This window comes from Helianthus annuus, chromosome 13 (genome assembly GCF_002127325.2).
Source record: "Helianthus annuus cultivar XRQ/B chromosome 13, HanXRQr2.0-SUNRISE, whole genome shotgun sequence".
NCBI classification, from domain to species: Eukaryota; Viridiplantae; Streptophyta; class Magnoliopsida; order Asterales; family Asteraceae; genus Helianthus; species Helianthus annuus.
In genome coordinates, this window is record NC_035445.2 from 146,148,835 (window position 1) to 146,220,923 (window position 72,089).

At 37.1% G+C, this 72,089-nt stretch overlaps 4 protein-coding genes and 3 long non-coding RNA genes across 8 annotated transcripts; 4 read left to right on the forward strand and 3 right to left on the reverse strand.

The window, feature by feature from the left end:
* The first annotated feature begins 8,756 nt into the window (after positions 1-8,756).
* Positions 8,757-9,387, forward strand: LOC110903347. The gene is made up of 3 exons (XR_002571858.2): positions 8,757-8,845; positions 8,930-9,084; positions 9,154-9,387. It is a non-coding gene; the product is annotated as an uncharacterized LOC110903347 (long non-coding RNA).
* A 10,240-nt stretch (positions 9,388-19,627) lies between these two features.
* On the forward strand, positions 19,628-20,947 carry LOC110901893 (lysine-specific demethylase JMJ706-like). The gene is made up of 3 exons (XM_022148654.1): positions 19,628-19,669; positions 20,482-20,827; positions 20,910-20,947. The coding sequence occupies exons 1-3, from the start codon at positions 19,667-19,669 to the stop codon at positions 20,945-20,947; spliced, it is 387 nt and encodes a 128-aa protein (XP_022004346.1). The 5' UTR covers positions 19,628-19,666.
* A 1,178-nt stretch (positions 20,948-22,125) lies between these two features.
* Positions 22,126-22,791, forward strand: LOC110903346. The gene is made up of 3 exons (XR_002571857.2): positions 22,126-22,208; positions 22,391-22,444; positions 22,529-22,791. It is a non-coding gene; the product is annotated as an uncharacterized LOC110903346 (long non-coding RNA).
* A 247-nt stretch (positions 22,792-23,038) lies between these two features.
* On the forward strand, positions 23,039-23,943 carry LOC118485477. Its single transcript, XR_004876260.1, has 2 exons — positions 23,039-23,617; positions 23,710-23,943. It is a non-coding gene; the product is annotated as an uncharacterized LOC118485477 (long non-coding RNA).
* A 9,414-nt stretch (positions 23,944-33,357) lies between these two features.
* On the reverse strand, positions 33,358-35,314 carry LOC110899635 (cytochrome P450 71AU50). Its single transcript, XM_022146525.2, has 2 exons — positions 34,297-35,314; positions 33,358-34,143 (listed from the first exon to the last, which is right to left on the reverse strand). Exons 1-2 carry the CDS (start codon positions 35,296-35,298, stop codon positions 33,526-33,528), a joined length of 1,620 nt encoding a protein of 539 aa, XP_022002217.1. The 5' UTR covers positions 35,299-35,314; the 3' UTR covers positions 33,358-33,525.
* Positions 35,315-49,767: 14,453 nt separating this feature from the next.
* On the reverse strand, positions 49,768-50,543 carry LOC110899634 (putative chloride channel-like protein CLC-g). 2 transcript variants are annotated; one of them, XR_002570392.2, is made up of 3 exons: positions 50,319-50,543; positions 50,026-50,237; positions 49,768-49,919 (listed from the first exon to the last, which is right to left on the reverse strand). XR_002570392.2 is itself a non-coding variant. In XM_022146524.2 (2 exons), exons 1-2 carry the CDS (start codon positions 50,502-50,504, stop codon positions 50,046-50,048), a joined length of 378 nt encoding a protein of 125 aa, XP_022002216.1. In that variant the 5' UTR covers positions 50,505-50,543; the 3' UTR covers positions 49,928-50,045. The 2 variants fall into 2 exon arrangements, 1 of the variants encoding a protein (XP_022002216.1); XM_022146524.2 differs by lacking the exon at positions 49,768-49,919 and having other exon boundaries at positions 49,928-50,237.
* A 7,487-nt stretch (positions 50,544-58,030) lies between these two features.
* LOC110899633 (cytochrome P450 76C1) lies at positions 58,031-60,104 on the reverse strand. Its single transcript, XM_022146523.2, has 2 exons — positions 59,132-60,104; positions 58,031-58,760 (listed from the first exon to the last, which is right to left on the reverse strand). The coding sequence occupies exons 1-2, from the start codon at positions 60,077-60,079 to the stop codon at positions 58,140-58,142; spliced, it is 1,569 nt and encodes a 522-aa protein (XP_022002215.2). The 5' UTR covers positions 60,080-60,104; the 3' UTR covers positions 58,031-58,139.
* Positions 60,105-72,089: the final 11,985 nt, after the last annotated feature.

Consider the following 72,089-nt stretch of genomic DNA (forward strand, 5'->3'; position numbering starts at 1 on the left):
GTGACCAGCTTCATTGCACTTGTAACAAGTTCGATTCTCTCTTTGATAAAACACTTCAGTTCCATTCTTCTTTCTTTCAGCAAGAAACTCTTGATTTGACTGTCTCCAGAATGGTTTCTTCTGTTCATCTTCTGAGCTTCCACCTGACACAAATTATGTTTTTGTTTTAGAATTTTTATCATTTTTATAGTTTTCTGGTGGAACAAATCCTAATCCTTTCTTTTTGTAGCTACGATTTTGGTTACGTTTCTTTTGAAAACCAGAACCAGAATTGTAACCTTTTTTCTTGTTTAGACGTTGTTGAACTCTTAAAGTGTACTTTTTAGGTTTTTCAGTAAGATTTAAATCTTTTATTTCAGAAATATTGATTTCTGTCATTTTGAAAACCTTTTTGATCATGTCAAAGCGAACACTTCTTATTGGAAATTCGTTGTTGTAATATAATTTGTCAGAATCATTTAAAGTGTATACAACTTCAAATGTTTCATCATCCAAATTTGCTTTCGATAATAAAAATTCTTTACTGTAAGACCGTTTAACCGACGAATTTTGACTGTTGACAGACGAATTTGACCCTCCAGACTCATATTTTGACTCGAACTCCTCATCAGTATCCAACACCTGATCGACCACCTTTTTAATTAACTCAGACTCATGATCGGTATCGGACGAGGTAAACGTGACATCAATGTTATCTGGTAAAACGTCAGTTGTGTCGGTTTTTAGCTTTATATTGACTGCTTTCTCAAGTTGCTCCTCGTTTGGTTTTCTAGGAGAATACCCTTCCCAAATTGGAGGCGGACACTTGTTATAGCTAACAGTCGGTTTCTTACCACAATCTTTCTTCTTCTTTTGCTTCTCATCTTGAAAAGCTTCCATACCTGCAACAGTTGGGTAAATACGATCAATGAGATAATCAGAACTAGAATAGCTTTGTAACAAACGTCTAATTCTCTCATTCTCGATCTTCTCTGTCTCCAACTCTTGCTTCCATTTAGCACTTTCTTCGATGTAGAAGTTGATGGCTTTCTGCTTTGTCATCATCACAGCATTCATCATCGTTAGTGCTTGTTCTCTCTCTGAGTTTGTCTTTTGGAGACCAGTTACTAGTTTGTTCAAGACATCATATGATTCTTTTACATAATTAAGATTGAACAGTAACTGCTCCTTCTTCTTCTCATACTCAGCAATAATGTCGTCTTTTGCTAGACATTCCTTGCAAGCTTCCAAACACTTTGTGCAAGGCTTGACAACTTCAACAATCTTCTCAACCTTGATTGTTTTCACCACTTCTATCACTTTTTCGTCTTCTTTCACTTTCTCAGCTTCAATTACTTTCTCAACTTCAGTAATCTTCTCAGCAACACTTTCAACATTTTGAACATCATCTTCAGATTTCTTTTGTTGTTCTTTAGCAGCTCTTTTCTCCTTCAGTTTCTCTAAGCGATCTGCAAAATAGAAATGAAAACTTTCAGGAGAAAGATGAGATTTTGCAATATTGATATGTTTTTCCTCTTCATCATCACTGCTATTATCAACTGGAGACTGATCAAACTATACAGATTTTTCAGAATCAGCATCTGATAACCCAGAATCTGATGGTGTTTGATCAAAAACAACTTCTTTTTCTGAACTAACGTCATTTTGTACACTTTCATCTGAACTCTGTAAACTCTCATCAGAACTTTCTGAATTTTCATCAATACTTTCTGAATTTTCATTACACATAACAGATTTTTCATCCTCACTCATCACATTCACTCCAATAGACTTCATCCAGGTAGCAAACATGTCTGGTTCTCTGACAATCTTTGCAATGAAAGCTTTGAAGTCTCCCTTTTCATCAACAAACATATCCCAGCTGAAACCTTCCGGTAGTTGTTCATCATCTTGATCAACTAAACAGGCTTTGCTATCAGGAGATATGTAGTTGCTCCAGTTGAAGTTTACCAAACACGCTCTCTTAGAATCTTCAATCTTTCTACCATGAGCCATCTGTGAATCTTGTGATTGACCAACCTGCTGATAAATGGCTTTCCGGTAGTAGTCGTCTTTTCCGAACAGATTCTGAGCACCACTAGCTTCTCTGTTCTTGCATTCCCGTTTGAAATGGCCTTTCTCCCTGCATCGAAAACAAGTAACTTTAGATTTATCAAAACCTAAAATAGATACATGAGCATCAAGAAAGTCATTTCTCCCGGTGATTGTTTTGAACTTTTCAGCACGTCGAAGAACAATTGCAAGACACCATTTGATATCAATTAATTCCATCTCTTCGGCGTCTATTTGATCGTAATCCTCTTTGGTGAGCATAGGATTCCCAATCCGACCAGCTACAAGACCCTCATATGATAACAATACAGAACCGAGTAGTGCCATGTGGTCTTTAGCAGTGTCTTCTGAAAAGCTTTGACCTTCTGGAAGATTTAGAGCAATGTTGCATTGAATCACGTGGCCATTTCCTGTTTTTGTGCTTTGAGACTGAAAGCTTGTATTTGACTCTTTAGGATTGACACTTGGATATGATGAGAATCCGCTGCTGCTTTTGGTCGAACTCTTATCAGCTTTTTCCGTTGACTCACCAGCACTGAAAGCAGTTTGGATTTTCGGACTTCTCTCAGCTTCAGGAACTGGAATGCTACCTTTATAGTACATCTTCACATCCTGTTGACCACTCGGACTGTTCATCCTAGCGATCTTCTGCTGTTCCAGATCCTGACTCTCGATCTTTTCGATAAACTGAGAAATCGTTAACCCATCATAGACACCCGTGTTTTTCAGAATCATCAGATATGTTCCCCACTCTTTCTGTGGTAGTGCATTTGCTAGCTTGTCCACCCACTCTTCACGATCTTTTGTAATACTTAACATCGACATTGATCGCACTAAGTGACAGTAACGTTCAATCAGCTTTTTTGTATCCTCTCTCGGTAGGCTGCTGAACAGATCAAACTCTTTCTTTAGTAGTGCCTTTTTGCTCTTTATCATATTCTCGCTACCCTCGAATTTGACTTTAAGTGCATCCCAAATTGACTTTGCAGTTTTGTCATGCTGTAGCAGAATGAATATATCCTCTTTGATTGCTTGTTGCAGCAGACTGATCATCATTTTCTCCGCTTTGTACATAACCCTTTCTTGATCTGTAAACTCTGAAAGCTCTTTGAGAACCTGTAAATCTGTTCGAGGCAACACATATTTCTTTAAGATGCATTCCCATGATCTAAGATGGTTCGCCTGGACCCAGTTCTCGAATCGATCTTTCCACTCGTAGTATTCTTCGTAACTCATCAATTTCGGGGGCTTTTGGGTGGTTCCCGTCTCATTCTCTAAGTTCATGGCCTGAGCAATCGCAGCTGGAGTAGACGGTGTTGCAAATGCGTTGTAGAACTCGGTATCCATGTTTCACACTTGTATTACCTGATGTACAAACAATCAAATAAAACACAATCAGTTTAAAAAAAACACTTATCAAACCAACTGAAACAAACTGATACTCCGTGCGAACTGAATCACTCGAACTGATGAATATTCTGTGCGGACAGAAGATTGACAAACTGTGCAGACCCGGATCAAAATCAAACGACTTTTTCCAATGACCTGGCTAAAACATACGACCTTGAGCGAGCTTGAATTCAAATGACTGATTGAATTCAAGCGACCTTGTGCGAATGAGACTGATATGACTTGAATTTGGTGCAAACTGACCCAAAACTCACAACACAACACAACTTGACTTACTATCACACTGTTTTGACCAACTCCAATGAGCCGAGATGGGCCTTTTGACTGTTTAATTCTTGATGAAAATAAGTCTAACAAAAGGGCCGACAAAAGAACTATGCCACATGTGCCGACAATCTATTTGATATATCAACTGATTGGGCCGTTTGACTTGTTTGATAATGTTTATTTCACATGGGCTGCTTGAAACAATCAACAAAACAACTTCAATATCACTTGTAGCTAAATGGACCGCAAAACCCACTAGATCTGACAACTTTAGAGAATGATTTTTGTGATTGGGCCGCTTGAATGTGTAGTGAACTGATTCCTTTTGACTTTCAAACAAATGATAAAAATCATACAAGTGATTGGGCCACTTATCAATGTATTAATGTTTCAAAATCATTGATTGGACCATATCAAAAACATTAACATGCAGACAACTTTTAATTGATCAACCTACTTGGCCAACAACTTTTATTACACATCAATTCTCATTGGGCCTTTGATACACTTATCCGTCAAATGATTGGGCCGATATTTATGACCTTTAACTATGATTGGGCCAATCCTTCCACTAAGACCGACAACTATTTATGAGACAAAAACAGTGATTGGGCCACTTATAAACACATGTACTGACAAATTGGACTTGACAAATTTTAAGACATCTTAAATCTCATGTATTCAATCTATGTGAGTGGACCGATGATTTTTGTTTTGTTTTTTATTAATGAGCCGTCATTCTCGTTCAAACTATAAAATCTGATTGGGCCATGAAAAACACTAGTCCGACAATTCAATTAATACTTCACATGATCTCATGCAACCATTAAATGAGTTTACAATATCAATGTTCAACAATCAATGCAATATTATTGGACCGATGACTGACAAGCGAACCTAATGAACGAACCACAAGAGTGGACCTTACAAGCGAACCTCTTAATGTCACTATGAGCGGACCTGCTGATAAGGGTCTTTGGAGCGGACCTATCAAATTAAGTGACAATGGAGCGGACTTAAAAGGTCTTATGAGCGGACCTAATTCAATTTGGAGCGAACCTGTTTTAAATTTGGAGCGGACCTGTTGTAGTTTGAAGCGGATCTATCAAAAATTGTCCGAATAAACGGACTTGAAGTGTCAAATGAGCGGATCTACTCAAATGTGCAAATAAGCGGACCTAAGTCCGAAGATGATTTCACCCATTTTTAGTCCGAATTTCAAACTCAAACTTTCAAGGGTTTATCTATGAACGGATTCCGACCGTTAAATCTCGTACTGATGAAGAAAGAAGGTGTAGAAGTGAGAAATGATGATGAATTCCAGCTATTCTCTGTAGAAAACCTCCTCCCAAGCTCTGATACCACTTGTAGGATCGTGTTTTGACCCGAATGAGTCGCTCAGAGGCGTTCTTCTATGTTTCAGGTGCGGAATAACAAGAAACGTAGGTAGAAATAGCTTGTTCTTCACTTTAACCTTCGGTTTTATTGATTTGACAATGTTTACAACTCGTTCTTCACACCGGCAGCACTTGGGTATAGAATTTGACAAAGTTACAAATGAGATCCGCTTATGGGGTATTTATAGTGATGACAGGTCCCCACATACGGACATGTACGTATAAGCGGACCTGATCAGATAGGTTCCCATATACGGACATGTACGTATAAGCGGACCCATATACGAACATGTACGTATAAGCGGACCTGATCAGATAGGTTCCCATATACGGACATGACACATAAGCGGACCTACTCTCTAAAACCCATATACTCTCCAGTTTTCTCGTAAAACGCGCCCTAATCTATTCAATACAATGCATAACATGATCCAAGACGAAATCAACAGATGTAGTGCACCAACAAACTTTTGCTTTTGGACTCAAGTGGTTAAAACCTATAAAACACAAGGACTCAAAAGGTAATTTACCCTAAAAAATATTTTTCATGTTTAATATTTTCTCTATTATTGTATTTTGTCATCTTGTTTTACATAACGCCATTTAAAACCGCCAAAGTTGGAAGATGGAACGTCTATCACCCTAAAACTCCTAAAACTGATAAAGCTGAACAAAACAATATATATACACAGTAACTGAAAAGACGGTTACTTTATTACTATAATTTATTATAATAAAAATCCTGTCTAAACTACGCGCCAAAAAACTCCTATAAGAGAGAGGTCTCTACACAATGAATTGATCACACCCAGAAAACAAATGCCATGTTTCCTAGAAACCACTCACTTTAAACGCCAAAAAAAATAGTTAAAAAAAACCACAGATGGCAAAGCTTTCACTGAATGGATTCTTCTTTGAGGTGAGTATCTCTATAAGCTTTTGCTGAATGAGATGGACAAATATTCAAGAAAAAGAGATTGATGACAGTGTTATGTCATCATGTTAGCTTTGTTCTTGATGACTATATGCATGGCATGAAGGGATCAATACCAATGTAAAATGCTATTTTGGACTCCATTATTATAAATATCATTCAAGCAGGAGTTGATCTTCAATGACATGTCACCAAACAAGAATATCACACCAAAAAAACAGGATGCCACTAACAAGTTTCGTCTAAAAAGACGGGCGTTATGTAGGAAAGTTGGCATCTAGCTAGGGTATTCAAAGGTTCAAAACACCCAAACAAATTCAAGAAGAAGAAGTTGATGACAGTGAAGATTTAGATGAGAAATTAGATTACCATTTTTTTTTCATTTTCTAATGTTTTGTTATCTAATTATCTGTTGTTTGTTATCTAATTCACTTATAATAAAATACATAATTATATAGAACGCCAAAAACTACAAACACCAAAACGCTAATAGTATGAAAACTGTGAGAATGGATGTTGGCAAAGCACCTTGTTAATGTATTAGACGTCAAAAAAATTAACTAAACACCATAAAAAACATTTGGTCTTATTGTAAATCTTATGAAAATATTAATCAATCATAATGAATTATTAACAACGCCACGAACGCCAAAAAATTGACCAGGGAAACCCTATAACGCCATAAAAATTATCTATGTGACACAAAAACAATTAATTCAATGTGACAGATCTAAGAAACAATAAAACGCCAATTAGTTAATGAATATAAATAACGCCAAAATAATCTTAGACGCCAAAAGTGAAGCATCATGTTACGCAAAATTGGGAATAAAAGAAGGTTGAAAAGACAAAAAAAACCCTCACGCCCTGATCATATAGCACGCCACGTGTTGGGCCAGGATGCGTTCTCACACTTTAGGGCGTTTTCTCCTGATCCCGTACATATACATATATATATATATATATATATATATATATATATATATATATATATATATATATATATATATATATATATATATATATATATATATATATACAGGAGAAGGATCCGTTAGGAACCACCCTTTATTGCGAGAACCAATGTGAAACAACCAAAAAATACCTAAAAATCTAAATAAAACCCAATTTTTTTTACGATTTCGTTTGGAAAAATCGCTATATTTCGTCAATAATAAAAAAAATTCAAAAAAAAATTTCGAGTAACAGTTATCCATGCACATGTGCATTTTTATCATTTTTTTGACAAATTTCGTAATTCATTACAAATATCAGACAATTTCCTTTCATTTACACTACCATTCATAATACACTACTTTTTACATTAACAATAATAAAAATGCACATGTGCATCTATATGTATGAACTTGTTATAACATTAACAACACTAGAAATGCACATGTGTATCTATATATATATATGAACATGTTATAACGTGTTTTAGTACACCACTTTGAATACACGTTCTCTTTCATCTATCACACCACCCATACTACACTACCATTACCTCCTACCATCCGTAATACAATACCATTGCTTTTTACCATCCATAATACAATATTATTACCAATATTTCACTTTATTATATGTACATTAACACCCTTTATACCATCCAAACAACATATTACGTCATAAAGTGACAAATATAATCAAACCTATAACTAACCAAAACACATGTATATGGGCCTATTTCATCATTTAAAATCATAAACTTTTGTACCAAAACACCTTATTTCATGTTTATACATATAGATGCACATATGCATTTCTAATATTAGTAATGTAAAAAGTAATGTCTTACAAATGGTAGTGTAAACAAAAGTGCATTTTTCTACTACTGGTAATATATTATGGAATTTGTCCAAGAAATGATACATATGCACATGTTCATCCATAATTGTTACTCGAAAAAAAAAAACGTTTTTTTTTGTAACAAAATATAGCGATTTTTATTAGAAAAATATTAAAAAAAATTGTGGGTTTTTTGGATTTTTAAGGTATTTTTTTGTGTTCACATTAGTTCTCGCGGTTCTCGCAATAAGGGTGGTTCTCAAATTACCTTACCCTATACATACATATATATATAGGGGAAGGTTCAAATAAAAACCACTAGTTATTGTGAAAACTCGAAAACTAATCAAAAAAAGCCAAAAAAAAAAAACATACCAATTTTTTTTTTTTTTGCAAACCAATTTTCCCAGGTTTTTTTATATAACAAAAAAATTTTCAAAATAAAAAAAAATTTGTGTAGTGCACATGTGTAATACTACACATGTGTATGTGTACTACACATGTGTATTATTACACATGTGTACTACAAAAATTTTTTTTTTTTTGAAAATTTTTTTATATATAAAAACCAACGATTTTTATAAAAAATTGAAAAAAAAATTGTGTGTTTTTTAGGATTTTTTTTAGTTAGTTTTCGAGTTTTCACAATATATACATACATATATATATATATATATATCTATACTACTTTATAAAACATATCCAAAGGACTTCTTAAAGTCCATAAAAATTCCATTAAAACACCCTTAAAGCATGTTGTACAACCCTCTAAAGCACAATCTAATTTACACTTCCAATTATACGCTTCACTAAAAAAAAACACACGGGAGTACACAAATCAATTTTAGGGTTTCTCATTCTAATAGCATTTTATCCGCCCCCATCCCGAGCTGCTTTCTCTCTCCCAGGTGATTTCCAGATCTAGGGTTTCAATGACATTGTATCGTTGATTTTCTCTCTATCCCACAGAAGATCCACTGGGGTTGACCTCTAGGTACCGTTTTAAACCACATCTAAAGTTTTTTGTTTGTTATTTGAGTCTGATCTGTTTAATACTTCTACATATGTGTTTGGATAGGGTTTCAATGACACGGAATCGATGATTTTCTCTCTATTCGACACAAGATCCACTGGGGTTGACCTCTAGGTACCGTTTTAAACCATCTTCTCCGAGATCGGCTGCTGCTTATGTTAATCCTCATGGTCTTCTGTTCAGATCTGGTTTTAATACCGGTAATCGTTTAATATAGCTTTAATTTACTTTGTATCTGTTGTTGAATCTGTTGTTTTTGGTTGATCCAGAGAACTAAAGGCTAGGGTTCAACTAACTGGCAGTTAACTTCTCCGAGATCCGTTGCTGCTCGTGTTAACCCTCATCTTCTTCTGTTCAGATCTGGCTTTAATACTGGTAATCGTTTTACTGTATATAGTTTGAGCTAATGATTTTGTGTTTGAACTTTGAATATGTGAATTTGAGTGTTATTCATGTGGATTGTTGTTAATTAATGGTTATGAGAGTTGCAACTGTACTACAAACTGTTTCGGATATGTTTTTTCGTGGATTTGGTGAGTGTTTTAAGTTAATTTGTGTTTGAATTTGTGAAATTGAGTGTTATGTAAGTGGATTTGTTGTTAATTGACGGTAAAGCAAGTTGAAACTGTACTGAAAACGTTGAGTGTTATGTAAGTGGATTTGTTAATTAACGGTTATGCGAGTTGAAACTATACTGAAAACCGTTGCTGATATGTTTGTTGTGGATTTGGTGAGTATTTTTGGTTAATTTGTGTTTGAATTTTGTGAATTTTGGCTGAGGTGGTTGAACAACAAGTTTGTAGCTTGTGTTTGGAGGCTCAGTGTGACACCTCGGATCTTCCGGATAACCTTTCGATGTAACAAACGTGTACGTAATCGACTAACAGTAAACATGTATGAAAAACTATTTGTTATTATGTGTTATATGCCGATGTACTTATGTGTATGTATATATATATAAGTGTTATATATATGTGAACCGAAACCTCGACCCGACTCGAGACCCGGAATGGTCTCGAGTGAACAGTAGCAATGGGCCGGTTGGGCCTTGTAGCCGAAAAAACCCAACCCGGAATCCCCACTAGCCCAACTCGGTACATTATATAAACCCAACCCCACCTCCCTTAATCATTTTACACACTCTCTTCTCACACTCTCCTTTCATCTTCTTCACTAAACCCTAAAACCCTTACTAACACCAACATCCACCATCACCTTCTTCCTACTCGGAACCAAGCTCTCGGGCCAACCAACATCAAGAAACTCTCGAATCCTAGCTCTCGGACCAACCACATCATCATCCGGTTAGTATGTCGTATGTGTTTACCATGATTTTTGCTTTGTGTTAGAATGTGTGATGATGATATATGATATAAATGGTTGGTTAAATGATCTTTCGCATGATGGTTGATGATTAAAAAGCTTGCTTAGATGATTTAGGGTGAATGATCATGAGATGTATGATACCCGATTTGTGATGATTTTTGGTTAGAAGTTCATGATAGGTGTTATTGATTGCATGTTTCGGATTGTTGTTGTCCGGTTATTAATGAGGGTCCGGTTAGATGTTTTAGGCATAGTTTTTGGGTTTAAATGGTGATGTTACTGATGATGATTATAGTTGCTGAAAATAGGATTGTTGCTTATGAGATATTTCTTGAATATGTTGATAAAATGAAGAACAGTTTGAATGTTACAAAATATTTTCAAATATGCTGATTTTGATCCAAATTGTGCACAAACCGACCAAGAAACATGTTTAGTGGCATAGTACAACATTTACATGAAATAGCAATTCTATTGGGTCGTACACTGCAGGTTCTAGAAGTTTGCCATGCACGTTATCACGGTTGCGAGTCGCAACCTTTGGTTGCTACTCGAAACCACGCGTGACCAGTCGAAACCTCCCAGTTGCGAGTCGCAATCAGCACGCATCAAACCCGATTGCGAGTCGCAACCACACCTGCTAAGTCGCAATCTCCGGTTACGAGTCGTAACCAAACGTGACGGACCGAGACCGCAGTTACGAGTCGCAACCTCGGTTGCGAGTCGCAACCACCTTAGTTTCGACTGGGCTGTTCTGTGTTTTGGGCTTGACTGTCTTGCTGAATTGGGCCTTAACTGTTGGGCTGTCTATTGTTTGGGCTGTTTACTGATCTGCTACTGTTTGTCTACATGTTACTGTTTGTATACGTGCATGCTATACGTGTTTACTTGTACCCGACTTGACCCATACTTGGTAACCATGCTAGGACGTGGTGACCAACATACTTAACCAAGTAACGTATCATACCGAGCAACCCAAGGTGAGTTCACAACTTAAAAGCATGCGTCCCGGTGGTTTGGGACACGAGACTGAAACAACCCTATCCCCTTGTAAAGGGGATACCGTCTACATTCCTTCCCTAGTTATTGGGAACAAACTTACTGTATCTTCCCTAGTATTGGGAAACCTTTTTAGTTAATTACTGTTTATACGGAATGCAACTAACGGCACTAAACGCAACTCTATCACTCAAGTCCCTACTACATAATACCGATTAGTCGCCGGTGCCAGGCGAACGGGTTATTAGTTGATAGCGCTATTTAGGTCTTACCAGCCTCACACCGTGCCATGGTATGGGATCGGTCGTGAACTAATGTACTCAGGCATCCGTCAATGATGATAGAACATTGACATCGGGGCATCCTGCGGAAACGCATTCGGTTACCTAGTGTTCGGTATTGGAAAAACAGTTTAGTCGCTAACTTTTGGGGTAGCTCCCCATGGCATGTATAAACGGATAAATTAACTGGTGAAACAAGTTTTTGGTAATTAAAACTGGACAACTAGTGAACTCACTCAGCATTATTGTTGACCCCTTACTGCATGCTTTGCAGGTGGCCAGTGACTGGAGCAGCTGCTTGGGATGTGTAGTGATCGTCTGCCCGTGTGTTGGGCATTTATCATGTTTACCATACGAACTATGTTTAAAACTGTTAATTATGTTTCCGCTACATTTACTCTGAACTTAAGACTTGAACTCTAAACTTAACACTTGCTAATCGTATGGTTAGTAAGTACTACTTTTGTTATCAATTTAGTTATTCAGTATAATTGGTGGCTGGATCCTGGTCAGTCACGCCCTCGAAGCGGGTGTTACCCGCGGGTGGATTTTGGGGGTGTGACAGATTGGTATCAGAGCCATTGGTTATAGTGAACTTGGTTTTAAAAAGGGGAAAAATCTTTTTGAGAAAAACCAGACTATAACCCGTGACTTGTGACGACACTACACTCCAAGTACAAGGCTCGACTTATCTGACCTCATAGCTCGGACCCATAGTTACTTGCTTGATTGTCTTATGCTTTCCGTTTTGCTATACGTACTAGTTTGCCTGATTAGATAAATACATCTTCTCTCTTCTATCTTATTCTCGCTATGTTGCGACATCACACTCATACTATGTTTTCTGGTTATGAAGACAATGAGTGGACGCGGACGAGGAAACGTCAACATGACTCAGGCTCAGTTCACTAGCCTGCTCAACACTGTGGCTGCAGCTTTCGCAGCTCACCCTATAGGTAAACTCGATGTTTTAGGATGTTTAGATCCTACCGCCACATCGTCTTTTCGCCTCTAAACCTATTTCGCTCCTCACAACAGGTCAGCCTGCACCTGTGCAACCACGTGTCTGTACCTTCAAGACCTTCATGGATTGCAAGCCTCTTCCATTCAGTGGCACTGAGGGTGCCATAGGACTCCTACACTGGATCGAGAAGGTCGAAGCTGTTTTCGCTGTTTGCGAGTGTCCCCCTGCTAATTGGGTGAAGTTTGCTACTGGTACTCTAGAGGGAAGCGCACTTTCATGGTGGAAGGCGCAAATTCAGATGCTTGGTTTGGAGACTGCTAACGCTACTGCGTGGGAAGATTTCAAGGATATGATCAAGGAAGAGTACTGTCACAGGGATGACATCCACAAGCTGGAGAATGAGTACTATGAACTCAAGATGGTTGGGTCAGAGATTGAGACCTACACCAAGCTGTCCAACGACTATGCTGCTCTTTGTCCAAACATGTCTCGACCCATGTATCGAAGGATCGAACTGTATATCAAGGGTCTGGCTCCCGAAATCCGAAGCCATGTAACTTCAGCCAACCACACTACCATTCAGCCGATAGTTCGACTTGCTCACAAACTTACTGATCAGGCTGTGGAAGAGGGCAGGTTGCCCAAAAGGATCAGTGCTGCGGAAGGAACTTCTAGTGATGGCAAACGAAAGTGGGATGGAAATCAGGGCAAGGATGCTAACCCTACTCAAGCCCCAGCTCAGCAAAGGAGAACTGACAACAACAAAGGCACTCAGCAACAGGGTGGCTACCGGGGAAACTACCCTAAGTGCAACAAGTGTAACAGGCACCACAATGGGGCATGCAACAAGGGTCAGTGTCAGCGGTGCCACAAGATGGGGCACGAAGCAAAGGATTGTAGAAGTCAGTTCCCGGCAAGGCAGAATCAGCAACAACCCCAACAGCAGCAGCAGCAGGGAAACAACCGGGCATGTTTTAAATGCGGGGCAACAGGGCACATGCGAAAGGATTGCCCTGAACTGAATCAGGATCGCAACAACAACCAGAGAGCTGGGAACAATGAGCAAAACAACAATGCTGGGAATGCAAGGGGCAGAGCTTTCGTGATTGGTGCTGGAGAGGCAAGGAACGATCCCAACGTCGTGGCGGGTAAGTTCCTACTTGATGATCGTTATGTTTCTGTGTTATTTGATTCCGGTGCCGATGCGAGTTATGTATCCCTTCGCATTAGTAAGAAACTTAAGCACTCGCCCGCATTATTAAGTTCTAAGCATACCGTCGAGATAGCTAATGGTAAGAACATCGAGGCCACGCATATGATCCACGACTGCACACTAGGATTGTCTGGTCACACATTTAGTATTGATCTTTTCCCTGTTAAACTTGGAAGCTTCGACGTCGTCATTGGTATGGATTGGTTATCCAAACATCGCGCTGAGATCCTCTGTCAAGAGAAAGCAGTTCGTATACCTCGTCGTTCTGGTCAACCCCTCATCGTTAAAGGCAACAAAGGTGGAGAAGTCACAGGCATTATCTCGCTTCTAAAAGCTCAGAAGTGTTTACAAAAAGGGCACACCGCTATCCTAGCACTTGTCACCAACACCCTCGATAAGGAAAAGAGGATTGAAGATTTTCCTGTAGTACGTGATTATCCCGAGGTATTTCCTGAGGAACTACCTGGACTCCCTCCTCACCGTCAGGTCGAATTCCAAATCGAGCTAGCTCCCGGGGCAGCACCCATAGCTCGTGCACCGTACCGTTTAGCCCCTGCAGAACTAAAGGAACTCTCTACGCAACTACAAGAGCTATTGGATAAAGGATTTATCCGTCCTAGTTCATCACCCTGGGGAGCCCCAGTGCTCTTTGTCAAGAAGAAGGATGGCACGTTCCGAATGTGCATCGACTACCGTGAGTTGAACAAGGTTACCATCAAGAATCGTTACCCTCTCCCGCGCATCGACGATTTGTTTGATCAGTTGCAAGGATCGAGCTACTATTCAAAGATTGACCTGCGATCAGGCTATCATCAGCTGAGAGTTCGTAATGAAGATATTTCCAAGACTGCGTTCAGGACTCGTTATGGTCATTACGAGTTCCTCGTCATGCCTTTTGGAATGACCAACGCGCCTGCAGTGTTCATGGATCTTATGAACCGCGTATGTAAGCCTTACCTCGATAAATTCGTGATTGTGTTTATCGACGACATCCTGATTTATTCGAAAAGTCGAGGGGAGCATGAACAGCACCTACGCCTTATCCTCGAACTCCTTCGCAACGAGCAACTGTACGCCAAATTCTCTAAATGTGACTTCTGGCTTCGAGAAGTCCATTTCCTCGGCCATGTAGTTAATAAGAACGGAATTCACGTCGACCCCGCTAAGATCGAATCAATAAAGAACTGGCCTACACCTAAGACCCCCACTGAAGTTCGTCAATTCTTGGGTTTGGCAGGATACTACCGCAGATTTATTCAGGGATTCTCCAAGATTGCACAACCCCTCACGACTCTTACTCAGAAAGGCGTCGCCTACAAGTGGAATGCAACACAGGAATCTGCTTTTCAGAGACTTAAGGGTAACCTCTGTAGCGCTCCTATTCTCTCGTTGCCTGACGGCACTGACGACTTTGTGGTTTACTGCGATGCGTCTATTCATGGACTCGGTTGCGTGTTAATGCAACGCGAGAAAGTTATTGCCTACGCCTCTCGACAACTCAAGACGCATGAAAAGAACTACACGACGCATGACTTGGAACTGGGAGCAGTGATCTTTGCTCTTAAGATATGGAGACATTACCTGTACGGTACCAAGTGCACCATTTACACCGATCACAGGAGTCTCGAGCATATCTTTAGGCAAAAGGAATTGAACATGAGACAACGTCGATGGGTCGAACTCTTGAATGACTACGAATGCGCCATCAAATACCATCCGGGCAAAGCCAATGTCGTGGCAGACGCCCTCAGTCGGAAGGACACTATACCAAAGCGCGTGCGAGCACTGCAACTTACCATCCAGTCTAACCTCCCTACCCAGATTCGAAATGCTCAAGTTGAAGCATTGAAGCCGGAAAACATCAGGGCTGAGTCTCTGCGAGGATCGAGACAGCATCTAGAACAGAAAGAAGATGGTGCTTACTATGTAACAGGGCGTATCTGGGTTCCTCTCTTTGGAGGTTTACGTGAACTCGTGATGGACGAAGCCCACAAGTCCCGCTACTCAGTACATCCTGGTTCGGACAAGATGTACCACGACTTGAAGACTACGTATTGGTGGCCTGGTATGAAGGCCCACATAGCAACATACGTCAGCAAATGCTTGACTTGCGCGAGAGTCAAGACCGAATACCAGAAGCCGGCAGGCCTACTCCAACAACCAGAAATCCCAAAATGGAAATGGGAGCAAATTTCCATGGATTTTGTTACAGGGTTACCTAGATCTCAACGCGGAAATGATGCTATTTGGGTAATAGTAGATCGGTTGACCAAGTCCGCGCACTTTCTGGCTATTAAGGAAACGGACAAGTTTTCTACCTTAGCGGAGATTTACTTAAAGGAAGTAGTCTCGAGGCACGGAGTGCCAACCTCGATTATTTCAGACCGAGACGCTCGATTTACTTCGGAACTGTGGCAAGCTATGCGCAAATGCTTTGGCTCACGTTTGGATGTGAGCACTGCTTATCACCCGCAAACGGATGGACAGTCCGAACGTACCATCCAAACCCTAGAAGACATGCTTAGAGCGTGTGTGATCGACTTTGGCAAGAACTGGGAGAAGCATCTACCGCTGGTAGAGTTCTCTTATAACAACAGCTACCACACTAGTATTCAGGCAGCACCTTTTGAGGCATTGTACGGTCGTAAATGCCGGTCACCTCTCTGCTGGGCAGAAATCGGTGATAGTCAAATCACGGGCCCAGAGATGGTGGTAGATACAACGGAAAAGATTGCCCAGATCAGACAACGCATGGCGGCAGCTCGTGACCGTCAGAAGAGTTACGCTGATAAGCGTAGAAAGCCATTGGAATTCCAGGTCGGTGACCGGGTTCTACTAAAAGTCTCACCCTGGAAGGGTGTGGTTCGCTTTGGTAAACGGGGCAAGCTTAATCCGCGATACATTGGACCGTTCGAAATTACCGAGAAGATCGGTAAGGTCGCTTATAGATTGAACCTGCCTGAAGAACTGAGTGCGGTACACAACGTTTTTCACATATCCAACCTGAAGAAGTGTTTGTCGGATGAAACACTTGTGATTCCTTTTAAGGAACTAACGATTGACGAACAGCTACACTTTACTGAGGAACCGATTGAGATCACTGATCGAGAGATCAAAATCCTCAAACGTAGCCAGATACCTCTTGTACGAGTTCGTTGGAACTCGCGACGTGGCCCAGAGTATACCTGGGAGCGGGAAGACCAGATGAAGCACAAATATCCCCAGTTGTTCCCTAACGAAAACCCCAGCACTGAAGCTACGAACGAATTTCGGGACGAAATTCCAAACTAACGGGGGGATGATGTGACACCCCGTTGAAACGCTTTCACTTACACTAGCTTGACAGTGGCTGCCTTAACTTTCGGGACGAAAGTTCCTAAAACTTGGGGATAATGTGACACCTCGGATCTTCCGGATAACCTTTCGATGTAACAAACGTGTACGTAATCGACTAACAGTAAACATGTATGAAAAACTATTTGTTATTATGTGTTATATGCCGATGTACTTATGTGTATGTATATATATATAAGTGTTATATATATGTGAACCGAAACCTCGACCCGACTCGAGACCCGGAATGGTCTCGAGTGAACAGTAGCAATGGGCCGGTTGGGCCTTGTAGCCGAAAAAACCCAACCCGGAATCCCCACTAGCCCAACTCGGTACATTATATAAACCCAACCCCACCTCCCTTAATCATTTTACACACTCTCTTCTCACACTCTCCTTTCATCTTCTTCACTAAACCCTAAAACCCTTACTAACACCAACATCCACCATCACCTTCTTCCTACTCGGAACCAAGCTCTCGGGCCAACCAACATCAAGAAACTCTCGAATCCTAGCTCTCGGACCAACCACATCATCATCCGGTTAGTATGTCGTATGTGTTTACCATGATTTTTGCTTTGTGTTAGAATGTGTGATGATGATATATGATATAAATGGTTGGTTAAATGATCTTTCGCATGATGGTTGATGATTAAAAAGCTTGCTTAGATGATTTAGGGTGAATGATCATGAGATGTATGATACCCGATTTGTGATGATTTTTGGTTAGAAGTTCATGATAGGTGTTATTGATTGCATGTTTCGGATTGTTGTTGTCCGGTTATTAATGAGGGTCCGGTTAGATGTTTTAGGCATAGTTTTTGGGTTTAAATGGTGATGTTACTGATGATGATTATAGTTGCTGAAAATAGGATTGTTGCTTATGAGATATTTCTTGAATATGTTGATAAAATGAAGAACAGTTTGAATGTTACAAAATATTTTCAAATATGCTGATTTTGATCCAAATTGTGCACAAACCGACCAAGAAACATGTTTAGTGGCATAGTACAACATTTACATGAAATAGCAATTCTATTGGGTCGTACACTGCAGGTTCTAGAAGTTTGCCATGCACGTTATCACGGTTGCGAGTCGCAACCTTTGGTTGCTACTCGAAACCACGCGTGACCAGTCGAAACCTCCCAGTTGCGAGTCGCAATCAGCACGCATCAAACCCGATTGCGAGTCGCAACCACACCTGCTAAGTCGCAATCTCCGGTTACGAGTCGTAACCAAACGTGACGGACCGAGACCGCAGTTACGAGTCGCAACCTCGGTTGCGAGTCGCAACCACCTTAGTTTCGACTGGGCTGTTCTGTGTTTTGGGCTTGACTGTCTTGCTGAATTGGGCCTTAACTGTTGGGCTGTCTATTGTTTGGGCTGTTTACTGATCTGCTACTGTTTGTCTACATGTTACTGTTTGTATACGTGCATGCTATACGTGTTTACTTGTACCCGACTTGACCCATACTTGGTAACCATGCTAGGACGTGGTGACCAACATACTTAACCAAGTAACGTATCATACCGAGCAACCCAAGGTGAGTTCACAACTTAAAAGCATGCGTCCCGGTGGTTTGGGACACGAGACTGAAACAACCCTATCCCCTTGTAAAGGGGATACCGTCTACATTCCTTCCCTAGTTATTGGGAACAAACTTACTGTATCTTCCCTAGTATTGGGAAACCTTTTTAGTTAATTACTGTTTATACGGAATGCAACTAACGGCACTAAACGCAACTCTATCACTCAAGTCCCTACTACATAATACCGATTAGTCGCCGGTGCCAGGCGAACGGGTTATTAGTTGATAGCGCTATTTAGGTCTTACCAGCCTCACACCGTGCCATGGTATGGGATCGGTCGTGAACTAATGTACTCAGGCATCCGTCAATGATGATAGAACATTGACATCGGGGCATCCTGCGGAAACGCATTCGGTTACCTAGTGTTCGGTATTGGAAAAACAGTTTAGTCGCTAACTTTTGGGGTAGCTCCCCATGGCATGTATAAACGGATAAATTAACTGGTGAAACAAGTTTTTGGTAATTAAAACTGGACAACTAGTGAACTCACTCAGCATTATTGTTGACCCCTTACTGCATGCTTTGCAGGTGGCCAGTGACTGGAGCAGCTGCTTGGGATGTGTAGTGATCGTCTGCCCGTGTGTTGGGCATTTATCATGTTTACCATACGAACTATGTTTAAAACTGTTAATTATGTTTCCGCTACATTTACTCTGAACTTAAGACTTGAACTCTAAACTTAACACTTGCTAATCGTATGGTTAGTAAGTACTACTTTTGTTATCAATTTAGTTATTCAGTATAATTGGTGGCTGGATCCTGGTCAGTCACGCCCTCGAAGCGGGTGTTACCCGCGGGTGGATTTTGGGGGTGTGACACTCAGGAGTTCATGATTGCTGGTAGATGGTTGGATTTGGCTTTGTTGATGATTACTTCTGCTGATTTGGTGTTTTCCAAAGCGTCAAATAAAGGTTAAATCTTTAAACTCAATCTGGTGATTCAGTTTTCAGCTTTTTATTTGTTGTGTTTCTATGTGGCTGTTAATATACTTGTGTTTGTTGGTGCAACGGCTATCAAGGATAAGCTGCAACAAGTGAGAGAAGACGGAGGCTTCCGGCGAGAAAGTTAGGAATGATATGGTATGATTACGTCATCAATTTTTCGTTTATGTAATTTTGTTATATTGCATTTTGTAGTCGTTATTATTGTTCAATTTGTTGTGTGTGGAGGAAAATTGCAGAATATATGTGTTACTGTTCGTTCGTATTCTAACAGTTAATCGGAATTTTTGAAACGGTGATTCTTCTTTTGTTGTGTTCAATTTGTAACCACGAATACGTTGTGTCTCGGTTTTATTGGAGTTTTGACTTTATTTGTGTACTGTTTACACTTTATTGACTTAATTTCTGATAATATTATTGTTCAGTTGTTATTTGTCAACGATGTTTGTTAGGAGTTCGTTAGTTTAACTGTTCAAAGTTGTTTGACTTTGTATGGTTGAATTCAACTTCATCATGACATTGAACCAAAAATTGAACCAATAGAGTTAATCATATTCAGGATTAGTTATATGATGATGTACGATGGATGATCAATTCAAAACTTAAGTGCACGGTCGTAATATCTTTCCGTACGGATTTATTATGAGGGAAACTTGTTTATACAGGGCAATTTCTCTGTATTAGGTTTGTATATAATTTTTTTGGGACAAAAACTTGGTTGATTTCGCCAATTAAATCTGCCACTGGTCTATATGTGTGTTAGTTTGTTTAGTCTGGTGAGGTTTGAACGATTTTAGCACACTGACACGATATAATTGTTTGTAATCGGTGTGGATTTGTCAGCTTTGGGTTTATGATCCTTTTTGATTATCAGTCATCATTCCGAACACCTAGACCTGTTGACGTTTATGAACGGAACAATATCCAACTTATGTTTTTGGTTTCGACAGGTGGAAGGAAGGGTTTGTTCCTCCCGAGAGGATACACTAAACTATCTGAAGCACAAGAGGCTTCAGCGGATGGGATCTGGCACTGTGAATGATGCCACATTTGTGTCTAACCTAATGACTCGAAGCGGAGGAGATGCTTTAAGAGGTTCTGCATCTTCTGGTGATAGATTATCCAGCACTCTAGATTTATGTGGTAGAGATAATATGTCAAACCAAAAGTTTGACTTGAATGATCTTGACTGGACGGATAAAGTTCCAGAGTGCCCTGTATACTTTCCAAGTAAAGAAGAGTTTGAGGATCCTTTGATTTATCTGCAAAAGATCGCTCCAGAAGCTTCACGATTTGGTAATACTTGTTAATAAAAATTGATAAAAGTTAATGGGGTTCTCTAAATTCATATTTTCTTCTTGAATCTTTTTGTATTTAGGTATATGCAAGATTGTTTCTCCTTTAAGTGGCAGTTAACTGCTATCGATGATTTTCTCTCTCTTCGACACAAGATCCACTGGGGTTGACCTCTAGGTACCGTTTTAAACCATCTTCTCCGAGATCGGCTGCTGCTTATGTTAATCCTCATGGTCTTCTGTTCAGATCTGGTTTTAATACCGATAATCGTTTAATATAGCTTTAATTTACTTTGTATCTGTTGTTGAATCTGTTGTTTTTGGTTGATCCAGAGAACTAAAGGCTAGGGTTCAACTAACTGGCAGTTAACTTCTCCGAGATCCGTTGCTGCTCGTGTTAACCCTCATCTTCTTCTGTTCAGATCTGGCTTTAATACTGGTAATCGTTTTATTGTATATAGTTTGAGCTAATGATTTTGTGTTTGAACTTTGAATATGTGAATTTGAGTGTTATTCATGTGGATTGTTGTTAATTAATGGTTATGAGAGTTGCAACTGTACTACAAACTGTTTCGGATATGTTTTTCGTGGATTTGGTGAGTGTTTTAAGTTAATTTGTGTTTGAATTTGTGAAATTTGAGTGTTATGTAAGTGGATTTATTGTTAATTAACGGTAAAGCAAGTTGAAACTGCACTGAAAACGTTGAGTGTTATGTAAGTGGATTTGTTAATTAACGGTTATGCGAGTTGAAACTATACTGAAAACCGTTGCTGATATGTTTGTTGTGGATTTGGTGAGTATTTTTGGTTAATTTGTGTTTGAATTTTGTGAATTTTGGATGAGGTGGCTGAACAACAAGTGAGTAGCTTGTGTTTGGAGGCTCAGGAGTTCATGATTGCTGGTAGATGGTTGGATTTGGCTTTGTTGATGATTACTTCTGCTGATTTGGTGTTTTCCAAAGCGTCAAATAAAGGTTAAATCATTAAACTCAATCTGGTGATTCAGTTTTCAGCTTTTTATTTGTTGTGTTTCTATGTGGCTGTTAATATACTTGTGTTTGTTGGTGCAACTGCTATCAAGGATAAGCTGCAACAAGTGAGAGAAGACGGAGGCTTCCGGCGAGAAAGTTAGGAATGATATGGTATGATTACGTCATCATTTTTTCGTTTATGTAATTTTGTTATATTGCATTTTGTAGTCGTTGTTATTGTTCAATTTGTTGTGTGTGGAGGAAAATTGCAGAATATATGTGTTACTGTTCGTTCGTATTCTAACAGTTAATCGGAATTTTTGAAACGGTGAATATGCATGTGATGTTGATGGCAGTGCTTTTTCATCTTCTCCAACTGATCAACTTGCAAGTAGCAATTGGAATCTAAAGGTTTTGATTTTGTTTCAGTCATTCAACTTTTTTTATTCTTTCTTATTCGACTTTTCTTGCCGAGTGGTATCAATGCATGCGTCTCTGTTACGGTGTTTTTAATTGGGATCATTGTTGCATGTTTCTTGCTTTATTCATCCTTATTAATCAACATTTTGGTTTGTTTTTTCTATTAAATTCAGAAAGTTTCAAGACTGTCCCGTTCTATTCTACGTCTGCTTGAAACAACTATTCCGGTATTCACAATTTCAGACAATACTCTCTTATTTACTTCTAAAAATTTTCTATCCAACTTTTAGTTATTATTCATATGTTTACAGGGAGTTACTGAGCCTATGCTTTACATTGGGATGCTATTTGGTTATGATCTGTTAAAAGGTTTGCCTGATTGATTTCTTTGCTTGATTCACACATTTTATATTTGTGGTTCTCACATGCTTGGCTTACTACCAGATGATGATAAATGTGATAAGTTAGTCCACATTCATACTTGTTTATTGTTACAAGACTTCTTGGTTCCTGAATGGGTTCTTTTTTCATTTATGTGTAATGACTACATATCACTTATGGAGAAAAAATACATTTAAAATCAGATTTATGTGTAATGACTACATATCACTTATGGAGAAAAAATACATTTAAAATCAGATTTATGTGTAATGACTACATATCACTTATGGAGAAAAAATACATTTAAAATCAGTGCACATTTTTTAAATCAGTTTAGTGACATATTTTTTTGGCTGTGTTATCATGTTATTTGATTGCGTATGCTGATAAATCAGTTTAGTGACATATTTTTTTTCTTTGATACTGTTCGTTAAGAAGATATACTTCATCTTGTTGGTTTTAAACAAGAAACCAATATCTTGTTGGTTTTGTACTAATATTTGAACAAGCCCCAACTAAAAGATGTTATGTGCACAGGTTGAAAAGAGGTGAACAGCTGGGTTGAAAAGAGGGAATAGTGGTCAACAATGGTCAGAAGGGTGAAAAGAGGGAACAACTGTCCGAACTCAGCTTGGTTGAAAAGAGGGAACAATGGTCAACAGTGGTCAGTATGCTGAAAAGAGGTGAAGTGTGGTCAGAATTCAGCAGTCTGCTGAAAAGAGGTGAACAGTGGTTAGAATTCAGTCTGTACATCTACTTTTTTTTTCAACTTATAGCTTTTTTTGGTCAACTTACAGCTGGGTTGGGTTAAAAAGTAGATGTTTACTTTTTTGACATTATATATTCAGGTTTAAAAAGTAGATGTCAAAAGTACAACTACTTTTGACATTATATATAGTAAATTTAAGCTTCATAAACTCCATCCAGCTTTCTACAAACACTACACACCCACCTTCACCTTCAGTTTGCTGCTACATAGAATTAACAACATTCAGAAAATCAATTCTAACCGTCTAATTGTAAGTTAGTGTCAGTTTAACTTAAGGTTACTTTTAAAGCTCACTTTTGTTATATTTGTATTCCTAACAAATTGTGTTTTATTTCATTTCAGAATACTATTTTCATCTGGGTCTTCCATTGTTTCTCACCTCTATACATTTGATTCTTGCATTATTTCTCTATTTTTAACATCATGGTCCTGCGTTGTGGTAAGTATTTCTCACATTTCGACTGTTTATTTTGTATGTGTGTTGTACTCTTACATAGTGATAACAATGTTTGATACACCGATTGTAAAAATCTTACACTATTTTAGTTGTTAAGACTTATCGACTGTTTTATTTTATATGTGATAACAATCTTCACTTTTTCCCGTTCTGTAAAAAAATATCAATGTGAACCTCAACCGGCAATGTTATGTTTATACACAAGCAAGTCTCTCTTTGAGTTAAATTAAGATAGTATTTACAACCAGTATTCTGTTTTCTTCTAAATTTTTTACACCCAAAATTTGCAATGGGCTGGGTTTTGATTGAGTCTGCACTATGACAATATAGATTGTGAAGCAAGACATACATGATTAATTGATTATAACATTATAATACTGATTTTATTAAAAAGTTAACAAGTACAAGATCATCTACTGTACGTTTGTGTTCACTTATATTGGAACATGTTAAATTTTCAAATACAGTCATTTAAAAATATTCATTGATAAGTGACGAGGCAAAAAATCAAAGCGTTGCTTTCTTTTTGCTTCAGCTTCAACATTCGATGCTTTGCTACTTCACTGTAAAAAGGCTGTTGTAGCACCATGCTATGGCGTCCAAGTTTATGTTCAGTACATAGGTAAAAAATAAAAGCTTTAATGCAGAGAATCAATATAAATTAGTTAAAATATATTATATTGTAAAAGAAAATGATACTAATAATATCCATTTGGAGGCAACAAAGGTATGCAAATTAGATCAAATAAGTGGTTGGTATGAACCACTGATCAACAATTCCATTAAAAACAGTGATAAACAAATGAAGTTATACAAAACATGGTATGTACAACAGAAGGGTTTAGGAACCTCTTTTCATAAAAATATGTATATTCATTTTAAAATTTAATGTTATAGGTTGAATTTTATTCTAAAATTTAGGACTAGTATTTTGTTCTCTTCCTGTTTTTGGTAGAATCCATAAGCCACAAAAAGTACGACATATATACTATTATAGAATTATTTCTATGTAATTCCACTACAAACAACCTCTGATAATCGATTTGTAGTTAATATTTGACTTGGGCATTCTATTATATTTTAATTTACTATAATATTTTTGTTTTAAAAAAAAATTATAACATGATTGTTAAGTTAGTTGATTATAGAAAAGGTAATATAAAGCTATACAGTAAGTTTAGTATATTTGTTCATACAAATTATATATTATAAAATTTTGAAGGTTGTTTTGTACTAACGTTTAGATTTTAAAGTAGTTTCATTGTTAAAAAATACATCGTATATTTGTTAAGACTTAAAGTATCTTAATTATTAAAAAATACATCGTATATTAAGGTGAGTAATAATTTTTTTAATTAAACGAGAAAATTTGAAGAAAAGATAATGTTAGATATTAGGGTGAGTTAATCTTTTTTGTTTTGTTTAAGAAGAAAGACAAAGGAACCGACTACAATCGATGTCAATAATTAATTTTTTCAGAATATCATAACTTTGTATCCAATAAAATTGTATTTAAACTAATTTTATTTGCTTAAAAATTGATCTTTATATCCAATCAAAATTATATTTTTCAGTTTACAATTCATTCTAAACACATATCAATTGAGAGGTATGGGTGGTGGTTATCCAATTCCAATTGAACCACAAGGGCCTTCAAGTCATGGACGATCAAACCCTTCTCCAGTGACAACCCCACCTTCCGTAACAAACCCACCCCCCGTCACAAACCCACCTCCCGTCACAATTCCTCAAGATAATGATCCAAATACTTGGACGGATGAAGAGTTGATTTGGGCGTATGACTATACCTTTGCTCAACTACAATTTGGGGCACTACGTATTGGGGAGGGGCATTATCGTCCATTGGCAAACACTCCTACAGTGCCAAACCATCCACCATCTTCAAACCCCCCTCAAGTGGAAAACCCCCATCAAACACAAGGAGTATCGAATTGGGCCGAATTGGGCTGAAGGGTACCTTTACATCTACTTCCTTGTTTTGTACTCTTCTTGTAGAAGATCACCAAAGAATCGATAAACTAACAGAAAAACCAGTGCCATCATATCACGAATAAGAAAACTAACTTAAGTACTATACAATATATCACGAGACGACGGATAAACTAACGGTAAACAATTATACTATTGTAAATTGCCACTCCCGCCGCATCGCGCGGGTAAGTGACTAGTATATATATATAGGGTAATGCTAGATAAAAAACCCTAAAAATTTTAGGAAACTCTGGAAACTCAAAGCTCTCGACTTTTTTTTTATTTGAAAAAATAACACATGTAATATACATAAATAGGAGAAGGATCTGTTAGTAACCACCCATTATTGCGAGAACCGCGAGAACCAATGTGAACACAACCAAAAATACCAAAAAATAGCTAAAAAACACACTAATTTTTTTTAATACTTTAGCGAAAAATCGTTAATTTTCGTTACAAAATAAAAGTAGCGATTTTTAGCTAAAAATATTAATTTTTTTTGTGTGTGTTTTAGATTTTTTTTAGATTTTTTGGGGGTTTAGTTTTTAGCATTTTGGCTTAGGTGGGGGTGGGAGGGTGGGTTAGGTTTTTTTAGGTTTTTTTAAAGGTTTTTTAAGGTTTTATTGATGTGTTCACATTGTTTCTCATGGTTCTCACAATATTGGAGGGTTCAAATGAGAAAAATCTTTTTGTAAGAAGAAAAAAGAAAAAGTTTCAGCCAATAAGAATGATTCATTTTACTTCATTTAATTTTTACAATTAATTTTAATATAAGGGTATATTAGAAAACTTACATACATCATTAATTTGTATTCTTCCCATTTTAATAACTAACTAAATTAAATTTGTAACTTTTTTTTCAAAATATATACCTTTTTTTCAAATTAAAAAAACAACTTAATTTAAAGTGTAGAAAAAATTATTAGTTGTGTAGAATAAATTACGAGTTGTGTAGGATATATTTCAGGGTGTGTAGTATAAATTTCGACTGTGTAGGATAAAATTCTATAATGTGTAGGGTATAAGTAGGAAAATTTTGATATGTGTAGTTTTATAGATTATATGTAGGATAATTAATGATTAGTTGTCTAATTAATTAAAGAAAGAAAAATTAATGATATGAGTTATAAATGAAATAGTATTTTACCGATATGTTCTTTCTTCTTTTTCTTCTTTCAATAATTTTTCTTCTCATTTGATCCTCATATATATATATATATAGGGAGGAGCTCATGCGAGAACCACCCTTATTGTGAGAACCTTGAGAACCAATGTGAACACAACCTAAAATAGCTAAAAAACCTAAAAAAAACCTAACCCCCAACCCCCCCCCCCCAAAAAACCTAAACCCCCCACCCCCCCCCCCACCCAAAAAAACCTAACCCCCCCCCCCCCAAACCTAACCCCCCCCCCCCAAGCTAAAAAAACCTAAAAAAACCTAAAAAAAACCTAACCCCCACCCCCCCCCCAAAACCTAACCCCCCCCCCCCCCCCAAAAAAAACCTAACCCCCCCCCCCCCCAAAAACCTAAACCCCCCCCCCCCCAAGCTAAAAAAAACCTAAAAAAACCTAAAAAAAACCTAACCCCCACCCCCCCCCCCCCAAAAAACCTAAACCCCCCTCCCCCACCCCCCAAAAACCTAACCCCCCCCCCCCCCCACCCAAGCTAAAATGCTAAAAACTAAACCCCCAAAAAACCTAAAAAAATCTAAAAAAAATCTAAAAAAATCTAAAAAAATCAAAAAAAAAATCTAAAAATTTTTTTTTGATTTTTTTAATATTTTTTAGGTTAAAATCGCTACTTTTCGAAGCAAAAAAAAAATTTTTTTTTTTTAAAAAAAAAAATTTAAAAAAAATTTTTTTTTTTTTTTTGATTCGAAAAGTAGCGATTTTAACCTAAAAAATATTAAAAAAATCAAAAAGAATTTTTTTATGTGATTTTTAGCTATTTTTAGGCATTTTTGGTGTGTTCACATTGGTTCTCGCGGTTCTCACAATAAGAGGTGGTTCTCGCATGATCTTCTCCCTATATATATATATATATATATATATATATATATATATATATATATATATATATATATGTATAGGGAGGATAAAACGACACACGAGTTGAGAAAACTCAAAAAATATTTGTAAAAACCCCATGTTACATTTTTTTCTAAAAAAATTAGGAAATGTAACATACATATATTTCAACATTTTTATAAAAGAAAAATAAAAAAGCGCCGAGTAGTTTATTTTTTTAAATGTTAAAAATTTCATGTTTTAGATAATATACATGTCCAAAAAATGTAACATACAAATTTTGAACATTTTTTTAAAGAAAAACTAGTAGACACTTTTTACATTTTTTTTATAAAAATATTCAAGTACATTTATGTTACATTCCCTGTATTTTTTGGAAAAAAATAAAAATATTACATTGGGTTTTCTTAAGTTTTCTTAACTCAATTGGGTTTCGTTTTATCTTTTACCTATATACAAAACAAGTGATCAAAACAAAATAATATATACAAAACCATTAACCATAAGAGTATAACACAGATTTTAAAAAGTATAAGAGAGTCCATGTCGTCATCAACAACATGAAAAACTTAGCCACTAAGAAAGAGCAAAAATAAAGTACAATGCAATCGCATTATAGCCTAAGGGTATATTAAGGGTTAAGGGTGAGATAATGCTTAGAGACCATTAGGTACTGAGTTTGATTCCTACAAGGCTTTTTCTATGATTTATTGTGTTTTCTCTTGAATTGGTGTATAGATATTATTGTCTAGTGGAGATGAATATAATCATGTGGTTCCGCTCATGACACGATAATATTTCAGTGGTCCGTCATTGATTCAAATTTGCGATTAAAAAAAACCACATGTGATCATCATTAACATGAAAACCAAATATTGATTTCACTTTACGTCGGATTAGACAACCAGACATCAATTTTTTCGTTGATTTACGGCTTTTCCGGAGACCACGTTTTTTGAATTCTAAATCGATTAATACTAATGACATAAAAATAATGACATTTTCTTTTGTATTTTATTAAATAAAGAAATTCACATAAGTATTTATATTTTAATATTATAGAACATGGCCTTAAATAATAAACCTAATTTAAGAAGCCGAATCTAATCTGCTGTGGTATCTATTAAAGTAATTCTTAGATTTTCTAGGAAAAAATTACATCACAATCTACACCATGTAAGATTAAGAACATAATTGATGGGCCCCTTTATCAATTGTGAAGTTATAGCTTGGTTAAAACGCATAACCAGTCGGCTTTTATAAAATGTCGCACATTATCAACGGGCCTCTTATAATTAGTGAAGTTATATTTGTATAAAACGCGTGAAAGCAAAGATTATGATGTTTAAAAGAGATTTTGAAAAGGCGTATCATCACCTTAATTTGGACTTTTTAGATACGGTACAAGAGCAAATGAACTTTCCTAGTAAATGGCTTAGGTGGATTAGAGCTTGGTGAATGGATCGCCATCTTTTGAGTTTCGGTTCCAATGCGGAATTAGACAAGGAGATCCAATATCTCTTTTTTTTGTTTTGTTAGGAACAAAGCTTTCAGTTGCAGGGGCGGAACCAGAGGGGGGTCAAGAGGGTCCGTTGACCCTCCGATCACCGGAACTTTTTGAATTTTTATTTATAAATTTTGAGTTTTTGAAGAACAAACTAGAGATGGACACCCTAATTTGAACCAGTATAGAATATAAGCTTATGATGACCCCCTAACTAAATCGTTCTGGTTCCGCCATTGTTCAGTTGTATGTTGGAAAAGGTGGTTGCGGAAGACATCTTTCAAGGTATTAGACTTCCAAATTTGCTTTCGCCAATGATTGTTAGTGGGTGAATGGTGTCAGGAAAATGGGGTAAATATGGCGAGATTACTCAGAATTTTGCATCTAGCTAGTGTGAGGTTTACAGATGAATTATGGGGAATCGAAGTTGTTCAGGGTCGGGGTTAAAAAGGAAGAGGTGGTGGGATTGGTGAATGCAATTGGTTGTAAAGAAGGGACTTTGCCATGTAATTATTTGGGGCCGATTTCGTTTGCGGATATGCACAAAATTAATGCAGTTTTGGATACTTATGATAAGAGACTATCAAAGTGGAAAGTGTCTACTCTTTCACTAGGTGGGCATTTGACTAGCAGTCTTGGAAACATTGCCTAGGTATTACTTTTCTTTATTAAAGCGCCGGTTAAGGTGATTGATGCGATGGAAGCTAAATGAAGGATTTTTTTCTGTGGGCGTTTGGATAACATGAAGAAAATGTGTTGGGTCGGGTGGGATGATGTTTGTGGACCGAAAGAAGAAAGAAGTTGGGGGTTTGGGGGTTACTCCGTTAAAAGAGGCAAATATTACGCTTTTGTCTAAATGGTGGTGGCGGTATAAGATGGAACAGGAGGCGTTGTGGAGAAAGGTGATAGGGGCGATTCATACCACGAACAAATCCGAGTCTTACTTACAGGTTGCATTAAACGCGGTATACATTTGGAAGACTATCGCTGGAATGGAAAAGGAGGTAATGAAATATAATATTAATTTGGGTAATTTAATGGAAGGGATGGTGGCGTCTATGAAAGACGTATTATTCAAAGCATGTATGGAAGCTGATGTATTCACTTCGAAATAGAATGCTTGGGATCCGCTAGAAAATATATACTTTCATTTGGAAAGCAGAGAGAGATCGGATCCTGTCGATGGTTGCTTTGAGGAGGAATGTTAATGTGGGTGATGTTCAAAGTAAACTTGAGACTAGCGCAATCTTTTTACGGCTTGACGGTGTTGGATAATCTTGATGGGTCAAAACTGGGTCAGCAGATATGGGTCAGAAAGTTAACGGGTCAGGCATAACGGGCCAGCATCTAGTTTATTTTAGCATGTTTATTTTATGTTTAATTGAGTCAAAGTAGTGGGCCTTAGTTGTGGGTCGTGATTTCATAATTGTAGGGATTGTTTGCGTCAGTTTCTAATCACGTTCAAGTAGTGGATAGCAGGTCTAGGGTAGTATTTATTTCCTGCAAGATCTTGATTGTAATCAGCGTTTTTTAATCCAAGAAAGAGTCAGAACAATTGTTTGTTCAAATCTGCAGTGTTTTGTATTTGTTTAATCTGGTATTGTGAGGGTTTCATCCATCAGACGGCTTGTCAGGTAACTATGGTCATATGGCAAATTGTAAGCAGATGGTGTGGCATTCCAATATTCTTGCATTCTCGGTTAGGGATCTAATAAAGGTTCATAGTTTCTCTAAATTGGAAAAAAGTAAGAAAAAGGTGGTGCAGGCGATTATCTTTATTACGGTGTGGTGTATTTAGAAAGCGAGAAACGATATGGTATTCACAAGGAAAATTTTAGAAGTCGATTCAAGATGGCTAATCTACCAATAGACCTGTTAAGTGAGTTAATCTCCAACAATTAGATATAGAACAAGAGACACTTTTTACTTCAATTTTTCTTCTACCCAATTCTTAAATTCGACACTCTATAGATACAAAGAAAAGAAACAAAACATGACTATAACATGGACCACTTATCAACTGACTAAGGAAAGCACGTGCATCAACAAAAAATAAGCAAATAACTTGCAGGGCAGAACCCTCGATGTGCTTGCATGGATTGAGTCGCATATCAATTCTTCCCCGCCTCAAAGCGTTCTTGAAAACACCATGGAGGTCGCCATTCGACCCTTCCAATAGTATGTGGCGTATATGTGATTGATTTGACACTATACTAGGTTTCACCCTTGTTCAGAGATACGCTACATACACTTCTGTATTTGACATATATAGGGGTCCCGTTTTTGATATCTGGTCAGAGAAATAAACCCAATACGTCACGTACAAACCTATACCTGGCGTCAGGGGCGCAGGATAGAAGGGGTCGGGGGCGCCCGATCCCCTGAACTTTTCGCTCAGGGCCGGTATGTAGTTTTCGTAAATAATTTTTAGGTATATACGTTTTCGACCCCCGTTTTATAATTTTTTTAGGTGTATACGTTTTCGATTCATCGGTCAGAAATCTTAAGTTTCGCCCATGCGTGGCATATATAAGGGTCCTACTTGGGTGTGCATATGGGGATAAAGGTGTGTCAATGTACACACCCCAAAAGATATTACCAAATAATTCTTATTAATTAAGATCTCTAAGACTGGAAGGTATGGGGGCCGGCTTAGGCCCAACCTGGCCCGGCGCCGGTCCCCCACACCGCCCCCCTCGGCCCGGCTCGTCCCTTTCGGCTTCCACTCGACACTCATGACGGGGCTTGATATTCAAAACGTAGCCGTTGTAACGGCTATGATATTAATAAAAAAAATTCCCCCTTTTCTATAAAACACTCTCATTTTATACTATTTTTCACCATTTTCTCTCCACTTTCAACCCAAAACACTCTCATTTTTATACCATTGTTTTATAAAAAAAATATATTTTCATCCACAATGTCATCTAATTCTTGGTGGTCCTCGTCTTCGGAGGAGGAAGAGAAGATGTTTTACGCAAACGCTGTGCTAAGGGCGGCACAGATTTTTATGTAATGGATTTTATTATCTTCTTTTATCTCTTATTTTTATTTAAATTTTGAATTGTTTTTATAAAGTTAAACAAATAAAAAAGTTAAACAATAAAAATTAAAAAAAAAGTTAAACAAATAAAATAAATTAAACAATAAAAATAATATGGGGTAGCCCCATCCTCCACCCCCCTCAAAATGTAAGAAGGCTCATCCTCTATGAGATGGTGATATGACGTGTACATGACGACCCATCCTCATAGGAATGGGGCTCTACATACCTTCCAGTGTAACAATCACTCGTATCACTTGGGTGTGCATGTGGGGATAAAGGTGCAAGTTGATGTTGGTCCCACTTTTGTTTTGCAGCCTTTAGAGTTATTGTATTAATTTTGATGTAAACTCAATGGTAATGGTAGTTAAGGTATCTAAGGCATCTTAGGTGGTCCTAGCAATAATTCTAGGATGTTGGGAGTCTTGTAATTTCTGTTTTTGGGTTCCTTTAGCAGCTCGCTAAGGGGGGTTGGGGTGGTTCCGTGATGGACCACCATCACGCGAGGAATTAACAACGCGTTGAACTCTTCACGCGTTGAACTTGTTTGAGTGATGGGTTGTTGAGTGTTGTGAGTGATGGATATTGTTGGGTGTTGTGAGTGATGACCATTGCCACTAAAAAAAGGTTGTGAGTGATGGAAAATGTTTGATGACATGTCAGAACTTGATTGTATGTTGTGAGTGATGGAATTCTTCCCACCCCCACTCGGGGTCCCGGTTTCTGGAATGAATTGGTTTGCATTTGCAGTTAAAAAAAAACATATACTTTGAAAATCATAGTTGGGATATCAGAAATCATAGCTGTAATGTTTTCATACAAATTTCTTGTTTTGATAGCAGCTATACAATCCTGATAAAATGGAGGGAGAAGGTTATGAGTTAGAGTAATTTGATATAGCATGTCAACTTTCTAAGCCATTCGGACTGAATTTACTAACTAATTCAAGGGTTACTGAACTACATAGCCAACTAGTATGCAATAAATTAGTTTTAATTTATTCATAACATTTAATTCCGACTGGTACATTTTAGATCAACCGGTAGAACACACACACACACACACACACATATATATATATATATATATATATATTTCAATAAACTTTAATTTATTCATTGAACAACATAATTATCATTCATAGAGAGTTGCATCAGATAATCTTTGAAATGGTATTGCAACCAGTGGTTTCGTTTTCTTGGTCACAAATCCAAACTCATCTGAAAGCTCAAACTCTTCATCTTTAGGCAAGATCCACTCGAACGAATGCAAGAGTGATGCTAATATATACATCAACATCTTCTCCCCAAGGGGGACGCCTGGGCATATCCTTCTTCCTGATCCAAATGGTAAAAAATTGATATTAGTTCCACTGTAATCCCATTTTCCATTCAAGAACCTCTCCGGCTTGAACTCTAAAGGATTCGTCCAGTTCTTGGGATCGTGTTGGATCGCCCAAGCGTTAATATAGACGATACTACCCTTTGGAATTGTGTATCCACCCACCATGCAAGTTTCATCAGGGCTTCTCTGGATTAAGAGAGGAAGTGGAGGGTGTACCCTAAATGTCTCCTTGACCACAGCATCCAAATATTTTAATTTGTGTAGATGAGATTCTTCAACAATATCCATACCCACAACCTCTGTTAGTTCTTCATGAATCTTTGTCTTTACACCTAGATTATTCAGAATCTCTGCCATCACCCATTCAACCATCGTTGAAGTTGTGTCTGTTGATGCTGTCAAGATGTCCTGTTATAGTAATTATCAATCATTTAGTATATGCAAGGTAAGAATGCGCACATCAGGAAATTAGACAAACACTCTTGCACCACGCGCATACATGTTTGGTACACTAAATTGTAGTTTCATAAAAATAAAATGAAAGGTTTAGGACGAACATACAAATAATAGGGCCTTTATTTGAACTATGTCAAATGATGTGGATGCATCTTTCTGGTCTTTAAGCTCTAACATGATCTGCAGAAAATCCTTCCTTCCGTCATCCTCAGCTGCGTCTTCAGTTTTTCTAGAGTTTGTTTCGATTCTGTCTTCAATAATGTGGTCCAAAATCCTATCAAGATGTTCGCGTTGCTTCTGCATTTCTCTGTTTCTCCCCTGTAAATCAAACCATGATAACACCGGGATAAAATCGGAGATATTTGGTGCAGTCAGTAACGCGATAATCTTAAACTCAACTTCTCGAAACCCATCAAAAAAATCACCAGATATGCTACTACGACCCCATAGCATGCTCGTTACAACGTTAAGTTCTGTGTCAAAACCAATTTCATTGATATCAACAGGTGTCCCCATCCTTGCATAAACATTACTTATTGTTTTTCTCACTTCAGTTGTTCTAAAACCCTGACAAGCATCAAGATTTGCATTGCTCAACACTTGGCTCACCAAAAGTTTACGCATGTTGCGCCAGTATGCGTTGTTGTTGGACCATGCAATATCCAGCCCACCATAAGTGATGGTTAGTGCTGCCACAGGAGGACTGCGGTTAGCAAAAGTCCGGTCAAATTCACGAGTCACAACCTTTGCTAGGTCCACAGAGCTCACCACAACATGAAACTTACTTCCCAGCCTCAGGCTAAAGATAGGACCATATCTATGCGATATCTCGGTGAATCTTTCATGTAATTGGTGGCTCAAAAAGGGGAGGTACCCGAAAACTGGTAAGCCATAAGGACCTGGTGGCAACCGAATTCTACCACCCTTTGTAAACCATCCGGTCCACTTGTACCATAGAAGGGATAAAACTAGAACCAAAATGGTGAGAATTGTGCAAGCAAGCTCGTCTCCTTCATTGTCCACATCCCACCACCATGACCAATAATTGATCATAGTGAGATAAATCTTATCTTTGAAATCTGATTTCATTATTGTTGTAAATAACATGAACCTTATAGTTATGAAGTCTGAAGGTCATTATATATGACAATTCATTAAGTGGAAGCATGACTAGATGATGCATTGATAATGTTGACAGAATTGGGGCTTTTTTATCAGAGTAGGACTTTTCTATGTATGACAAACTGGGTCATGCACCACACGGTTGTTATTAATCCTAAAATTTTGGTAATCTTTGTTCATTTATTATAGGGTAAATTACTTTTTAGTCCCTATGTTTTAGAGGTTTTAACTAGTTGAGTCCAAAATCAAAATGTTTAACGCCCTGAGTCCCTATAAGCACTTTTCTTAACCATTTGAGTCCAATTTTCTAACACTGTTAGAATTATTTTGTTAAAACTTGTTAAATGACCAAATTATCCCTATTATTAAAAATAAATTAAAAAAAAAAACTATTTTTTTAGTTTTCTCTTACTCTCTCTCTCATATACTCTTATCCTCAGATCTGCATCAGTCCCGTCGATGACCTTTTCTCCCTTTCCAAATCCCATATCTCAACCTAACCTAATCATCTACTAGGTTTCTAATCAAACAATCCTGCAACAACAAAAAAATGGAAGCATCAGGAACCACCAATCAACAAATCGACTCGATTTTGAATTCGCGAAGCCCCATTACCACCACCATCCCACTAATCCTCAGCTCCTCGCCGGCACCGGAGCTTCTCGCAACTGGTAACCGAGTTCGCTAAGCTTCTAGATTTGAATTTTGAATTCGAACAGATGGAGGATAAGGAACGATGGCGGATGCAGGGTTTGAGAAGGTGAAGTTTAGTAATTATGCGGTGAGTCAAGCTAAGATTCACAGTTAGGGTTTCTATCTTGGTGGCAAGAGATGCAGGGGGCGAGAGAGATCTGGGCAGGGTTTCAATGTCTCAATACAACATCCAAAACTCAAGATGCGCTCACGAACAGATCTGAAGCCAACGCCGCCCTCGGTAACCACCAGAGCAACCAATGTTAATCAGTTTCGGTCAGTTGACCCGATTTTGACCAGGTTTGACTGATTTTTGAGATCGATTTTGGTGTTGGTTTGTTTTTAGATCGATTTTTTTTTGTGTTGGTTTGTGTTTTAGATCGATTTTTGTGTGTGAAGTTAGTGGGATTTGAGCGTTGGATTCATGTTATTGACATCTGTTACCATTGTGGTGATGGTGGTGTATGGTTACAGCCTGCAGGTGAGGTGGTTGTGGTTGTTAGGATGAGGTGTTGTACGGTGGAGATTGTGATGGCTAGGGTGGTTCTTGGTGGTGTTTATATATATATATATATAGAGAGAGAGAGAGAGAGAAAGATAGGAGTGGGTTTGAGTGTTTGCGACTGAATAGTTGTTTTGGCTTTGAGAACCTATTGATTTTGATAGTGGCGTTTTGACAATATTTTTTAATGTTTTAATAGTTTTATAGGGTTAAATTGGTCATTTAACAATACTTAACAACAAAATTCTAACTGGGTTAGAAATTTGGACTCAAATGGTTAAAGAAAATGCTTATGGGGACTCAGGTCGTTAAACTTTTTGCTTTTGGACTCAACTAGTTAAAACCCATAAAACACAGGGACTCAAAAAGTAATTTACCCTTTATTATAATTAAATATCTAGGGAAAAGATCAAATAGGAAGTTAATTTTGTATAGGAAGGATAGGAAGCTATAGGATTATGACATGTGGCAAATTTTAAAATAAAGAGAAAGGGTATTTTAGTCAATCTCATCGTTTATTCTTCCTTCTTCTCCCCAGTTACTTCATAACCCACCATTTTCAAAACCCACCATCTCCAACCTTTTCTTCACTTACTATCTCAATAATCACTACATTATAGTGTGATTTTCGTCATCAATCAATGATTCAACCACCCGATCAACGTGTTCTTCAGCTTTTTTCGAAGAAAACCCAGTTTAATTTCATTTAAAATCTCGTTTTTTCTGGTGATTTTGAAGATAATCACTCGATTTGTTCGATTCAATCGCTGATAAGTGTTTCTATCATTCAAATTTCGTCAATTGATGAAGAAATCGGCTTCGATCCATGTAAGAAATTCTTTAATTTCATTTTCACGATCTGGGTTTTTATTTAGTCATTACGTTTTACGATCTTGGCGGGGGTCCGGGGACGGCAGCCCCTGGTAGCGAGGTCCCAGGGCGGCAGCCCCTGGCGGGGTCCAAGGGGCAGAGCCCCTGGCTGGGGTTGACAAACAGTAATTCGTAGACAATTCAGACAGTTCACACACAATTCACAAACAGTTCACAAACAGTTTTATGTGTCCATTGCGTTTTAGAAATAAGAGAGTTTTATGTGTTTTTTGGCTATTGCGTTTTAGAAAAAACACATTTTTAAGTGTCTTTAGTCATTGCATTTTAGGTAAAATACATTTTTGAAGTGTTTTTAGTCATTGCGTTTTAGGTAAAACACATTTTTAGGTGTTTTCAGTCCATTGCGTTTTACAGAGAACACTTTCTTTTGTTTTTTTAGGTCATTGCGTTTTAGAAATGAGACATTTTTAAGTGTTTTCTGGCCATTGCGTTTTACAAATAGAACATTTCTTTGTGTTTTCTGTCCATTGCGTTTTACAAATAAAACATTTCTTTGTGTTTTCTAACATTGCGTTTTACAAATAAGACATTTCTTTGTGTTTTTTGTGCATTGCGTTTTAGGTAAAACACTTTTTTTATGTGTTTTCAGTCCATTGCAATTAGAAATAAGACATTTCTTTGTGTTTTCTGGCCATTGCGTTTTACAAAAAAGACATTTCTTTGTGTTTTTAGTGTATTGCGTTTTAGAAAAATGTCATTTTTTAGATTTTTTTTCATTGCGTTTTACGTAACTGGGGTTTTTCTATTGCGTTTTACACAATTGGGTTTAAAATTTTTTGTTTTTAAAATATACCAATAGTATACTCGTTTTAAAGATAAAAAAACGCTCGTTTTTTTGGTGCAATTTTTATAAAAAAATAATGCCGTATGAAAGAGTTATTAACGTTTAAAAAATGGGGGGGAATTGGAGGAGAGAGAAACTATTGGCTTGGATTGACTAGAATACCCCTAAACAAACTCACGCGCCTCTTTTTCTCCTCTTTAATTTCCATCATTTAATCTTAGCCCTTGATTAACTAAATGGATGGTCAAGATCATTTCCTAGCCTTCCTAGCCAAATAAACTTCCTATTGTATCTCCATCCTAAATATCTATCCCAATTATGTAGAGATCTTTTTAGTTATTGTTAACTTATGTGTTTCTAGATGAGTTTGATGTAACAATAAACCTTAATGGGAGTTATCAATCGAATTGTTTACGTTTCTGAAAATTCATGTGTTCTTGAGTAGCTATGAAACAAGGTTTTAATTAATTAATTTGATTAATAATACTTTTGCTCTATCCTATAACAATTTGTTTAAGTGAAGTTTCTAATGATAAGAACCTCCTACCGGTAACAAGTTGTTACCGACAATATAAAGACTTGTGGTAATTAATTTCTACTAAAATTGGACAATGATATTGACGGTTGTCCGACAATATAAAGACTTGTGGTAATTAATTTCTACTAAAATGGGGCAATGATATTGACGGTTATTGGTTAATTATGATGATGAGTTAATACTGATAAAGACTCGTGTCGATACAACTCCAGTTGGAGATTTGTGATCTCGTAGAAATCTTTTAATGACAAATTTAGATCACTGACAGATCATTAGAGTATCACCGTGTTACAAGCGGAACCACCCGATCATATACATTTTCACTAGACAATAATGCCTATACACCAATTTAAACCCAACACATAATGTGATGTAGCGTGTGAAATGATAACGAAGAACAAATCATGTTGATTCTACGAATACCCGTGATGATCTTTCCCAAACCCTCAAAATCCAACCCAAAGGGCAAAGAATTTGAAGTGAAAATGGTTATTTCTCAAAATTCAATACTGATCATCCAAATTACAAGAGAAAGACATAAATAGAGTCTGAAATTCGAAATGGGCCGCAAAAAGGTCATCGGCCAAACACAAGCCCAAAAACAAAATGCATAAAATACCGAAAAAACATAAAAAGTGTCCAAAACTCCTATTAGAATGCGTTTTTTGGGGAGAAACTTGGACAAAGCCCTTTTAGGCCTTGCCACAACGTGCTCCTCGTTTCAAGCTTCGATTTGACTGGTTGAACGCCTACAACGGAGACCCGTAGCCAAAGTTATGCATGTTTTTGTAAAACACCATTTGAAACTCGATCATGGGCCTCCAGAAATGCCATGGCCCGATCATCTACACTTGGGCCTGCATCATTCCCTCCTGGGTAGACAAAATTCGACCTCGAATCCGTAGTGAAGTCATCATCAGAAGAATCCCCATGAAAAGACACCAAATGTTTGACATTGAAAACATTAGAACAACGAATGTGGCTTGGTAACTTCAGACGATAGGCATTAGAATTTTTCTTCTACACAATCTCCACTATCTTCGTTTTCTTGGCTGACAATTTATTATACTCTCCAACTGAAAAACGATCTTTATTCAAAATGGCCCAAACAAAGTCACCCTCTTCAAAATCAACTTGCCTACGCTTTTGATCTGCAGCTTGCTTGTACTTTGAATTAGTGTGGGCTAAGTTGTCCTTCACAGCTTTATGAACTTAATGTAACCCAACAACAAAATCTTGCACCTTTTTGGGGACAAAACTTGGGACAGAAAGTGACATCAAATCAAGAGGCCCCCGAGGCTTAAAAGAATAGACCACCTCAAACGGGCTAAACCTAGTACTCCGATTAACAACATGATTATGAGCAAACTCATCCTGACACAGCTTTTGATCCCAAGACTTCACATAATCACCCACAAAACACCGTAAAAGATTACCAACTGACCGATTAACAACATCCGTCTGCCCATCAGTATGAGGGTGGTAAGCGCTACTGAAATTAAGCTGAGTGTTCACCATTTTCCATAGGTTGCGCCAAAAATGACTCAAGAAACAAGTGTCCCGATCAGAAACAATAGAGGATCGCAAACCATGCAAATGATAAATATCCCGAAAGAACAACTTAGCCACATTAATTGCATCTGTTGTCTTCTTGCAGGGAATAAAGTGCACCATTTTCGAAAACCGGTCCACTACTACAAAGATCGAATCATTACCACGCTGAGTACGTGGTAATCCCAACACAAAATCCATACTAATATCTACCCAAGGCTGCAGAGGAATGGGTAGAGGCATATAAAGGCCCACATTAGTAGTTGTGCCCTTTGAAACTTGAAAGATCCTGCAACATCTAACAAAGCGATCAACATCCCTGCACATAGTAGGCCAAAAAAAGAAGATTGCACCTATAGTAGAGTACGGTCTCTCCCAACGTGCCCTTCGCCATGCAGCTCTTTAGTGATTTGAAGGCGGAGACTGGAATTAGGGATACATAATTGATTTTCCTTAAAAAGAAAACCGTCATGCATAAGAAAATCGGACCGCTTCCCAAATTGCACGTCCGGCAAAATAACAGAAAAATATGGATCTGTTGTGAGCTGTTCTATGAGACTATCTAGCACGGGTACAACAACTCTCATAGAAACGAGCAGGTTACTCCTTCTGCTCAAGGCATCCGCCATCAGATTCGAAATTCCAGACTTATGCTTCACAACAAAAGTAAACTTCTCCAAGAAAGCCATCCACCGAGCATGCTTATGTGATACTTTATCTTGACTACGGATATGCCTCAACGAATAATGGTCTGTAAACAAAACAAACTCCTTGTGAAACAAATAATGTCGCCAATGTTTCACAGCCTGGACCACTGCATAAAATTCAAAATCATAAGTGCTATAACGTAACTTTGGCCCAATCAACTTCTCACTGAACTAGGAAACTTGACACCCCCTTGACTTAGCACTACCCCAATACCAACCTACGAGGCGTTTGTGTGCAATTCAAAAACCTGAGAAAAATCTGGCAATACTAGAATTGGCGCTGTTGTAAGCTTCTCCTTGATTAACTGAAAAGTTGATTCTTCCTCCTCAGTCCAAATAAAAGTCTTCCCTTTCATGCAATCAATCACTGGCGATATAAGGGAACTGAAATTTCGAATGAACCGTCTATAAAATGAAGCAAGACAATGGAAACTACGTATTTCAATTATCGTAGTTGAAGTTGGCCATTGCTTAACAACGCTACTTTTGATTCATCCACATGTATGCCGTCACTAGAAACAACATACCCCAAAAACAGGACCTTAGGGACCATGAAGACACACTTCTTCTTGGTTGTATACAAGTTATCCCTATAGAGCAAGGTCAAAACCTGTCGTACATGCTTCACACGCTCATTAAAATCAGGGCTATAAATAAGGACATCATCAAAATAGACCACCACAAATTTACCAATAAAGGGACTAAACAACTGGTTCATGACTCTCATAAACGTACTAGGGGCATTGGATAAACCAAAAGGCATCACTAACCATTCATACAACCCCTCAAGAGTCTTGCATGCGGTTTTCCACTCATCACCAGGCCTGAGTCGAATCTAGTTGTACCCATTCTTCAAGTCTAGTTTTGTGAAAATAGTGGCACCGCTAATTTGGTCATGTAAACCATCAAGTCGGGGAATTGGAAATCTGTATCTCACAGTGATCTTGTTGACTACACGACTGTCAACACACATACACCATGTCCCATCCTTTTTTAAAGTCAAGAGAGCAGGAACAGCACAAGACCCATGTTTTCCCGATTAGAGATTAAGTCTTCAACCTGCCGAGGCAATTCCTCATGTTCTTTTGGGCTCATTCTGTAATGGGGCTTATTGGGTAGTTGGGCCCCCGGTTCCAAATCAATGTGGTGTTGGATCTCTCGTAAGGGTGGCAATCCGGCAGGTAAATCATCAGGGAAAATATCAACAAAGTCCACAAATAATGGAACCATACATTCAGGAATTTCGACTTCCTCGGGCACTTGCTTCCCTATCAAAATAAAAACATTGCTTGCTTCCTCCAGCTCATCTTGAAACTGATGATGGCCTGTTTCACCACAATTGAAACATCTCGGGCCACTACTATTAGCACCCTTAGAAGTTGGCCCGGTATTGTTAACCTCCGGCCTTTGCTGACTAGGCCCACCACGAGGTGCCCCACTACCCGACCCAACATTTCCTCCAGCAGGGGCATGAGCAAATGAACCGCTCACCCTACGATTTTGTTTCTCAAAGGCCAACGCCCGTTGGTGCGCCTCTGGAGTGGTTATCGGGTCAAAAAGATTCACAGACTCCATGATTTGAAATCTCAATCCCCCAATATATCGAGAAACAAGTTGTTCTTTAGGTTCTTGAATATCGTTCCTAGCAATCAATTGGTAAAACTCCGTTGTATAGTCATCAACCAATTTAGCCCCCTGTTTTAAATTTTGCAGACGTTGGTACATCAACCTTTGAAAGTTACAAGGCAAAAAGTTGGACCGCAGGCACTTTCTCATCTTGGTCCATGTCACGATTCTTGACTTCCCGAGCCTCTTTCGTGCGAGCTTCAATTGTTGCCACCATGCAGAGGCCCTACCACGTAACTGGTAGCAATCAAAGCCACCCGTTTTTTTTCAGACACTTCCTTGTACTCAAACACTTCCTCCACGGTAGCCAACAAATCGATGAACCCCTATGGATTCAAACAAGTCCCATCAAATTCTAGTATATCAACTCTTGTCCCAGAATCCCAACGCCTATTGCCCACTCCATGTTCTCTCCTTGGTCGCCCTTCCTGTTTGTCCTCAGAAGTCGAACCATCACCAAACGGGTTACTAAAATAAGAACCATACCCATAATTGGGTCCCTGCCTCCTACGATTGATCAAGACAGCCATCCGGTCAGCCAACTGATCGACCACTTGATCCAAACGTTGCTCCACTCGCGCCATAAGTCGATGTTCCAACTCCCGTTCGTACACTTCATCGAGTGGCCCGTTTCTCCTCAGAGGCATTTTGAGCCAGGAATTCGGATCTGATACCAAATGATGTACCGCGGAAATTATAACTAAGAACAAATCAAGTTGATTCTACGAATACCCGTGATGATCGTCCCCAAACCCCCAATATCCAACCCAAAGGGCAAAGAATTTGAAGTGAAAATGGTTATTTCTCAAAATTCAATTCTGACCATCCAAAATACAAGAGAAAGACATAAATAGAGTCTGAAATTCGAAATGAGCTGCAAAAAGGCCATGGGCCAAAAACAAGCCCAAAAACAAAATGCATAAAATACCGAAAAAACATAAAAAGTGTCCTAAACTCCCATTAGAATGTGTTTTTTGGGGCGAAACTTGGACAAGGCCATTTCAGGCCTCGTTTCGAGCTTCAATTTGACTGGTTGAACGCCTAAAACGGAGACTCGTAGCCAAAGTTATGCACGTTTTCGTAAAACACCCTTGGAAGCTCGATCATGGGCCTCTAGAAATGTCATGGTCCGATCCTTTACACTTGAGCCTGCATCATAATTTATTGCACCCTCAAAATACCACTAGCCTATAATGCCATGGACTATCGAGTAAGGATCTAAACAAAGATTCGGAGAAGAATACCTCTATTTCGGGGATGATCTCTTATGTAATTTTTGTTTTGTTCATAAATATACGTTCCAATTTTGTAGAGATTTTTTAGCCATTGTTTAGCTTACGAGTTGTAAATGTTTAGGAATCTGAAAATTCATTTCCTCTTGAGTCGAATAAACAAACATGCATGCGTACATCATGTTTAGCTTACATGTGATTTTAAAAATGGATGTGTCTTGTGGACCGAATGGCAACAAACATGCATGCGTACATACACGTGTTTGCATTTGTCACAATCCTTCTTTTTTCTTTTCTTTTTTTTTTTTTTTGCATTTTGCGGATTTTTTTTAAAGGGGTGAATTATTCGTAAATGTCAGGAGGTCTAGCATATGTTACCTTAAATGGGTCCGCGTTAAAGAGCCACCTCGCACAATAGATCCCCAATTTAAACACTCAATAAGAAACCCCTATCACCTACACTTGAACTTGAGACATGGAGAGGAAAATTCACTGGACCATGGGCGGTGATGAGGGTGTGCGGGGAGGACCACCGCACAGGGCCCGTGATTTTCGAGGGGCACGTGTTTTTTTATAAAAAAATCCGATATATATGTTAATTTTTTTAAATAATATACCTATACCAACTCCAAGATAGACCCATTTACAAAACAACTTTTATGGTTTGGAAGTTACCCAATTGACATTAGCTTTACTGAGCCAAATGCTCATTTGATTTTAAAATTAAATAATAATTAAACATTACGGAGTGACACATTTTTTTGATCTCGAACATGGTACGTGAATTCTTAGAGATGCCCATGACTGGGACCCACCATAGATGGAACTAAAATACTCGTGGTCACCACTAGACCACTAGTGATGGTTAAGTATTTAACATTAACTTTGACCTGCTAGCCGATATTAATTCTAACACAAAAATTACTCTAGCACAGTCTCAACTTTCAATTTATTTTCCTCCACATGGCCTTTTCCAACCGATGTTTTGTTTTGCTGATATCGTAGATAAAAGCTTAGTTATTTGCTGATGTGGTTGCATATGTCATGTTATCACAACCTCTACCAACACTACCACCCACCACCACTAGTATTTATATCACCATCACCCGTCATATCTAACCCCAACCTGCTGCCACCACCACCACCATCCAACGTCTATTAGCACCATTCCACCAGCGCAGCTTAAACTCAACCTTTAGAAGTTATTTCTGTAAAGTTCCAGTGACTCAAAACTTTTCGGCGAGTTAACACATTTTCCGAAGATTTTACTTAACTCCGGTGACATGCAACTTGATCTAGTCACCCTTTTTACACCTGAAACTACCAACTGAGACCACCACCAGTCCTATGTGTTGGGAATCATTCTGATTTGCAGCGGAATAAAGATGAGTATTTGGATTCATGTTTTGGTTTCACAGGAACAAGTATGTGTGCAGACTTGTTACAAATGGACAATTCGAATAGGAATAAGAAATGTCTTGGTACCCGGCAAAGATTGCCGACAAGCATCATATATACATCATAGAAGACGGTTATGTGGTGGTTAATTTGAGCGGGAACAACCGTCATTTGAAACGGTGTCTCACCAACCTACATACCTCTTCGCTAATATTATCATACTTACATATAATCCTAAGTTAATTATCTTAATAATACACAACATATAACAATAATTAAGTTTACATACTAACACACTCCCTTAAACTTAACTATGCTTTCGAGAATGCATTAGAACACTCCTCTTTGCTTTATTCACCGCCTTTTCAGCTTGCTTGAAATCGAACCTCCTTCTTTTCTGCAGCCCTCTCATTCCATGCCAGTCATTCCCTGCGAAGAATGCATAGTGTTCTCTTTCTTGTTCCATAATGTAGTCACTTCTGGAGTTCCCTTCCATTTGATCAGTGGCTGTCCCTTGTTTATCATCTGCTTGACTCCGACTTCGTCTCACATCCACTACATTCTTCAACGTCTCTTTCTCATATACTCTTTGTTGTGTTGATTTAAACTTGTAGTAATAAACCAGAACGTCAAGATACATTGCATACATCAACCTCATAAACTCTCCATCATGATACTCGAACCCCATATCCTTTGCAACCACAACCCATAAGTTATTTTCTGTAACATTTCTGTGTCCTCCTTCTCTTTTCACCACTAAATATAATTCAAGTAAATTAATTTTCCGATTGTCGGAAGCATACGCCGGAATTGGCCTGGTGGATATTTCCAACTTCTCCGTTAAGAGCCATTCTACCATGTCATCGAATTTTGTTTCCAGATTAAACTTATATTTTCAAACATTATCAACATCTTCTAACATTTCAAGTAATGCTTTGCAGTCTTGAAATTCTTTAAACTTCATTGCTTGAAGGATCATGATGTTCCAATCGGGTTCATCGGAAGACAAATTCAGATTTTCGAAATAGTTGTTCAAATAATTTGTTTTGTACTCATCATGATCCGATCCTCTGTTCATTATTGATTGTTTTTCCCTCATCCCGGTTTCATCTTCTTTTGTTAAGCCAGAAATTTCATCCCTTTTCTTTATAATAGGGATACTAAAAGTAGGATAAATTCTACACTTTTCTCTGGTGATCTTAATCGTATAACCCTGAACTACTAATTGATCAAGACTTAATATGTTCCGATCTAATTCAGGAGTGTAGAATACACTCTGAATTCTAAACTTATCATTCCCAGACATTACATCTACGGCCCCAATCCCCCTTATGAAGAAGAAATTGTTTTTCTCCGGTATTAGTTTCTACACCAAACATGTTTCTAATTCTCTTAAAGACATCTAGATTACCCGCGTAATGGTGTTTGGATTTGGTACTAACATACCAGATTTCGGGCCACAAACCCCCTTCTGTTCCGGTGACTATAAGTTCCATCCCATGATCTTCGTCACTTTGTTGTTGAATGCCGGTATTGATGGCTTGACGAATCAATTGGGTTGCTTCATCATTCTCCTTTGTTTTACATGAGATGATTTGATGGCCGGGCTCACTAGAATAATAACATCTTTTGTGTAATGAATTCATCTTTCGTCATTCTTTCTTTTCATCGGAGCAATGCTTACAGGGCATCACAGATGAAGACGATTTGAGATCATCATCATATTCAACCGTGGCTCTGATACCACTTTGTTGGGAATCATTCTGATATGCAGCAGAATAAACATGAGTATTTGAATTCATGTTTTGGTTTCACAGGAACAAGTATGTGTGCAGACTTGTTACAAATGGACAATTCAAATAGGAATAAGAAATGTCTTGGTACCCGGCAAATATTGCCGGCAGGCATCATATATACATCATAGAAGACGGTTATGTGGCGGTTAATTTGAGCGGGAACAACCGTCATTTGAAATGGTGTCTCACCAACCTACATTCCTCTTCGCTAATATTATCATACTTACATATAATCCTAAGTTAATTATCTTAATAATACACAACATATAACAATAATTAAGTTTACATACTAACACTATGACCTCTTGTGACCTTCGTCGCACCTCAAAACTTTGATATCTCCATTGTCGCCGCCTCTCACGTTTTCCTAGCGAAGTATATGCCATGGTTTCGTGAGTTCCGATCAAGGTACATCACTTAATCGGTAGTACAAACTTTATTTCATGGTTCAAACGTGAAATCTAGTATGAAAATGTATATTATGGTTTGGTTTGCAAAACCAGGGTGTTGGGTGGGTTAAGTGAAGAAAATGATGTAGTCAGATTAGGGCTTGTGACAATGGTGAAGTTAGGTAGTAGACGATAGATGATGGTGGTGGTAGAGATTTGGGTTAGGTAATTTCAACACTTATACTTTGAATATATTAATCAATTAGTGTTAATTTTATTTTCCTTTAATAACTAGCATTTGTTAATTTTAACAAAAAAAATCTGAATACAAAGTCTATATTTTTTTTCTTGAGGTTTTCGCATAACTTTCGTTACAGATAGAGTTGTATTGAAAATAAACTACTTAATTGGTATTGCTAGCTATAGCAATTGTAGATACATGTTTTGGTACTGTAAGTGATTGCTTGTAATGTACTGGTATTGTCACGAGCCGAACCCATGCCAACATTGATACCAACAACAATTTTATCAGAACTGATATTCATTTTTATAAACACGTGCCAACATTCGACATTCACTGGGAGTATCACATCTTTATTCACTACTAGAAAGCTGGGTATTTCTGACCGCATTTACAGTCGCAAAACAGTCGTAATTTTCTTGTTGCGACCGTTTTGCAACTGAAAATGTGATTGGAAAAACACTTGTCGCAATTGCCCTATTGCGACCTAGTTGCGAACGCTACAGTATTTTCTGCGACTTGTGTTTGCGACCATAAGAACGGTCGCAAAATTTGCGACTGTCCTGATTTTTATAACATTCTTTGACTTATTGCGACCGCCTAATTTTTGCAACCGTTTTGCGACCCTTGGCGATTTACAAAGTTTGCGACTGTAGTTTGGCGGTCGCAAAATTCTGTTATTATTAGTATTATTATTTTTTGCATTTTCAGCTTGTTTCTCTTTAATAATATTCTATTTTCAATATTTATATAATAACAATCCACTTAAGAGTTACAAACTCAAACATCAAAAACTCGAGTTATCTTAACATAATCCATATATAATATAAAGAGTTTATATCCTAACATCAAATACTTTGTACAGAGTTTCAAAACTAGCCATGCCTTCATTAGCTGCCCCATGCTGAGTAGATTATAACCAGTTAGTAGCTGCCATTGCCATACCGCTTCACATGATTTCACCACATGGCGTTAGTTTCCAACAATTTGCTAGATAGAGCACTATAAGATGTATGCCTCCCCATGATTTGTTAAAAAGACGATATCTCCATGGCTTCCTTTTCGATGGTTATGGCCATCATTAGTTGGGATGATATGTAGGAACATATGATGATGCCTGCATCAATCATAAGAAGGGTTCTATCAATAAAGCTTTTATAAACATCCGTTGCATAGAAAAATGGCACCAAATTTTCACAAACAAATAAGAACATCTACACCAAACCACATAGAGATCTGGCCACGCATACCGCTCCTGCATGTAATTTGTTACTAAATACACCACTATTAGAATTTCACCTTCTTATTGTTGGCTGATTTAGCAAAATTTGCAGCTTTTCCGATAAAATTCGAAATCTTTTTAGTTGGATCTTTTCCTGGAGGATGGCTTTCCTCTTGGCTTGTGGAGGAGGAACGGGTAGTTTGAAGTTTTTCTAGGTGTATCATCTCACCTATCCTGCCCGAGACGGAACTTTTCAACTGATTAAAAAGAGTAAATTTGAGAAACAATTGCTTTATACCACCCAGTGATGTGGCATAGTTCCAAAAATTAATTCTCTAAACTCCCTGCATTCAAACTACAGTTGAAGAACGCTCGGCTAAAGATAATATCAAATATTTAGCAATAGACATTGTTTATGTACCAAACTTATGTTGTGAAAAAAGTACATCTCCTGGTTGGCGTGTATTAAGAACATGAACATCAAGCTTATAATTATGTTGTGAAATTAGTGTTTATTCATCTAATGGAACTGCTTCATTTTCTACTATTACATAGATCAATTGTTAATAAAAGTAGAAGATTTAAGATAGTATACTTTCATGCTCAACATTAATTTGAAGTAAAAACAAATTCCCATTTCAGCTGTATGCTACCAACCAAAGTTCAAATAAAATACAAACTTCAAAATACCTCATTTTTTCTACTCCAGCAGAGTGTACCAGTTCGCCCCGCAAAAGGCAAAAAGGCAAAATGGCATAAATTAACAGCTCCTGACACATCTGCAGACTACATGCAAAATCCTTATACTCTATTTATATAAGAATAAAAGATGTATATTTGAGGGTATTTAAAACAAAAACTAATATGCAAGTTCTTACTTCTTTGTCGCTTACGCTTCTTCTTTGTTGTTTAACACTTTCCTCCGGTCCCAAACAGTCCACATTTTCCACTCAAGCATGTATCTGTTAGACCCCGGAGCAAAATTTCAACTATGGCAGTTGAAAAGAAACCTATCCACAAAAGGGTACTTCTCCACCTGCACAATAACACACAAAGATATGTAAAATGTGACAACTTAACATTGTGGCAATGTACATTAAATCATGTTGCAAAATAAACAATTGTAGTAAGTTTTATAGTACTGATTAGTTGCCATAGATTATCAAGATGCCACTTCTTCAAAAGCAAAAAGTACACCAACTGGGGCACGAAAAGCAGCATCAATTCCAGCAGCTGATCCACAAGTTACAAGATCACGCCGCTTTTGATCATTATTAAAAAATCTAAGCCATCTCCATGTCAACCCGTATTTCTTTGATCCACCCGATGACACAGCAACAATACTGCCAGCAATCTGTCAACAAGTCCACATCACATATATGGTATAAGTTAATATGGGAAAACGGTTATTGAGAGCATAAACAACCCAAATCACCTTAACCAACAAACTTCTAAATGAGAATATGGCAGGGGCATCAACACCAGCAATCTCAACCTCTGGTGCTATTAAAGTCATTATCAAACAAGCAAACAAAGTAAGGCAGCAAATATGAGAAATGCAGCCAAGTACATGTGACAGAGCATACAAGACATACATTATTATTAAAATGCTAATATGCATAAAGTATAAAGTTATAATTAACAAAATTCACATTGTAGAAAAGAGTTAATGAAAGCAAAGGTGGTTATTAAACAGATGAATTTTTATATATAATCTAAACAATTAAGTTAGGTAGGATGGAAGAATCAAGCAAGAAACAGGGGACTGCAATTAACTACACCAGAACATCAATAAACAATGATGCTTTTTGGCTATTAATATAAACTTTTATGAGTTACCGCTATGGACGCTACCAATAACTATGCTAAGTACAAGTTTAAACAGGTCTATTCTAAACTTTGTTATCTAAATTAGTTTACTAATATGTCTAATAATAAGTTATAGAAGTCAAGACCCTACTAACAAAGTAACAGATACATGCCACATTCTAATTTGGGCATATACATTTCGTACGACCCCATACATGTAACTAACTAGTTGTAGATAAAAATCTAAAAGCGTTCAATTCTGAGCAACACAAGAAAGAAACTAATATTCGTAGTGGCAAATGACTAACCCTTTGGAAGCATCTTCTAGACAGCTTACAAGTCTCAATGCCTTGACAAAACCAAATTCTCCGGTAACTGTTGAAATCTGAAGGATAATATATAGATATCAATTAGGAATATGATCAAACACATTTCATAATTCTCTGAACTTTAAGGCTTGAATATATTATGTAGTTGAAAAAAATATTCCCGTACCTATTAACATAATACATAGAATCTTAAACTAATGAAGCTTCTATTCTAGACTTTCCTACTTCACACAATTCTAACAAAATACTAGTTAAACTATTCATCATACATCATTATAGCCTCCACTACACTAATTTATTACAGAGAAAAAAATATCTACCAATCATGTACACTTCAACTTCCAGTTACGATTAAATCAATTAAAACATAAACTCACAGTCAATCACAGTTCATAAACAACTAATTCAATTTCAAATCGAGAGATCCACCGACTAAAGAATAATGTTGGTATCATCGTCATCGGAAACCCAGGACCAATCGGAACGGATGGTGTTGTGACCACACACACAATCGTTTTCAAACAACCCACAACAATCACAGTACTTCATAATGAATCGAATGAAAAACAGATTTGCAAAAGATAACTAACCGAATTGAACTTTGAATGATAACTAGAACTTGAATATGATAACTTGTAAACACGTTCGAATACAAACTAACTGACCGACAAACAAGGAGTTCCGCAACCGGCTTTTATAGCGATGAATGGTCACGTCTTTCCAGTCACAACATTTCATGAACAGGTGTGTTGTTCCAAGATAACCGCTCGATAGTTACCTGTTGATGAGGACGTGACGATTCAAAAAAGCTCCGGCCCAAACCCTTGTTTTAGCCGCTACCTAATGGACTGAATTTAAACATTCTGTTCGACCCATACATGTGGCCTACGGCCCAAATAATAAACATAAACAAACTATTGTTTGACCCATAATGACTAGACTAAAATAAATAAACATAACCCGGCCGAGAGGCCCATTACATGTACTCGGATGAACTTGGTTAACGTTACGTTCTTCATTCTCCCCCTTAAGCAAGAACATCCGAGTCCTTCGATCACGATCACTCCTTGCGATTGTTGGTGACCTCGATCTTGACCACCACGTCATCGTCGCTTGAATCGTCGAGCCAACCGCAATTGTTGCTTGAGCTTTCAGCCATGCCAACTTTCTTTCTTGCACGCTCCTTCTTGATGTAGTCGAAATACCATTCGACCAACTCCAAATAATAAACGTAGGCGACCTTTATCTCGTAAGCGTCATCCGCTTCGTAGCCATACTTCACCGAAATATCGCCCCACATGTCTTTCTCCATTATCTCTTCGAACCCACCGTTATGCTTCACGATGCGGTGTAGTAGTATGAGACTGAGATCACGTCCATCAACTAACTCTGGCGGCATTGCTTTCTCACAAACAATCCCTAGAAAATCCGTGATGAACCAAACCAAAACTTCCTCGAACGGTGCGTCGAAGAACCTTGGGTGTTTCTTGATTTCCTCGTGTAGTGTGATAAGATCCCCCGGTTCCACGCAACTTTCCATAATCAATCCTCTTTCAATGACATCCTCCTCGAGTTGAGAGAGAGTTATTGCCCGTTCCCGAAGCATTTCTCTTGATTGGCGCGGATTATCTTTCTCGCCTTCAATGTAGATTAACAATGCCTTTTTCGCTTTCTTGGAGTACACAACTTTTTCTTTCCTAGCGTTTGAACGTTCACCGTACACTTTCTTTTTGTTTTTCGACTTCTCGAATTCCCGTTCATAATAATCCCCCAGACACTCTTGGAATTCCTTTTTCTCCTTCTTGTAGCCATTATCAACCCCAAGATTATCGTAGAAAGCATTAAGATAATCTTGTTCCAAATCAACTTCCGACTTGTCTTCGTAGATGTCGAACCCTTTCGACCGACAACCAAACATTTTCTTTAACACACATGTTTCACCCATAGTGACCGTCTCAATCCCTTGAAACAAGAGTTGTTCTAGACTTAGAACATTCTTGTCAAGTCTTGGTGCATAACTTACGCACGGGATTGTCTTATCCTTGCCGTCCACCGGCACTCTCACTTCTCCTATTCCATGTACAAACGAAAAGTCTTTCCTACTTTCGTTCGTTACAACCCCAAAGTGTCTCTTGAAACACTTAAACAAATTACGGTTTCCCGTCATATGCGTTTTAAACGTGGGATCAACAACCCAGATTGAATCCCATTTACCCCCGCAAGTATCTTTCACAATATAATCGCTTTCAATTGGCAACGGTGATAACTTGATATACTTACTAGGGCAAATTGATGCGATGTGGCCGAATTCCTTGCACTTGAAACACCGAACCCCCGGTTTTCTCGGCCTACCCACTGGTGCATTAGATTTCTTCCCGGACTTCTTCACGAAACCCTTTTGAAACACTTTCTTTGGAAACTTTTCCATTGGTGATTTCCCGGTCCGCATGGTTGGCTTCCCCTGCGCGTACTCATCCACTTCCGCCGCCCGGCCGCACTCTCCACTACGAACAAAATCCTCTTCACCATAATCGGTCACCACCGATTTCCCTTTGTTTCCACGAACCCGGTTTTCTTCTTGATCACAATCCCTTCCGCTTCCTGTTAAACCTTTGGCTCTGATACCAATGTTGGTATCATCGTCATCGGAAACCCAGGACCAATCGGAACGGATGGTGTTGTGACCACACACACAATCGTTTTCAAACAACCCACAACAATCACAGTACTTCATAATGAATCGAATGAAAAACAGATTTGCAAAAGATAACTAACCGAATTGAACTTTGAATGATAACTAGAACTTGAATATGATAACTTGTAAACACGTTCGAATACAAACTAACTGACCGACAAACAAGGAGTTCCGCAGCCGGCTTTTATAGCGATGAATGGTCACGTCTTTCCAGTCACAACGTTTCATGAACAGGTGTGTTGTTCCAAGATAACCGCTCGGTAGTTACCTGTTGATGAGGATGTGACGATTCAAAAAAGCTCCGGCCCAAACCCTTTATTTAGCCGCTACCTAATTGACTGAATTTAAACATTCTGTTCGACCTATACATGTGGCCTACGGCCCAAATAATAAACATAAACAAACTATTGTTTGACCCATAATGACTAGACTAAAATAAATAAACATAACCCGGCCGAGAGGCCCATTACATGTACTCGGATGAACTTGGTTAACGTTACGTTCTTCAAATAACACCAATCCATATATATTGTAAATTTGTAATACAAGTGTTCGGCAAGTACATTTGTTTCTGCTGCAACTAATATCTCCTAACAACATATATAACAAAAAGAATAGCAATCACTGGGAAACTACAACTCCAAATTACATTAACCTAAAAATTCATCATACTTTTAGATCGCATCACAACCATATCAAAAATTCAAAATATCTACTGACTAAATCAATCAATGCAAGCAAGCAAGTAATCAAACGCAATCAAATCACTCATATAAACAAAACTCACTGTATTTCCAATGGCAACCACGTTCAGAAACATGGAAGAACGTCATGTAGAACTCGATGAGTTTTCATCAACATATTCATCTTAAGCAGAGCCGCAGCCTGCTGCATCATATCTGCAAGTTGTGTGGTTCTCCAACCGCCTCCATTGCTGATCAATCACGCTACAACCGACAACATATTGAAGTCAATAACATCACAGATCAAGAAGAATATGAAATGCAGGTAGAAAACATACAGAATAACAAGGTTTTACATGGAGATTGATGACAGATCGAGTGAGGTTTGGTGAGCGAGGTGAGTATGTTTAATTGGAAACCAATGGAAAAAGCTCTAAATTTGAGGCAAAATGGAAGCGATTAGTGAAGATGTGGTTATTGGGGTTTATTGTAATCGAGAAGAGAAGACGTAGAATGTTGCTTTTTACCCTTCATTTTGTATGAGTGGATTAAATTGTGAATTTCAATAACTTTTCATGTTTTATTTATTATATAATATAATGTAAGGGTTAGGATATAATAGAAAGTTTATTTGGCTAAGAAGACTAAGAAATGATCTTAACCATCCATTTAGTTAATCAAGGGCTAAGATTAAATAAGGGAGATTGAAGGGAAGAAAAGAGGCGTGTGAGTTTGTTTATGGGTATTCTAATCAATCCAAGGCAATAGTTTCTCTCTCCTTCAATTCCCCCCCCCCATTTTTTAAACGTTAATAACTCTTTCATACGACATTATTTTTTTATAAAAATTTCACCAAAAAACGAGCGTTTTTTATTTTTAAAACGAGTATACTACTGCTATATTTTCGAAAAAAAATTCTAAAACCCAGTTGCGTAAAACGCAATGGAAAACCCAGTTGCGTAAAACGCAATAGAAAAAAAAAACCTAAAAAATGACATTTTTCTAAAACGCAATGCACCAAAAACACAAAGAAATGTCTTATTTGTAAAACGCAATGGCCAGAAAACACAAAGAAATGCGTTATTTTTAAAACGCAATAGCCTAAAAACACAAAAGAAAGTGTACTTTCTAAAACGCAATGGACTGAAAACGCATAAAAATGTGTTTTACCTAAAACGCAATGCACCAAAAACACAAAGAAATGTCTTATTTCTAAAATGCAATGGGCAGAAAACACTTAAAATGCCTGTTTTCTAAAACGCAATGGACTGAAAACACATAAAAATGTGTTTTACCTAAAACGCAATGCACCAAAAACACAAAGAAATGTCTTATTTGTAAAACGCAATGGCCAGAAAACACTTAAAAATGTCTCCTTTCTAAAACGCAATGACCTAAAAAAAAAAAGAAAGTGTTCTCTCTAAAACGCATTGGACTGAAAACATCTAAAAATGTGTTTTACCTAAAACGCAATGACTAAAAACACTTCAAGAATGTGTTTTTCTAAAACGCAATGGCCAGAAAACACATAAAAATTGCTTAGTTCTAAAATGCAATTTCCTAAAAACACCAAAGAAAGTGCTCTCTCTAAAACGCATTGAACCAGGACAATAGTTTTGTTTGTGCTGTGAATTGTCTGAACCAATGCAGTTTACGAATGCAGTTTTCCAGAGGCAATTTACAGAAAATTAATTTTTCTGATGCATTTTTATTATGGCAGCTCAACCCCCAGCCAGGGGCTCTGCCCATTGGACCCCGCCAGGGGCTGCCGCCACTGGGACCCTGTTACCAAGGGCGCTGCCCCTGGACCCCGTCAAGATTGTAAAACGCAATGACTAAATAAAAACCCAGATCGTTAAAATGAAATTAAAGAACTTCTTACATGGATCGAAGTCGATTTCTTCAACGATTGACGAAATTTGAATGATAGAAACACTTATCAGCGATCGAATCGAACGGATCGAGTGATTATCTTCAAAATCATGGGAAAAACGAGATTTTGAATGAAATTAAACTGGGTTTTCTTAAAAAAAAAAAAAAAAAGCTGAAGAACACGTTCATCGGGTGTTTGAATCATTGATTGATGACGAAAATCGCACTATAATGTAGTGATTATTGAGATAGGAAGTGAAGAAAAGGTTGAAGATGGTGGGTTTTGAAGTTACTAGGGAGAAGAAGGAAGAAGAAAGGGTTGGATTGACTAAAATACCTTTTTTCTTTATTTTAAATTTTGTCACATGTCATAATCCTATTGCTTTCTATCCTTCCTAGACAAAATAAACTTCATATTTGATCCACACCCTATAATGTAAATGTTAATGTTAAATAACTTACTATTGTTTTTAAAAATTACTTTTTTCTAATTAATTAGATATTTGTTTTTATTTTTTATTAACAATAAATAATAAGCGGATTATGCGTTGCCATGGTTTTTTAATGTTTCGTATACAATTGTTTACATTTAGATATTCTCATATTTGCGCCCGCTTTAAACGGTCACAGCTTTTTCCTTTTTATATATTGCTCATATTCGCAACCGCTTTAGACGGATGCAACTTTGGTTTTTTATATATTCCTATTATTTGCGACCGCTTTAGATGGTCGCAACTTTTGCTTTTTATATTTTTCTCGTATTTGCAACTGTTTTGTATTTGCAACTGTTTTGTGACCGAATCTGGGTTGGTTTTTAGTTTTGTGACTGTTTTGCTTTTGGTCGCAAAAAGGTCGGTACTTTTGCGACCGTCTTGTGTTGGTCGCAAATTTTGGTCACAATTGCTTAGTTTTCTAGTAGTGATTTATTTGGTTTTCTTTTTTGGTTTTTATACTAAGTACTAGTACCGTACTAGCAGTGGCGGATCCATGATTTTTTTCTTATAGGTTAACTTTTTTTCGGTGGTTATATTTCTCACAACCAAACGTTAAAATTTCGGGTAGGGTCAAATTTCGTGGCTTTTTTCCGAATTTCATGGTTAATTATATCTAGCAAAACGGATGGGTTAAGTCGAGCAAGGTAACTGGTCAAGGCATGTCGTTTTTAGAATAATGTATTTTGAGCTTAGAAGATCAACAAGACAAATGGGCCAGCAAAAAACGATCAAGAGAATCCAATCTTATAATGTTATCATTATAGGATTGTTGAGCTTTCAAAGTCAATAAAGAAAAATTACAACAACAAATGACACTGATAAACTCGAAAAAGAAAATTAAATAATACTAAATTAGCATGACAAAAGGAATTGATACCAGCATATCATTGTATCACATGGCTATTGAAATTATCTTCGTTATATTGAAATTATCTTCACTACTATATTTGGTTTGATTTGTGTGGAAAGAGAGACTTTGTGTAATTTTGTTTCTAGGAAAATTTAGTCATCTGGTTTCTAAGATCACCCGCAAATGTGGTGCCTGTTGCTAGCCAGTTCCAACGTGGCAAGTCTACGGACTAAATCACTCGTCCAACCACTATGTGAGAGTCATCCAGTTCGTTTCAAGTCCGGACTGCTAGACCTCCCATGGACTTCTTTTGTGGATCCTTCACTCACACACACATATATATAGTGGAGGGTTAACTTTTTAATAGGGTTTGTACAATTGGGTGCTCTAACATTTCAGTTTACTGGAAATCTAGAAAACACAACTACATACCGAATGCATCCAATATACTTTTAAATTGTAAGGACATTACAATATAGCTTTCTGAATTTATGGCATGTTATTCATTGAACAATACAAGTAGATTACTCATAGAGAGTTGAATTAGATAATCTTTGAAAAGGTATAGCAACAAGAGGTTTCCTTTTCTTTGTCACAAAACCAAACTCATCTGAAAGCTCAAACTCTTCATCTTTAGGCAAGATCCATTCAAAAGAATGCAAGAGTGATGCTAATATATACATCAACATCTTCTCCCCAAGGGGGACCCCTGGGCATATCCGTCTTCCTGATCCAAATGGTAAAAACTTCATATTAGTTCCACTGTAATCCCATTTTCCATTCAAGAACCTCTCGGGCTTGAACTCTAAAGGATTCGTCCAGTTCTTGGGATCGTGTTGGATCGCCCAAACGTTAATATAGACGATACTACCCTTTGGAATTTGGTATCCATCCACCATGCAAGATTCATCTGGGCATCTCTGGATTAAGAGAGGCAGTGGAGGGTGTATCCTAAATGTCTCCTTGACTACTGCATCTAAATATTTTAATTTGGGAAGATGAGATTCTTCTACAATATTATCCATTCCAACGACCTTCATTAGTTCTTCCTGAATCTTTGTCTTTACATCTGGATTGCGCAAAATCTCTGCCATCACCCATTCTACCATCGTTGATGCTGTGTCCGTGGTTGCTGTCAAGATGTCCTGTAATGAAAAATGTCATCTATTAAGTAAATGCAATGTAAAATTCGGTTCCTAGGAACCCCCTCGGTTTGGAAAAAAAATTTGAAAAGGTTAGTGGAAATCTTGTATGATTTGGAAAGAAAATAGTGAGAATTAGTTAGAAACCCTCTGGATCGGCCACTGATTGTAAGTGGCGAACCTTGGAGTGACTATAAAGTTGCTGCCATGTAACCTAGAGGTCATAGGTTTGAGTCTTCGAAATAATATGTTGCTGATATGTAGGGTAAAGATGCGCACATCGGGCCCAAGTTGGAGAGCCTCGTGCATCGAGTTTACCAAAAAATTATTTGTAATTTTGTAAATATAATATGGAAGGATTAGGATGAACATACAAATAATAAGGCCTTTATTTGAACTATGTCAAATGATGTTGAAGCATCTTTCTGATCTTTAAGCTCTAACATGATCTGCAGAAAATCTTTCCTTCCATCTTCCTCAACTGCGCCCTCCATTTTTCTAGAGTTTGTCTTGATTCTTTCTTCTATTACGCTCTCAAAAATCCTATCAAGATGTTCGCGTTGCTTCTGCATTTCTCTCTTTCTTCCCTGTAAATCAAACCATGATAACATCGGGATAAAATCAGAGATATTTGGTGCGCCCAGTAACTCGATAATCTTGAACTCAACTTCTCGAAACCCATGAAAAATATCACCAGAATTGCTACTACAACCCCATAGCATGCTTGTTACAACGTTAAGTTCTGTGTCGAAAGCAATTTCATTTATATCAACAGGTGTCCCCATCTTTGCATAAACGTTACTCATAGACTTTCTCACTTCATCTATTCTAAAACCCTGAAAAGCATCAAGATTTGCATTGCTCAACACTTGGCTCACCAAAAGTTTACGCATGTTGCGCCAGTGTGCGTTGTTGTTGGACCATACAACATCAAGAGCGCCATAAGTAATGGTGAGCGCTGTGATAGGAGGATTGCGGTTAGCAAAGGTCTGGTCAAGTTCACGAGCCACTACCTTTGCAAGGTCCATGGAGTTCACCACAACATGAAACTTACTTCCAAGCCTCAGGCTAAAGATAGGACCATATCTATGAGCCATCTCAGTGAATCTTTCATGTAAGTTGTGGCTCAAAAACGGAAGGTACCCGACAACGGGTAAGCCATAGGGACCTGGTGGCACTCGGTTTCTTCCACGGTTTGTAAACGATCCGGTCCACTTGTACCAAAGAATGGCTAGAATAGGAACCGAAATAGTGAGTATTGTGCGAGCAAGGGCGTCTCTATCGTTGTCGACTTCCCACCACCATGACCAATAATTGATCATAGTGATATAAATCTTATTTTTGAAATCTGATTTCATTTTTGTTGTAAATGACATGAACCTTACTATGAAGGTCTTTATATAAGACAATTCATTTGGTGGAAGCTTGACCAGATGATGACTTGATGACATTGACAGATGAGTTTTTCTAATCTAAAGGTTTTTTTTATTAAATACACCTACTAAATCTATATCAATTTTCACTATTGGAGTAAACCATTAACCACTTAGGAAGAAATACCTTTACTACAAACCATAGCTTTTCTACAAGTTGGATCAGGGTGGGACTTTTCTAAGTTTGACTAGTTGGATCATGCACTAACTGGTCATTCATCGTCTAAAACATTGAATGGAGTTAAATTTTGTTTTGTTTTGGTCATAAAGTTGGGGAAGAAATTATGTAACAATAAAGTAATTATAATTATAATTATAATGAGGTCAAATAGTAGATCATAAATATAGAAACTGTAAAAAAACATTAATCACCATTGTTTCCGTAATACATACGTTAAAAATAGATTGCTTGATTACTACTTTACATCAAGACAAGTTCTCTCTGTTTATGAGTTAACTATGTCTCCTCTAACTAGCGTGTTTTAGGGTAGGGATGGTAAAAAACCGTTCATTTATAACCCAAAATATATGAAACGAGTATCTGTCAACGTAGGGGTGATCTCGGTACCGGTACTGAAATTCGTCAAATATGGATACTGGTACCGAAAACATTCGATACAGTACGGTACCGGTATTTGTGTGTAAAATTCAGTAAAATGCCGGTACCGTACCGAAAATATCGGTACAGAAAACGCCAAGTCGCAAATGCTCATCCCTATGTCTAGGTATGGAATTGGTTATGAATTATCTCATTGGTTTAGGATAGGGCTGTAAACGAGCCGAGTCGAGCCGAGCTAGACCCAGCTTGAGCTCGGCTCGAACTCGATTCGAGCTGGCTCGACTCGAGCTCGAATTTCAAATCAAGCTGAGATTTGAGGCTCGAGCTCGACTCGATTAGAATTCAAGCTAGCTCGGCTCAATCTAACTCAAACTAACAAAAAACCGCAAAATTTACTACTTAAAAAGCCCTTAAAAATGAATTTTTTCGTAGATTAAGGGCTATAATTGTCATTTAATTTAACCATATGGCTAAATATGCAAGTATAAATACTAATAGTTAATTCAATTTGTACATTGTCTTTACCTTCTTTTATAGGGGAAATACTCCCCTAGTTTTTGTTTTCTAAGCGATGCGAGACAAAAAAAAATGAAGGATGTAAACCTTATCGAGCCAACTCACGAGCTCACGAGCCGAGTCAGACCAAGCTCGAGCTCGGCTTGTTTACAAACCGAGCCGAGCCGAGCTGGCTCGTTAACAACCGAGCCAATTTCGAGCCGAGCTTTCTTCGAGCGAGTTTCGTGTGAGCTGCGAGCCACAAGTTTTTAGAACACCCCTAGTTTAGAACGAACGTAATATTAGGTGGTATGCGTCTAATATAATCTTAAAAAAAGATAATGAGGAGTGACTAAAGTTGTTAGAAAATTAATATTTAAAAGTTGTTAGAAAATTAATATTTAAAAGTTGTTAGAAAAATTAATATTTAAAAATTATAGATTTGTTGAAACTGTGTTTGGGTATTTAATTTTCAATTAAATTTTAGGTGTTTTAGGTGACTTTTAAGGCCGAGTTGTACGTGATTGACATTCAATTTATAAGGGCAGGCGGGGTGGTGATATTTTTGTGCGTGATGAAATTCTTTCACGTATGATAAATGCAAGCAAACCACAACCATCCTACAAAATTAACGCGTGATAAACTTAACGTATAAAAAATGGAACCATGTGAAAGGGTGTGAGGGTTTATTATTGGGTGTTGTGAGTAATAGGCATTTCCATTAAAAAAGGTTGTGAGTGATAGAATAATGGTTGATGACAAAACATAAATTAATTGAATGTTGTGAGTGATGAGTGAGTAGTAAGTGATCATAACCCCCTCCCCTAACTATTATTAACAACATAAAACCACAAATAGGTACATCTACATTCTATGTATAACTATTAACTACATAAAACCACAAATAGGTATATCTATAATCTATGCCCTCCACATATACCCACAAAACATGATGGATCATGAGTAATGGATACTCTACCGGTATAAGACAAAAATTTCTATTTCTAATCAACAATAAAATTGAAATTAATAATATCCGTTTGGGTAATGATCTCTAGATTAGCTTGTGGGTGCATTTCTCTTGAGAGAGATACAGGTTCAACTCTTATTTGGTACAGAGTGAGACACTAGTAGGCAATGATAGGAGATCCAGAGAAACCTGTGTTAGTTCCTTGAGCCAAACGGATTTTACCGGTAATTTCACTGTCGTGTCTACGGACAGGTGGGTTACCGGGTTTCCCTCGGAATTGGTGGTGGACTTGGGTTACTCCGGTTGTCCAGTGGGTGCCCCGAGAATGCTCGGGATTAATTATGTTTGCCGTTAAAAAAAAATATCCGTGGTGATGCAAAATATGAAGGTTTGTAAACCATAATCAACTTTATTTAATCGATCAATAATGTAGTACTATTATTAAATGATTCAAGCTCAAATAATTCAAGCTATAAAAAAAAGAGAGATTTGTCACATTCCTGATTCGCATATAATTATTTTTATTGTTTGGAAAAATGATATACTTTTATAAGACCAAACGGTCCACGTCGACGCAATTGATTAATGTTGGTTGTGATAAAATAATGTAGGGGAAAAATTCATCTTGATCTGGTGTTTGACTAAGTCAAACTCCGAAATGGTTAACAAATTGAACACTCCTAATTCCGGTTTTACTTTCCTTTAATCTTCTTCTTATTTATTACGATCATTGTAGATCATTGTAAAATATAATATAAAGTGTACTTTATAAAGTTCTATATAAAGCAAAATAAGATGCAAATAAGTAGACACTCACGTAGATAGTATCTTCCTTGCATTAAAATTTATATAAATCATGCATGTTAGTTTTACCATATTGTAAGTAACTAACTTTGGCTGGATTTAAGCGTATAAAACTTTTATGCACTTGTATGCGCATAAATTAGCTAATTATAACACTTCAAAGTTCAAATATAATGATTTTAAAACAATTTGGTTCTCCCAATTTTTAAAGTTACAATTCCACTTTTTTTTTTTTTGAAATTGTAAATAAAGCACAAAAGTGACAAAAAAATGGAAATCAAATGATAATACGAAAGTGCACATGCACATATGTCAGGACTAAAATCGGTGAGATAAGACCGAAAGTGCACATGCACATACGTCACGATAATGTGCTAGATATATTCTAGCACGTATATCATGAATAATTGTTGTAATATATGTAAAGTTATTTGAATAGAGCATTCACATCCTGAGAATCAAATTCTATGTGTGAAATTTTTAAAATATAAAGAGTATAAAAAATGATTGTAAGTATAGGAGAGAGAAAATGTTACTGTTCATCTGTATATTTTAGGAGACACTGTTCACCCACTATTATTCTTTAATATATATTAAAAGTGGTTATGAGTGAAGGAGTGAGAAAAATATAACGATAAAGGTATAAAAATATTATTTAATTAAAAAGGAGAGAGAAAATGTATTTGTTTTTAGTGGAAATATGTTGATATAGGAGTTGTTTTTTAGTGAAATGTATATATATTTTTAAGAAGCTGGATTTGAATGTTTTTTTTTGAACGGCCAACGAATCCTCCAAATGGACTACTGGCGAAATTCACCACATCGGGATACACTCGCCTCTGAACCGGGAAAAATCCTCACCTAGGGCCGAAGCCCGTGAACACTCGTCCGAAGGCACAACAGTGCGGTGAGGTAAAATCCGCTTAATTCAAGGATCGAACTAGCGATCTCCACTAGTGGTGGATCTAGAAAAAATCTAAAGGGGCAACGTTTCTATAAAAAAAGGGCAGCAAAATCAAAAAACGTCAAATTTTTCTAAAATTTATTCTAATTTTACACTACTGTCCCGTTTTTGGTAGTTTTCTTATTCATATAATATTTGTTACAACATCATTGTGATAGATATATACATTAGAATTAATTTTAGTGTATATATATATATATACATATATATCATATATATATATATATGTATGTATATATAGGGTTAGGATTTAGAGAGAATGGTGAAAAGTGTGAGAACGATGAGAACGATTTTGGTGGTGACATGTGACATTGATGCTAAATTACACTAAGGGGTAATATTGTCAAAAAACTCACCCACATGTGTTCAAATAAAACGCCATAAAAACACCAAATTCAGAAAAATGCCATTAAAATACCCAGTTAAAAACGCCATAAAACACCTAGTTCAGAAAAACGCCATGAAAAACTCAGTTGAAAACACCATAAAACACTCAGTTTAGAAAAACGTCATGAAAATACCTAGTTAAAATGCCATAAAAACACCTAGTTCAGAAAACGCCATGAAAATACCTAGTCTAAAACGCCATAGAACACCCAGTTCAAAAAAACGTCATAAAACCCAGTTAATTTTTTTTTCTATAAGTATATCAATAGTATACTCGTTGGAAAGATAAAAAACTTTGAGTTTTATGGTGTAATTTTTTTCGAAAAATAATCATGTATAAAAAAGTTATTGCCGTTTAAATATGATGGGGAAAATGGCATGTGATTAGCATGTGCACCTTTGTTTGGATCTTACTATTTTACCCCTCCTGTTAGTTCCAATGCCCCTATTATTTACAAAAATGTCACCGCATCAATCTTAGCCGCAAACCACTAAGATCTTGTGGCTGAGAATCGTTCTCACACTTTGAGGCGTTCTCTCCTGATCCTGTTCCTATATATATATATATATATATATATATATATATATATATATATATATATATATATATATATATATGTATGTATATATATATATATGTATATATATATATATGTATATATATATGTATGTATATATGTATGTATATATATATATAATGTAAGAATCTATAGAAAACCCATTTTAATTTAGAAAACCCGGGAAACTCAAAGCTCCCGATGTTTTTTTTTTTCTTGAAAAAATTTACACATGTTATATACATGTTTTTAAGGGTTTTGGGCAAAAAAAATCAAAAAAGCGTCGAGTAGATATTTTTAAAAAAAATAAACAAGTTTTGGTGTAACACATGTTACAAATATATCAGATAAATGTAACATGTGTTACACCAAAACTTGTTTATTTTTTTCTAAAATATCTACTCGGCGCTGTTTTGATTTTTTTTCCCAAAACCCTTAAAAACATGTATATAACATGTGTAAATTTTTTCAAGAAAAAAAACATCGGGAGCTTTGAGTTTCCCGGGTTTTCTAAATTAAAGTGGGTTTTCTATATATATATATATATATATATATATATATATATATATATATATATAGGGGATCGCTAAAATGAAAACCACCTCTAGTTGTAAAAACCATAAGAACCACTTTATGGCCCTTAGATCAACTAGATGGATGGATGTGATTAAAAGTAGTTAATATTAATATTAAAAGCTTTTTGTCTTATTATGTCTTTAATATTATAATCCAAAAGGGTATTTAAGTAAAATAACTCTATTTTGTCTTTTTATATATATTAATTTTAAATTACTTTTTTTGTCCTATTCATTAATTACTTTTTATTACTTTTATTTTTTAAACAGAATTTCTTTATTAAAAAGATTTTTAAATTCAAATTTTTTAAAAAAGATTTTTATACTTTTTACGATTTAAGTTTTACGTTTTTTTGACGCGCCATTTTTAACGCCGTTTTTAACGCCCCGTTTTTTTTACGCGCCGTTTTAACGCTGTTTTATAGCCGTTTTTTAACGCGCCGTTTTTCACGCGCCGTTTTTCACGCGCCGTTTTTAATGCGCAGTTTTTAATGCGCCGTTTTTTTACACGCCGTTTGAAACGCGCCGTTTTTTTCACTTTTTTAACGCGCCCCTTTTTGTACACTTTTTACGTTTTGCGTTAAAAATTTAAAATTTTTACGTTTTACGTAAAACTTTTTACGTTTTACGTAAAACGTTTTACGTTTTACGTAAAACTTTTTACGTCTTACGTTAAAAATTTAAACTTTTTACGTTTTACGTAAAAGTTTTTACGTTTTACGAAAAACTTACGAAAAAGTTTACGTAAAACTTACGAAAAAAATTTATGAAAAAAATTTACGAAAAACTTACGAAAAAGTTTACGTAAAACTTACGAAAAACTTTTTACGTTTTACGTAAAACTTACGAAAAAATTTACGTAACACTTTTTACGCTTCACGTTTTTACGTTTTACGATAAAAAGTTTACGGTTTACGTTAACAAGTTTACGGTTTAATTTTTTTTTACAAAAACGTTTTTACGCAAAACCGAACGCAACAGAAAATCGCCGTTTTTCTACGTTAATTTTTTTACGTTTCAACGCGCCGTTTTTTTATGTTTTACGTTAAAATTTTTACGTTTTAACGCGCCGTTTTTTTACGTTTTACGTCAAAAAGTTTACGTTACGACAAAAAAGTTTACGGTTTACGTTTTACGTAAACTTTTTACGTTTTACGTTTCACGTAAAACTTTTTACGTTTCACGTAAAACTTTTTACGGTTGTGAAAAAACATTTTTTACAAACACTTTTTTACGGTTGTAAAAAATAAACATTTTTCAAAATACAACAATAAACCAATCACAATTATCAATTATCAAACAACCCCAAACCCACATAATCGCCGTCAAAACCCACCACCACCGTTAATCCTCACACAACCACCACCTCCGACACCACCACTGACCCGTCGAACCACACCCGAACCGCGGCTGACCAGCTTTGACCGAGACCCGAAACCGAGCCGAAATCCCAACAAAACCCGGTGTCGAACAAACCTAATCTGAGTTGTATAACACCGCCACCACTGTTGTTAACCCAACCCGAACCACATCGGACCTGAGACTGAATCGAGACCCACTGAATCGAACCATATCTGTGCCGTAATCCACTAGTTAACTACCTTATAGATCCTGACATTTTACAAATGACATCACAAACTAGCCTCCGACTCAACTGCCAATATATGAGAAAGCCTTTAAAACATTCTTGTGTCTGATATTCCTGCCAAGAAATGAAAAACAGAGAAAATATAAATAAATTGTCAACAAATTCAGAATCTTATGGCATTATAAATGAACAAATTCAGAAAATATAAATAAATTGACCAGTTGACTTTCGTGACTGACTTTGACCGTGTCGCGAACCCGAACCACCCAAAACTGATCCGAACTGTAATCTGAACCAACCTCCAGTTGATTGTTGTTGACCGAACCGAAACCCGACTTGAACCAATTTTTTTTCTTTGACCAGGTCTGACCATCTCGAGCCTAACCAAATCTGACCAATATGGAACACACTACCAAGGGGCCAATTTATTACAATAAAATGTTTTGGGAAGGCTAAATCGATGATTAAACCTTTTTTTAATTTGTTGAGCAGGTATTGTCTATTATTTCAATTTCTTTGCTAGCCGTGCAGAGTCTTTCAGACTTAACACCATCCTTTTTTCTTGGAGTTTTGCAGGTTTGTTTTTTCACTTATTACAAACCTTTTTGCACTTTACATTAAACTTCAAAATGAGATTAATTCAACATGAAAGTTTTGCACTTTACATTAAACTTCAAATGAGATTATTTCAACATGAAAGTGAAAGGGGGTTACCGGAGAATTCGTCGAAGAACAAGCATAGGCCGCCGCCACTGCCGTCTTCATCGTCGGGCCAGAACACCGCCGCCGCCGATGCGGCTCCGCCGCCGACGACGGATTCGTCGCTGGAACCTTTTTGAAGCTTCGTCTGTTGTTTCTGGTGTGAAATCTTCACACTCCAGCCATCATTCTCTGCAATCTGAGCCGGCGAAGGGGGAGGGTGCCTTGTCGGAGTTCGTTCGAGAGGGATTAGAGGGCGTCGTTGCTGGAATCAACCACCACCGTGAGTCGGGTCCGACGGTGGTCTCACCGGTGACGAAACAGACAGGGGGCGGGGTGGTGTCGGCTATGATGAGAGGTGTGTGAGTATTTGAGAGTAGTTTAGAGGGTTTAGGTTACACTTTTGAAGATGAAGGAGAACATGAGGGAACATGATGCGGCTGAAATTGGGGTTTCTTTCATGTGCAGAGGTTTTTTTTGAAGAAGAAAGATGAAAATGAGATATGAGAGAGGAGAGAGGAGAGAGTATCTAAATAGGAGAGAGATATATTGAATGAAGAGAGAGGGAAGATATGACATCTTAGGTAAAAGACCAAAATACCCTTTAGGTTGGCACATTCTGATTGGCTGAGAGTGGTTCTCGCGGTTTTTACAACTGGGAGTGGTTCTTATTTTAGCGGCTCCCTATATATATATATATATATATATATATATATATATAGGGTTGGGTTTATTTCAAAACTCTAAATAATTGCAGAACTTTCAGAACTCCTAATAAAGAATCATTATATATATATATATATTTGTATTTAGGATCTTTTTATCTTCTATTATATGTATTCTTATGATTACATACATGTTTAAAATAGTTTACATATGTTTAATAGCCAAATTATATATATGTGTAATAACTAGTTACATATATGTAAAAAAAAACTAGTTTACATATGTGTAATTATAAAATTACATATAAAAATTGATAAAATTACTCTTAACATGAATGTAATCATAAAAATACACATAATAATGATATAATTATCGTAAACATAAAAATATATAAATAAAAAGATTGTTTATTAGGAGTTCTGCGAGTTCTGTAAATATTTATGGTTCTGAAATGATCCTTACCCTATATATATATATATATATATAGGGTGGAGTTATTGTAAAAAAGACCAAAAGTGTGAGAAAGGTAAGAAAGAATCTCAACCATTAGATTTAAATTAATTAAAAAGGGTAAGATTGTAAATTAATTAACAAATTCAAATATGGTAATCCTTTATTTAAGGATTTGGAGAGAGAAAATCCTTGATTTAAGGAAAATAACCGTCCATAAATATAACACCATTCAGAGCATGTTCATACATGGTGTTTTAAATATAACACAATTCAGAAAAATATAACACCATTCAACACAAAAAATATAACACCATTCAGCACAAAAAAAAAAACATCATTCACACAAAAATAACATCATTCGGCACAAAACATAACACCATTCAGCACAAAAAAACACCATTCACACAAAAATAACATCATTCAGCACAAAAAAAAAACACCATGCAACACAAAAATAACACCATTCAGCACAAAAAAAACACCATTCAGCAGTAAATAAAATAAACACCATTCAGTACAAGAAATATAACACCATTCAGTAAAAAAAACACCATTAAGAAAAGAAAAAAAACACCATTCAGAAAAGGAAAAAACACCATTCAGAAAACAAAAAAAACACCATTCAGTACACAAAAAACACCATTCAGTACACAAAATAACACCTCTGTATCATCTTCTCCACTTCCCGGCACCACCACTGCCACTTCCGGCACCACCACTGTTGCACCACCGATAATTTTCCTACCACGTAACTACACATCTCGCCGTCGCCGTCGCCGCTGCCGCTCGCAGTCATCTCCTCCGAGCGTCGGACCGTAATTCCCCATCGGACATCAACATCGCCCGTCGTCGGCCTTCGTTCCTCAGCCATCTTCTTCAGTCTCCGATCACCACCCTTCACACCGGAAACCCAAACCGTCGCTGGTTCAGATCAAAATCCATCTTCTTCGCTACTCAAGAAGAAAGAGAGACAAAGAGCTCTCTGGTCGTGCGATTGGAGAGAGAGAGAGAGAGATTATAGGGATTTTGATTACAGTTACCTATTTTGAATGGATCTAAAAGACTTTATTACCCCTATAATTTTCAATTCAGTCCAAAAAATAAAACAAATTTTACAATTTGGTCCCTATTAATCTAAACCATTAGATCAAAAATCTAATGGTGTAGATTCTTTCTTATCCTTGTCACACTTTTAGTCTTTTTTACAGGATCCTAACTCTCTCTCTCTCTATATATATATATATATAAGAGATCATGTACAAGAGAGATTTATTGCTGAAGTTTTGGAGTTAGGATTTATGGTTTAGGGTTAAGAGATCCTAGTTAGGGTTCGCCGATGTCACACCCTGGCTTTTGCGGAAGCGTGGGTTTATTTGATGTGACTTCTTAATACCATAGCACAATCACAACAATGCTATATGAAAATAAAACCAGGATAGTCATCCATTCATCAAGTTTTAAAAGTTATCACAACAACATTGTTTTAAAAAGTCGACACATGAAGCCAAATACAACCGTGACATAATGAAAACATGTTCAACGACATAACGAAAGACATGAAATAAAAACACGGTTTAAGATTTGTGACCCGTCCAGGCAAGGGTCACACTTCCTAAACCCGGATGACATCATTATTCCTACGCAGCTTGACGAGATTGCATACCTTGCCAAATCCACTAATTTCCTGAAATACATGTAATTTGAAAAATCAACAAAAAGTTGAGCGAGTTCATGTAAAAGTGAGTAAGTATAAACCTTTAAAGTATGTATAAAAGTCCCTAGTATGTAGCAATAAGGAAAAAGAGATCACCAATGGGTTGCAAAGCCACTGGTATGTGTGAGAAAATGCAGGGAAACTCAAACCTAGCAAATTTGTTACCGGGCTTCGGCTGGAAGACATAGTCACCTCTATGGGCCGCCCCAGCCTCACGGGTGTGGGCTCGCTACACCCCAATAGGTCTATCACTCTTGTGTCCCTCGGTCCTAACAACGAGGATTACTGGCCTCAAGTGTTGTGCCCACCCCTCACATGATCTAGTAGTATAAACCCTCCCTACGCTAACCATACCATGTAAATAAATGTTTGTAATAATTGTCGCATGTATTTCACACCCGTAGTATAAAACTGAAAACAAGAAAGAGAAAAGGGGGACATGAACTCACAGAAGTGCGTATCCTGAAACGTCAAACTCTAACTCTATCTGCTGCGTGACGACCTACACTTACTAATGCCTATTAGACGGATGGCCATGCCTTGGCTTAGGGTTTAACGTTTTTGGAAAAATAGTTAGGCAACTATTTCGTATTCACACTTCTTAATTATTTTAGAAGTATATTCCTTCCCAAGGATGAGGGTTTTTATACATGTACACGCTATAATTCCAAAAAATATATTTTAAGTCCCACTTAGAAAATATATTTTAATCACTTGTCTAAAATGTTTTAATTCCAAAATATATATATTTTTCCCAAAAATATTATATTTTACTTCATACATTTCCAAAATAATACTTATCAAAATATACATATAAGAATATTTTTCAGAAATACTACATAAGTTACGTTTTGGCGTGTCGCGTTGTAACAACAATAATTGTGTAACTTAAATATTTATTTTGTGAGAGCGTTGGTATTATTTTGGAGTCGAAATTTCATGGTATATAATAGTTATATTATTTTTACCCTACAAATAATATATCTAGTGCACAGAATAACAAACAATCACACAAGCGTTTTATTATAAAATATATATTCTAAATATATATTTATCAGATTTTATTTACCAAAATCCACCTCCGGTACTTGGTATTTTTGTAATAAAAATCATGGCGAAGTTTATTTTGAAAACCAAGCTAAAAATATATTTTTAAATATTTGTTAGAAAAATATTTCTAAATGTTGGAATTCTAGAAAAATTTCGCCAGAGTTTCCTTTGTAAATGGAGGTGTCCATGCTTTTTAGCATATCATTTTCTTTTGTAAAATCATTCAAACAATTAACAATCAACAATATACAATTTCTAATTACCAACCTTGACAAAAATAAACATGAACCATAAACTTATGAACTTGAAAGTTTGTAAAAATATGTAGTAAATTACTAACACACTTAGTAGGCCTTGTTATCTTTAAAAATATGATTAGTTTCTTAAAAACTTTATTTTTAAAGAATGTGTATTTTCA

Coding starts and splice junctions, on each gene's coding strand:
- LOC110899635 (XM_022146525.2), bottom strand. CDS start 35,298: ATGTTATTTACAACAATAATGAAATCAGATTTCAAAGATAAGATTTAT. Junction 34,144..34,296: donor AAATAAAGGCCCTATTATTT/GTATGTTCGTCC, acceptor TTACTATAACAG/GACATCTTGACAGCATCAAC.
- LOC110901893 (XM_022148654.1), top strand. Junction 20,828..20,909: donor TCCAGAAGCTTCACGATTTG/GTAATACTTGTT, acceptor TTTTGTATTTAG/GTATATGCAAGATTGTTTCT.
- LOC110899633 (XM_022146523.2), bottom strand. CDS start 60,079: ATGATCAATTATTGGTCATGGTGGTGGGAAGTCGACAACGATAGAGAC. Junction 58,761..59,131: donor AAATAAAGGCCTTATTATTT/GTATGTTCATCC, acceptor TTTTCATTACAG/GACATCTTGACAGCAACCAC.
- LOC110899634 (XM_022146524.2), bottom strand. CDS start 50,504: ATGCATATTAGCATTTTAATAATAATGTATGTCTTGTATGCTCTGTCA. Junction 50,238..50,318: donor TTAGAAGTTTGTTGGTTAAG/GTGATTTGGGTT, acceptor ACTTGTTGACAG/ATTGCTGGCAGTATTGTTGC.